At 43.6% G+C, this 57,941-nt stretch overlaps 4 protein-coding genes and 1 non-coding gene across 5 annotated transcripts; 3 read left to right on the top strand and 2 right to left on the bottom strand.

Annotated features, from left to right (window-relative positions):
• Positions 1-11,645: 11,645 nt before the first annotated feature.
• On the bottom strand, positions 11,646-15,015 carry LOC135553975 (uncharacterized). The gene is made up of 2 exons (XM_064985954.1): positions 14,875-15,015; positions 11,646-12,420 (listed from the first exon to the last, which is right to left on the bottom strand). The coding sequence occupies exons 1-2, from the start codon at positions 14,886-14,888 to the stop codon at positions 12,042-12,044; spliced, it is 393 nt and encodes a 130-aa protein (XP_064842026.1). The 5' UTR covers positions 14,889-15,015; the 3' UTR covers positions 11,646-12,041.
• A 2,193-nt stretch (positions 15,016-17,208) lies between these two features.
• On the top strand, positions 17,209-26,423 carry LOC135558686 (aspartate aminotransferase, mitochondrial-like). The gene is made up of 10 exons (XM_064992720.1): positions 17,209-17,363; positions 20,023-20,179; positions 23,961-24,089; positions 24,187-24,246; positions 24,464-24,625; positions 24,812-24,916; positions 25,130-25,280; positions 25,369-25,534; positions 25,704-25,854; positions 26,013-26,423. The coding sequence occupies exons 1-10, from the start codon at positions 17,281-17,283 to the stop codon at positions 26,133-26,135; spliced, it is 1,287 nt and encodes a 428-aa protein (XP_064848792.1). The 5' UTR covers positions 17,209-17,280; the 3' UTR covers positions 26,136-26,423.
• A 3,241-nt stretch (positions 26,424-29,664) lies between these two features.
• On the top strand, positions 29,665-39,129 carry LOC135558680 (sodium-coupled neutral amino acid transporter 7-like). The gene is made up of 12 exons (XM_064992707.1): positions 29,665-29,753; positions 32,900-33,396; positions 33,527-33,580; positions 33,680-33,824; positions 34,832-34,976; positions 35,101-35,199; positions 36,903-36,960; positions 37,091-37,205; positions 37,334-37,481; positions 37,567-37,766; positions 37,852-37,903; positions 37,979-39,129. The coding sequence occupies exons 2-12, from the start codon at positions 33,142-33,144 to the stop codon at positions 38,094-38,096; spliced, it is 1,389 nt and encodes a 462-aa protein (XP_064848779.1). The 5' UTR covers positions 29,665-29,753; positions 32,900-33,141; the 3' UTR covers positions 38,097-39,129.
• Positions 39,130-41,102: 1,973 nt separating this feature from the next.
• LOC135558672 (lysosomal protective protein-like) lies at positions 41,103-45,781 on the bottom strand. Its single transcript, XM_064992694.1, has 11 exons — positions 45,481-45,781; positions 44,695-44,806; positions 44,422-44,559; positions 44,046-44,204; positions 43,769-43,860; positions 43,520-43,604; positions 43,228-43,377; positions 42,910-43,064; positions 42,193-42,355; positions 42,011-42,100; positions 41,103-41,869 (listed from the first exon to the last, which is right to left on the bottom strand). Exons 1-11 carry the CDS (start codon positions 45,654-45,656, stop codon positions 41,786-41,788), a joined length of 1,404 nt encoding a protein of 467 aa, XP_064848766.1. The 5' UTR covers positions 45,657-45,781; the 3' UTR covers positions 41,103-41,785.
• A 1,481-nt stretch (positions 45,782-47,262) lies between these two features.
• LOC135506525 (small nucleolar RNA SNORA76) lies at positions 47,263-47,385 on the top strand. Its single transcript, XR_010450533.1, has one exon. It is a non-coding gene; the product is annotated as a small nucleolar RNA SNORA76 (small nucleolar RNA).
• Positions 47,386-57,941: the final 10,556 nt, after the last annotated feature.

Raw genomic sequence — 57,941 nt, 5'->3', positions numbered from 1 at the left:
CAGATGTTGGGAGCAGGCGCGTTATCTCCCTGAGCACTCCACTCTCGCTGTTCTAATCTCCAGTTGAAAGCCAGCTTGATGAAGGGAGCCTGCACACTCCATTTTTCATAGATGAGAACTTTCAGGGGTACTTATCTTTCTCTATGGCACACTACGAACACTGAGTGGGTCAAGGCTGGAGGAGATGAGTGACCGAGGGGAGGGGTATGAGTGGAGTTAAACAGACATTCTCCAACACCTGCTAGTAGACTAGTCCTACCATAACAGCCTAACAAACCTTTGAGATCACAAAGGAATTGAAACTCTCAATAAGTTTGTTTACTTACTGTGTCACTACAAGAAAAACTCCTGATATTGTTTTGCCTTAGCAGCTCCATCTGAGCCTTTGAGCCTCACTACTTACATGCACATCCCGAATTTGCAGACAGAGGAATTTAGGGCACTCCAGTTGGTGGACACCTTTCCCTGTGTAATATACAGTATATACATGGGAATGTCCAGAGTCCTGACAGAGAATGACAAATATGCACCAGGCTTGTTTTTGGTCTTTAATTATTTAAAAGAACAACACCACACAACACAGTAATCATTACGTTGTTGCACATTTTTTTTAAATATATATTTTTGTGAGAACCTTCAGTTTCTTGGGTAATACATCTAATTTTATGTACAAGCTTTTGGAGCTGTCCATATTTTTCACTGTATGGAGTGGTCTGGACACCCCTGGTTTAGTACCAAATGGAACAGTCTGACTTCTATCAATTAATCATCCGCACTTTAATCTTTAATTAAACTCGCATTAGTTTTCTTAAAGCACAAAAAAACACCAAACCTCGCACTTACACACGTACACACACACACTATTTCTCCTGACAACAGTACAGGAGAAATAGAGTCTGCTCTGTATCCCTCCCCCACATTGGTTCCTCGCTCAGAAAGAAAAAGGGAAGAGAGGGAAGCGAGAGATGGGGGAAAGACAAGCTGCTAAGATTGGGGTCCATATTTAGCTATTCTCCCCTGAGTAGAATTGCTATTGCTTCAAACAAAAGGGACAGGTGCGCACGCACGCACGCACGCAGGCACGCACACACACACACACACACACACACACACACACACACACACACACACACACACACACACACACACACACACACACACACACACACACACACACACACACACACACACACACACACACACACACAGTCACACAGACACACAGACACACGAGAGGTGCATGTAGCTAGAAACAGTATTAGGCACAAACAAACAGATGTTAATAACAGAAAATGTCAGATGCTCCTCTGTCTCAAACACACCAAAACAGCTTCAGCTGAGTCAGAGGATGAGGCAAGGTTGCAGTCTCGTAGCACAAACACATTTAAAAGAGTTATCGGCGCACCAAGTAGAAAAGTTGGGTCTTTTTAGAAATGAGTTTGGGCTTATAAAGTCTGCTGTCTTTTTGGTCCAGTACAGATACAGACACAGCCACGCACGCACGCACAAGCACACACACACACACACACACACACACACACACACACACACACACACACACACACACACACACACACACACACACACACACACACACACACACACACACACACACACACACACACACACACACACACACACACACACACACACACACACACACACACACACACACACCACTAAGTGTTGTTGGACAGCTCTGCCGTGGCTGGATAAGGCAAACAGTTGTAAAGCTTTTCAGGAATTTTGGACATGGCCGGAGCAGAGAGGGGAACAGATGCTGTCAAATCCCTGATGGGTTTTGGAACACAGGCCTCTCCTGCTCAGCACAGTCCCAATGTGCCACTAATCCCTGATTTCTGAAATGGTGGCAAAAGAAAAAACACGCGTTGGATTTTCCCTCCATTGTTTCTGTCTCTAATCCATTTATTCAGCAGAGAAATTAATCTCCATTTCTGAAAATGAGTTAGACGAAGAGAGTCAAAGATACTAACACGCACACACACACACACACACACACACACACACACACACACACACACACACACACACACACACACACACACACATGGATGCATGATTTTTCACAGCTGTCAGTACCCGTAGTAGTAGTATGTTGTCTTCTTTTGTTGCTTTGCTTATCTATTTTTCTTTGGAGTCGTAAATACTTGTCATTGGCTGTGCTTCCTCTGTGAAAATACATGTATGTGTTTAAATACCCCACTAGCAAGGATACACTGACAGAAACACACCCATAAAAATGTATATACTGTAGCCACAGTCTCTCAATCAACTCTTTTTGTCACACACAGGATTTCCTGCAAAAGAGTGTCCGACTCTCCCTGGCCCACTTCTGTGTTTGTGTGCTTACAAATGGCTGTCCAATTACAATACCACAACTTCTTATTTCCGCGGTAACGTATTTCCACAGCAACGCATTACAGTGTAATTAAACTGGCCTGAATCTCTCCATGAGAAACACTGCACCTCTGGGTGTGGAGGAACAATGGGGAACTATTTGTCTGTGTGTGGGTATGTATGTGTGTGTCGGATGGGGGCAAAACATGATCTTTTATCGTTCCCTATAATTACCTTTCCCCTTTTTGACAGCTGCATTCCCTGCAAGCAATTGGCTTTGCACACGTACACACACAAATACTCACATACACACACACGTACACACGTACACACGTACACACGTACACACGTACACACACACACACACACACACACACACACACACACACACACACACACACACACACACACACACACACACACACACACACACACACACACACACACACACACACACACACACACACACACACACACACACTGTGGGTTTTATGAAAGCCTGTCTGACATGGTGCTCAAGGAAACTCCTAATCGGGGGAGGCTTTCAAATGTCATTCAGCATTACAGTCAGTAACACTGCTCTCTCATCATTTTCTCCTGCTTCTATCCCCTCTCTCTGTCTCTGTCACTCCTCTTCCATCTCTTCATTTATTGTTTCCTCCTCTCTTCCTCTCATTTCCTCCTTCTCTTTCTCTGTCACTCTGTACCTCCTTCTTCAATTATTCTTCCTTCTCTCTCTCTCCATCCTGTCCTGTCATCAGCTTCTCCCCTGATGAACTGCTACAGCAGACCTCCATTCCTGTAACTACTGTGTTTTTCATCCCAGAGCAAATACACGCAGCCACAACATATTTCTAAGCAGTGGTGTGAAGTACAAATACTTTAAAGTACTCCTTAAGTCGTTTTTTGGGGGTATCTGTACTTTACTTCACTATTTATATGTTTGACTACTTTTACTTTTACTTCTCTACATTCCTAAAGGAAATAATTTACTTTTTACTCAATACATTTTTCCTGTCACCCAAAAGTACTCTTTACATTTCAAATGCTTAGCAGGACTGGAAAATGGTCCAATTCCCACACTTATCAAAAGAACATCCCTGGTCATTCCTACTGCCTCTGATCTGGTCGGACTCACAAAGCACACATGCTTAGTTTGTAAATGATGCTGTGTTGGCGCATGCCCCTGGCTATCCGTAAATTTAAAAAACACAAGACAATGGTGCCGTCTGGTTTGCTTAATATAAGGAATTTGAAATGATTTATACTTTTACTTTTGATACTTAAGTATATTGTCAACCAAATACTTTTAGACTTTTACTCAAGTAGATTTTTACTGGGTGACTTTAACTTTTACTTGAGTCATTTTCTATTAAGGTATCTTTCCATTTACTCAAGTATGACAATTGGGTACTTTTCCACCACTGCTTCTAAGTCTTGGATGTTACATGCATAAAAACAATATGCAAAATGTTGCTTAAATCAAATCAAATAGTATTGGTTGTGTAAACATATTTAGCAGATGTTATTGGGGGTGTAGCGAAATGCTTATGTTCCTAGCTCCAACAGCACAGTAATATCTAACAATACAAAACAATACACGCAAATCAAAACATTTTAAATGAATTAGAACGAGACAGAATATAAATATGTGTATGATGGTGTGTATACAGTATACAGTTGAAGTCGGAAGTTTACATGCACTTTGGTTGGAGTCATCAAAACTCGTTTTTAACCACTCCACAAGTCATTTTTCCAACAATAGTTTACAGACTATTGGTGGCTGACTAAATACTTTTTTGCCCCACTGTATGTAATGTCAATAGGACAGTACAATGTGCATAAATATTAATCATGCACGTACACATGACCACATGCATGTACACACATACACACACACACACACCCACAAGCACACACAGACACAGACACACACTATATTAGTGTGCCAGTGGAAGCTGTTGTCATATGCCAGAAGAAGGATGTTTCATGGACTTCTATGTTCTGTCTGTGGAGGTTCCTCAGCTGGTCGTTGGGGAATAGGATGAAAGTAGAATCAGAACATGCAGAAAAGAAATGCAGAAACTGTCCGTGTGTAGTGTGGTGTTTAATTTCTTTACTATCAAATGAGGAGAGACAAACTTATCACACAAGTCAGAGTTATACTTAAACTAAATCTTTAATAGTGAGAGCTTTGCAATAGCGATGGCTGGTCGACGAATCACCGTCTCTGATGATTTGTTGAAAGAGGCGAGACAAAAGTACAAAGGTCTTTTATAGCCAAGATCCACCCCCTAGTCGACATAACAAACCACAGATGTTTTGAACGGGTCACAAGGTGAGACTTCTAAATGAGAAAGGAGTATCCCGTAGCCAGATAGCATTCGCTATAAACCATCGTTCAGTTTGGTCCCTAAGACGAGGTTCCAATCTCGTTCCTGGTCCTTCATTGCACAAAAACACCAACTCATCCAATGGCATAAATCAATTATCAACTCCAGATACTCCCATCTCAAGTAAAACCCTTTCTTGACCCCACTCCTGGACAAGCTCACTGAGGGGAGTGAGCCTCTAGGTCATACACTATCCCAGGTTAAGTGCAACATCAGAGATGACATACACACACATCCCCCAACGTCAAAGGAGGAAGTGACTGGCGCACAGACATTGTGGAGACAAGTAATTGGTTCCCCATGAATCATGCCATCCCTTCACATGGTTTAAGAATAAGTAGACACATTCACATATGAAGACAATGTTCCCTCCTGTCCTCTTCCCTTTCTGATATTCTGCATAGCACCAGGGACATGTGAAAGACAAGCCTGACCTCTCCCTTCTCTGGGCCCCAGGTGACCGAGCCCCAGCTAAGGGAAGAAGTGCAACTGCCAACACCAGAGTCCAAAGGGATACATTCTAATAACAAGTACAGTATATCACATAAGCATATTATGCAGATAAGACATCTTAATTATCTATGTTACACAACTAATTCTGATTCTTCCACCACAGTACACAGAGACTTACAGAAGACACACTGAGTAAATAGGCTACAGTCTATCTACTAATATAGCAATGACATCTTAAATACCTCTATGGACCGGAAAGGAAATCACACTACAAACTATCACCCACAGGCACTTAAGGAAATCATGAATGTCATGGATATATTGGAATTAGTGGATATATGGAGACTTAAATACCCTGACCTAGTAAAATATACATGGCGGAGGCTTAATCAAGCGAGTCGTCTTGACTCCTTTCTTATACCATTCTCTCTGACACCAAAAGTTTAAAAAGTGTTGACAGGGGACATAATGTGGTCGGATCATCACATAATTGGCATATATATATATATTACTCTTACAGAATTTCCATGTGGGCGAGGATATTGGAAATTTAATCAAAGCCTACTAGATGATAAATTGTTTAGAACTAGGACAGAAGAATTTATAACTGACTTTTTCAGACATAACATAGGTACAGCAGATCCCCTTACTGTATGGGACACTTTTAAATGTGCCTTTAGAGGCAGTGCAATTCAGTACTCATCTATAAAACAAAAGCAATTTAGATCAAAAGAGTCCATATTAACAAAGGAAATTGAAGGACTAACAGTACAGTTAGATAGCAAAAAAACGGTACTATAAAGGCACAGAATAAGTTAGAGGAAAAACAAAAAGAAATGGAGGAACTTATTCAAGAAAGATCCAGTGTAATATATTATAATAATAAAGCGAACTGGATGGAATATGGGGAAAAATGCACCAAATTATTTTTTAATCTTCAATATAGAAATGCTACCAATTTTTTTTTATTAAAACTTGTTACAAATGATGGAGTCACGCATGATTCACTAAATGATATATTGAAAGAGGAAGTAAAGTACTTTAAGAATATGTTTTTATTCCAGGCTCCTCCATCTCCACTAACTGAAACTCATTGTATGGATTTTTTCCTAATAATAATGTAAAATGAATATCTGTACAGAAAGACTCATGTGAAGACCAAATTACTGAGGAGGAACTGCTTGAGGCAATTGGGGCCTTTAAGGATGGGAAAACTCCAGGGCTGGATGGCATACCAGTGGAAGTATACCAAACTCCAGGGCTGGATGGCAAACCAGTGGAAGTATACCAAACTCCAGGCCTGGATGGCAAACCAGTGGAAGTATACCAAACTCCAGGCCTGGATGGCAAACCAGTGGAAGTATACCAAACTCCAGGGCTGGATGGCATACCAGTGGAAGTATACCAAACTCCAGGCCTGGATGGCAAACCAGTGGAAGTATACCAAACTCCAGGCCTGGATGGCAAACCAGTGGAAGTATACCAAACTCCAGGGCTGGATGGCATACCAGTGGAAGTATACAAAACATTTTTTGGTATACTCAAAGGACCATTATTGGCTTGTTTTAACCACTCCTATATAAATGGTAGATTATCAGACACGCAACAAGAAGGTCTGATATCATTATTACTGAAACAGGACCCAAGTGGTATATATAAAGATCCAGTCCATTAAATAAATTGGAGACCTCTTACACTTCAGTGTTGTGATGCAAAAATCCTAGCAAAATGCTTGGCACATAGAATTTAAAAAGTATTGTCAGATATTATTCATCCTAATCAGACAGGTTTTTTACATGGACGATACATTGGAGATAATATAAGACAAGTACTGGAAACAATAGAACACTATGAAATATCAGAGACACCAGGCCTGGTTTTCATAGCTGATTTTGAAAAGGCTTTTGATAAAGTATGATTGGAGTTTATATATAAATGCCTAGAACATTTCAATTTTGGGGAATCTCTTATAAAATGGGTTAAGAAATGTTTAAAAAAGGTATAATTTTAGTGAATGATATCATAAATAGGACAGGTTGAGTTATGTCACACAGCTAACACAGACATACGGAAATGTCTGCTCTACCCAAAATTACAACCAATTAATTGCAGCATTACCACAAAAATGGAAGAGGCAAGTAGAAGGGCAAAATAGTAAGGAACTTGTATGTCGGCCCTGTATTTTTTTAACCTTTATTTAACTAGGCAAGTCAGTTAAGAACAAATTCTTATTTTCAATGATGGCCTAGGAACAGTGGGTTTAATTGCCTGTTCAGGGGCAGAACGACAGATTTGTACCTTCTCAGTTCGGGGATTTGAACTTGCAACCTTTCAGTTACTAGTCCAAAGCTCTAACCAATAGCCTACCCTGCCACCCTATAAATGGTTAAAGAAAAGTGTGATAAATAAAAACATAGACCAATTTCATTAAAGGACCAAAAAACTGACAGCTGTGCCATATAAATTGCAAAATAGTTGGGAAGAGATTTTCGATGTACCCATTCCATGGCACATGGTTTATGAATTGATACGGAAAACAGCGCCGGATTCAAAACGTCAAATTTTTCAATTTAAATTACTATACAAAATTCTTGCAACTAATAGAATGTTATATACTGTATATGGGGGATACATTCTTCCCAGCTCTGCAGATTCTGCTGTGAGGAGGCAGAGTCATTGGGTCATGTATTTTGGTATTGTCCATATGTAGCTCGTTTTTGGTCACAGGTCCAGGAATGGCTGAAGAATTGCAACATTTGCCTAGAACTAACACTACAGATAGCAATACTGATTTGAAAAGCCATAGTCAATCAATCAATAATATAATTATTATTTGAGCAAAAATGTTTATTTTTAATTTACAATCTGTAGAAGCTATGAGAATAGGAAGGTTCAATTATTTTGTGAAGCATCACAGCACTGTTGAAAAATATATGGCAAATAGAAATCTGAAATGGATGAGGTTGAGAGACAGATGGGAGGGGTTGAATGGAGCTGAAGGGTGGGACTAATAACAAGATAAACAATGTAAAGCATACGGGATCTGTAAAATGTATATAGGTTCGGAACGTTTGTGAAATAGCATAGTTACAAATAGAAATCAAACTGGATGGAGGAAGAAATAGAGGAAGGACTAAGAACAAACAAGAGAGAAATAAATTGAAGGTAAAAGCAAAAGTGTTTATTAGTTTAGTCCAATTGGGGGATCGGCAGTAGGGTTTGTGGGAAATAATAATAAAGGTATATTCTTTAAAAAAAGTATGTATGTCTATATAGGTATGTGTATGTATACGTATATGTGTATATGTATGCATGCGTGTATGGATATATATATATATTTACCAAAAAAATATGAGGGATTGGAAATTATGCAGACAATTACATTGGAAGCAACATTCTTTCCTCAATATTAAGCTGATCCACCCCTAAAAAATGTAAATATATATATATATATATATATATATATATATATAGCAATGATATGAATGACATTTATGTCGGACTGTGAATGGATCAGAGGTTACTCCTTGTGAAGCCTGCTCCAGTTAGGCCTACTCTCTTTCAGGAATTGATACAGAACCATTCTCTCAGCAACCTACAAAACAACACAACAACAAGATCCCATTGCTGCTACTTTAGGGCAAAGAAGCAACTGGGACTAAGCAAATAATTCAATGGAGGAATATCCATCTACTCCCTTTACAGTTTACAAGCACGGAAGAGGAAAGAGGAATAGAGACTATTTGGAGAGAGCTTGCCTCTGCCACAGGCTGGAAGCCGTCACACCCTGATCTGTTTTACCTGTCCTTGTGATTGTCTCCACCCCCTCCAGGTGTCGCTTATTATCCCCGGTGTATATATCCCTGTGTTTGCTGTCTCTCTGTGCCAGTTCGTCTTGTTTGCCAAGTCAACCAGCGGTTTTCCTTGCCCCTATTTTTTCCCCAGTCTCTTTTGGTTCTAGTCCTCCTGGTTTCGACACTTGCCTGTCTTGACTCCGAACCTGCCTGCCTGACCACTCTGCCGGTTCTGTCTTCAAGCCTGCCTATCCCCTTGTACTGTTTGGACTCGGATCTGGTTACTGAACCCCTGACTGACCTGACATCGAGACTGCCCTGCCCTGAATTTGGGTCTCGCCTTGTGTCCTCATAGGAAGCCAAAGCTAATAGACCATAACAAATGCATGTACTTTTTACCTGGAATTTTGTCAAAGATGCAAAAAAGTTACTTGAAGTTAGAGGTTTAGCCAATATGTTTAGTCTACTCTAACCAAAGAGAATATACATTTGAAAACTCTCAATGTAGTTTAGTGTTCTCTCTCTCACTAAAGAGTAAGTGCTTCTCAAGATAGCAAATGCACAGATCAAATACAATTCATGAAAGGCAGTACTACGGAGTTCCTTTGGATATCGCTACCCCATTGAGGTTGAAAATGTAAAATGGTATGGGTAAGTGTAGGTGTTAAGGTTAGGGTTTAGGGTAGGGATGTCCCAAGGATGCACAGACGAGCAACTGTTTATCACTTGTAGGACAATTACTGCACACACTCAACGCAGGAGGTCTCATTCAACATGAACACTTTCCCATGGTAGTGAATACCTGTAGGCCTCCACTGCAGCCTGAAATCAACGGGATCCGGAAATGATTCATGTGATTAAGGTGGATTTAGTCTCTTTTAAAACAATGGTGATAAATGACACTTCTCAATTTGAAAATAGGTCAAGAAAGATCTGCATGATTGTTTCTGCAGCTGAACGATATCTGGGATGGAAAGATTTCACATCTGAAGAGCGATATGGAGTATGCCTACTGTCTGGAGCGGTGCCAGCCTCTCAGGCCCCAGAGCCTGTAAATGACTGAAGGTGTGGGAACATTTCTGTTGATAATTATATTGTTTGCAGTTTTTGTAGATTCATGTTATTTTTTGCCTTCACGTAATGGGAATACTTTTCTTTTGTGAATTCTTCTTCGGTGAGGTTTAACGGTGGTTGGCATCCAATATGTTCCATTACTGCCCCAAACTGAACTACAATATACAGTGCCTTGCGAAAGTATTCGGCCCCCTTGAACTTTGCGTCCTTTTGCCACATTTCAGGCTTCAAACATAAGGATATAAACTGTATTTTTTGTGAAGAATCAACAACAAGTGGGACACAATCATGAAGTGGAACAACATTTATTGGATATTTCAAACTTTTTTAACAAATCAAAAACTGAAAAATTGGGCGTGCAAAATTATTCAGCCCCTTTACTTTCAGTGCAGCAAACTCTCTCCAGAAGTTCAGTGAGGATCTCTGAATGATCCAATGTTGACCTAAATGACTAATGATGATAAATACAATCCACCTGTGTGTAATCAAGTCTCCGTATAAATGCACCTGCACTGTGATAGTCTCAGAGGTCCGTTAAAATCGCAGAGAGCATCATGAAGAACAAGGAACACACCAGGCAGGTCCGAGATACTGTTGTGAAGAAGTTTAAAGCCGGATTTGGATACAAAAAGATTTCCCAAGCTTTAAACATCCCAAGGAGCACTGTGCAAGCGCTAATATTGAAATGGAAGGAGTATCAGACCACTGCAAATCTACCAAGACCTGGCCGTCCCTCTAAACTTTCAGCTCATACAAGGAGAAGACTGATCAGAGATGTAGCCAAGAGGCCCATGATCACTCTGGATGAACTGCAGAGATCTACAGCTGAGGTGGGAGACTCTGTCCATAGGACAACAATCAGTCGTATATTGCACAAATCTGGCCTTTATGGAAGAGTGGCAAGAAGAAAGCCATTTCTTAGAGATATCCATAAAAAGTGTCGTTTAAAGTTTGCCACAAGCCACCTGGGAGACACACCAAACATGTGGAAGAAGGTGCTCTGGTCAGATGAAACCAAAATTGAACTTTTGGCAACAATGCAAAACGTTATGTTTGGCGTAAAAGCAACACAGCTCATCACCCTGAACACACTATCTCCACTGTCAAACATGGTGGTGGCAGCATCATGGTTTGGGCCTGCTTTTCTTCAGCAGGGACAGGGAAGATGGTTAAAATTGATGGGAAGATGGATGGAGCCAAATACAGGACCATTCTGGAAGAAAACCTGATGGAGTCTGCAAAAGACCTGAGACTGGGACGGAGATTTGTCTTCCAACAAGACAATGATCCAAAACATAAAGCAAAATCTACAATGGAATGGTTAAAAAATAAACATATCCAGGTGTTAGAATGGCCAAGTCAAAGTCCAGACCTGAATCCAATCGAGAATCTGTGGAAAGAACTGAAAACTGCTGTTCACAAATGCTCTCCATCCAACCTCACTGAGCTCGAGCTGTTTTGCAAGGAGGAATGGGAAAAAATTTCAGTCTCTCGATGTGCAAAACTGATAGAGACATACCCCAAGCAACTTACAGCTGTAATCGCAGCAAAAGGTGGCGCTACAAAGTATTAACTTAAGGGGGCTGAATAATTTTGCACGCCCAATTTTTCAGTTTTTGATTTGTTAAAAAAGTTTGAAATATCCAATAAATGTCGTTCCACTTCATGATTGTGTCCCACTTTTTGTTGATACTTCACAAAAAAATACAGTTTTATATCTTTATGTTTGAAGCCTGAAATGTGGCAAAAGGTCGCAAAGTTCAAGGGGGCCGAATACTTTCGTAAGGCACTGTATATACATTACACTTTGTGATACAAAGTGGGAATGGGGAAGCGGGAGAAAAATCTAATATGCGTATATTGTAATTATCCTACCAACTAACCCTATACCCATTAGAACCCATCACTGTAACGCTCGTCATTGGAAGGAGTAGACCAAGGTGCAGTGAGATAGGCGTACATCTTTCTTTTATTGATGACACCGAAAAGAAACTGGACTGGGAACCCCCGCTGGAGGCTCCGGACTGGGAACCGTCGCTGGAGGCTCCGGACCTTGGATCATCTCTAGAGGCTCTGGGCCATGGATCATCACTAGAGGCTCCGGGCTACGGATCATCACTGGAGGCTTCGAGCCATGGATCATCACTGGAGGCCCTGGGTCATGGACGACCACTGGAGGCTCCGGGCTACGGATCATCACTGGAGGTTTCGGGCCATAGATCATCACTGGAGGCTTCGGGCCATGGATCATCACTGGAGGCTTCGGGCCATGGACCCTCGCTGGAGGCTCCGGGCCATGGATCATCACTGGAGGCTTCGTGCGTGGAGCTGGCACAGGACCTACCAGGCTGGAGAGACACACTGGAGGCCGTGAGCATGGAGCATGGAAAAATCTAAATATGCATATATTTTAATTATCCTACCAACTAACCCTTTACCCAATTAAAACCCATCAAATACAAAATGAAACGCACAGTTCTGTAAGGCTGTAAAACAACAGTACAAATACAAGATCCCACAAACTAAGGTGGAAAAAAGGCTGCCTAAGTATGATCCCCAGTCAGAGACAACGATAGACAGCTGACTGGGAACCATACCCGGCCAACAAAGAAATAGAAAACCTAGATTGCCCACCTTAGTCACACCCTGACCTAACCAAATAGAGAATAAAAAAGGCTCTTTAAGGTCAGGGCGTGACAATAACCTTATTCCACTACTTTAACCCTCTCTGATCCTATCCCAGGCCAACGGCCTGAGAGGACGGGATACTACCACCCAACACATGATGTAACTCTTCTGAAGTGAAATCTCATACCCCCAAGTACTTCTCTGCAGCTGCCACCACAACATCTATTTTCTGTGATTTACATTCCATTTCTGCAGTACAGTTGATGACATTGCTCTGAACGCTAAGAAGCCAACCTTACTGAAGCATATACAGCGCATTCGGAAAGTATTCAGACCCCTTCCCTTTTTCCACATTTTGTTACGTTACAGCCTTATTCTAAAATTGATTAAATATGTTTTTTCCTCATCAATCTACACACAATGACAATTGAAAACAGGTTTTTAGAAATGTTTTCAAATGTATTACAAATAAAAAACAGAAAAACCTTATTTACATAAGTATTCCGACCCTTTGCCATGAGACATGAAATTAAGTTCAAGTGCATCCTTTTTCCATTGATCATCCTTGAGATGGTTCTACAACTTGATTGGAGTCCACCTGTAGTAAATTCAATTGATTGGACATGATTTGGAAAGGCTTCCACCTATCGAAAAAGGTTCCACAGTTCACAGAGCAAAAACCAAGCCATGAGGTTGAAGGAATTGTCCGTAGAGCTCAGAGACAGGACTGTGTTGAGGCACAGATCTGGGGAAGGGTACCAAAAAATGTCTGCAGCATTGAAGGTCCCCAAGAACACAATGTCCTCCATCATTCTTAAATGGAAGAAGTTTGGAACCACCAAGACTCTTCCGCCCAGCCCAACTGAGCAATAGGGGTAGAAGTGCCTTGGTCAGAGAGTTGACCAAGAACTCGATGGTCAGAGCCAGAGCTCCAGAGTTCCTCTGTGAAGATGGGAGAACCTTACAGAAGGACAACCATCTCTGCAGCACTCCACCAATTAGGCCTTTATGGTAGAGTGGCCAGATGGAAGCCACTCCTCAGTAAAAGACACATGACTCCCTGCTTAGAGTTTGCCAAAAGGCACCTAAAGGACTCTCAGACCATGATAAACAAGATTCTCTGGTCTGATGAAACCAAGATGGAACTCTTTGGCCTGAATGTCAAGTGTCACGTCTGGAGGAAACCTGGCACCATCCATACAGTGAAGCATGGTGGTGGCAGCATCATGCTGTGGGATGTTTTACAGTGGCAGGGACTGAGAGACTAGTTAGGATAAAGGGAAAGATTAACGAAGCAAAGTACAGAGAGATCCTTGATGAAAACCTACTCTAGAGCGCTCAGGACCTCAGACTGGGGCTAAGGTTCACCTTCCAACATGACAACGACCCTAAGCACACAGCCAAGACAACGCTGGAATTGCTTCGGGACAAGTCTCTGAATGTCCTTGAGTGGCCCAGCCAATGCCCGGACTTGAACCCGATCGAACATCTCTGGAGAGACCTGAATATAGCTGTGCAGCAACGCTCCCCATCCAACCTGACAGAGCTTGAGAGGATCTGCATAGAAGAATGGGGGAACATTTCAACGTGACAAAATATGGAAAAAGTAACGTGACAAAATGTGGAAAAAGCAACGTGACAAAATGTGGAAAAAGTCAACAGGTCTGAATACTTTCCAAAGGCACTGTGTCGCTCATTGGTCTATTCCTCTGTGCTGTCACAGATCTACAATTCACAGGAATCCTCTCAGAATCCCTCAGTCTTGACCCATTGTCCTCTACTTTCTTCACTGCCTCATCAGTGAGGCTACTGCCTCAGCACCTTCTGCACTACTCTGACTCAAGTCACCTCAACCTGCCACTCTCGAACCGGACACTTCTGATCCCTAGCAACATGTACACCCCTACAGTTGACCTACACAACTTTATCCACTGAAACTACACAATCCTCTTTTCCATGCCCCCCTGCACACTTCTCACATCTCACATCTCACATCTTGGACTCTCCCTTCACTCTCCCTCTTCCTTGGACTCTCCCTTCACCATAAACGGTGCTCCTGAAACAGAGCAGTGGTTTCTGCACAAACGCTCTAACAGGATAACTGATATAGCCTGACCTTTTTGCATAAACAACTCAAAAGGTTGACAGTGACTCCTCTATTTCACCACGCTTACCACCGGGTCTGCATCGCACCAACGGCGGGTGTCACAAACACCAGGAATCTTCAACTTCAATTGCTCCACCTCCACACTTAACGCTACCCCAGAAATCACTCCTTTCAATGATGCCCAGTTCCTAAGAGCAAAGCAAAAACCGTATATTTACCCAAGTTGCCTGGCACGGAGCCCTTGTTCCCTCTGATGAAACATAAACAAACATTAAAAGTCAACTTTGGGTTACCTTCACCAGCTCAACAGCACCCACCAACTTTTTCACCCAACCTGAAACCACCCATAGATCAGCCAAAAGGCCTGGTTCCGCCCTCTTCAAAAATATCACTCCCACTGGACAAAACTTATCTTTATCATAACCATGTCCATTAATGTAGGCTCCGAGCCTCTCAGAAGACCTTCTACTCCTACCATTTCACCTCCAGAGCTCGAAGTGGCATCCGGCTCACTCTGTTTGAATTTGGCACCAATCTTCATCGACATACCCTCTCCCTTGTTATTCCTAGCTTCAACAGATTCAAGCCCATCTTCTGCGCCACCCTCTTGTGTTTTCAACCTCCTCTCTCTTTACCTCCAATCCTCCTCCCTTGATCAATTACCTGACTCCTTCTGAAAATATAAAACTTTTTCAAGCCATAGTCTCTTTTTAGCCTCCTCGAGAGTCATGCTAAGCCATGTACTCCCTCCACTTCAAACACACTACTCTTCTACAGTGGCGATTGAATTTATTCACCCCCGTCCATTTGGTGGCGGCATACAACTCTGATTGTATGAAGATTGTGACAGCCGGTTAAATGGCGTCACTTGACAAGGCAATAACAATATGTATGTCAGGAGAAGTGCAGTATTATCATAAGGAGCGTTATACCTGGAATACGGAGGAGGAATGGAGGGGAAAAAAGAGCCAGAGGAGGTCTAAGAGAGAGGGAGGAAGAGGGTGAGCTTGAGTCAGTAAAAAATGGAGGAAAAAAGGGAGATGGTTTGTTAAAGAAGAATGGTAGAAAGTGTAAGCAGAGTGAGTTGAAGACAGGAGGAGAAATGGAAGTGAATGAGGGTGAAGTATCGGAGGTGGTAGGTGTGGTGAAGTTCTCTGAGCCCGAGGCTTGCACCGATGGTCAGGATAAAGGTGAGTCTGTGACAATAGGAGTGAAGTTTTTGGAAAAAGTGGACCCTTGCCTTTTGGCTGATCCATTTGATGTTTCAGGGTAGGTGAAAACAGAGTTGGGTGCTGTGGAATTGGTGAGGGTAACCAGATGTGGTCTTCTGCTTGCCAAAGGGAGCAGGTGCTCCGTGTTAAACGAATGGGAGCAAGAGATGTGAATTGTTTTGCTCTCAAGAAAAGGGCGCCATTGAAAGTAGTGATTTCTGGGGTAGCAGTAAATGTGAAAGCTGACCAACTGAAGGGGAAGATTCCCGGTGTATGTGATGCTCGTTGTTTGGTGTGTCGCAGACAGTGTGGCGTGAGTGAGTCATTGTCTGTACTTTTGAGTTTTGATGTTGAGTCTTTGCCCGACAAGTGATGTTAGGATATATGAGTTATCCTGTACTAGCTTTTGTGCCGACTACATTACGTTGTTACAGGTGTCAAGCTCATGGGCATGTGGCAGCAGTGTGTAGGAGGGAGGTTCCTAGGTGTGAGAATTGTGCAGAAGGGCATGAGACAAAGGAATGTACTCCCATAGCATAGCATTTGGGGAAAGTAGTGGTATGTGTCAATTGCAGGGGTGCCCATGGGGCTGGGGATCAGAATTGTCCAATGGGAGAGAGGCAGGTTGAGATTTCCAGGGTTAGAGTAGTGCAGATGTTGTCATATGCTGAGGCAGTGTAGAAAGTAGAGGAAGAGGGGGGGGGGGTCCTGAGAGGAGTGGTTTGAGTAGTAGATGTGTACCAGTACAGAAGGATAAAATAACAAGTGATATATGTTTCAGTAAGATTAGATTTTTGCCCTATATAGTAATGGTTATCCACTGTACTGCAGGGATAGAACGTAATTTGCACAAAATAGAGATTGTGTTAGCAGCTGTAGAGAGGTATTTGGGTGTGCGAGTTATGACATCAGAAGAATTACATGGTGTGTTAAGTGGTGGCGTCCCATCCTATCAGGCTGTTGGCCTGAAGTCGCACTAAATATATTTAAATAGTGGACTATGGTATTTATTAATATTTTTTGTGAGTGCAGTGTTAGATGGTAAGGTATTTGTTGAATAATTTTGAATATACTGTATATATATATATATATAGATTTGAAGGATAAAGGAGTTATACTCCAGTCTAGTAGGTGGCGGTAATGCAACATTTATCAGACGCCAACCGCAGTTAAACCTCATCGAAGAAGAAAGAAGCTTCTGTGCCTGTTATCTCTCCGATTCATATGCTCACTCTTTGCTTTTTCTGCGCCTCGATTCAACCATGTCTCTGTTGAAGTCTGGCAAGGTGATCTCCAGTATTGGGACTTTCTCCCCGTCCCTGGGAGTTTTGTCTACACGAAACAGGTAATACATGCAATATCTGCACTGTTATGTCTGACACGTAGCTACTTTGGTAGTTTGCCATTGAATGAATAGCTAGCAGCACTTAGTTAGCTAGCTTGCCGCAATGACTCAAGTGGCCTAACTTCAAGTTTACTGAATGGGGTCCGAAGCGGTCATGCACTTACGTCTCTCACCGTAGTTTAGCTATCTACCTAATATTTAAATTACATTTGCTAACTGACTGAAACTCGCATTCATCCATCCGCCGCCTGTCGTCACTGAAATTTCCCGTTCATATCTTTGGGATTAGTCAAGTCGTACTTTGTAGACTTCAAGGCTCAACCAATTCACTGACAGTCGAACTTCGCAAGGTTACTTTCCAACTATGGATACTGATAGTGTTATTTGGTGGCTCTGTAAAAATGTAATTCAGATTTCAGTGGCAGACAATCTGTATGTTGTCAACATATCATAGTGATCCTTCAGTATTTCCCGTGAAAGGAAAATTATATATATTTTTTTATATATATGTTAGGGTCGAAGTGGCATTTAGCCTTTGAGATTCGACATTTTCTCGGTTTGATCTCCCTCGCATACCGTAACTCCCTAATTCTAGGGTGATCATTGGTTATCGTGTGCAGGCCCCTGGTCGTTGATTGGCCACGGGATGTCCCGGTTTCTACTGAGATGTGACGACAGTAACCGGTGTCCTTTCTCTTTCCTTTTGGAGGGCAAACTCTGTTTCTCACTTATAAGATACCGCTTCACATATCTGGAAAACAGGCTGTGTTCGAAAAGCATCACCAAATGCACTCTGCATCACTGTCGGGTTTTGTTAGAAGACCGTGCGCAGAATTACATTATTCTCATTCAAAAATTATTTCGTTCTGTATTCAAGTGCATTTTAGTCCATTAGCAGGCTAAATTCAAGTCTGTGACTCAACATTGGATGGCCCCTCATTGGTGCTGTCATCGTGGCATAAATAGGACAGTCACTGTACTCCCTGGCCTATTAAGCGTTTACCAAGCATATTTATGTTTGCACGACATCTCACAAGTTAAAATGTACAAAGGTTCTGTGTGTATGTAGTTCACACATACTGCTGATAATAGTATCACTATGCACCAGTGGGTAGGCTGATAATATACCCAGGTTTTTCTCACTCTGATAACAGTTTTGTCAGAATCTGACAACAAGTATTGATATTTGTTATCAGTTTTACTGACTGAGGAACTGATTTTAATGTGCAGTCCCAATGTTTCTGACCAGCTGAGTGTTACATTTTAGTCACCTGAAATCTTTTTGATTTTGGACAATGGGCGTTCTATAAGGATGTTCTATAATGCTATGTAAACAGGCTCTATGACAGGTGACTGTTCAGTGTGTTCCCTAAAACTCGATGTGGGTGTCATGTCATCATTCTTGTCTATATTCTCATGTTGCGGTCTTTGCTTTGCTGCCCTTTGCGAAGCATTCGGCTCTAAGTATTGCTGTGATTTCCAGGGTGTTTGAACACAACCGTTGAACCTGAATCTCAGTGAGCTGCAGAGTATCACTGCTCACGTCATAGTGCTCACCACTACATTGACATATCAAAACATACTACTGTACCAGTACGCACTGGTGAGTAGCATCAGACAGAACACGGTTTTCGAGAGTTCATTATTACAGAAGGCTCCAATAGAAATGTAGGCTGTCTAAAACACGTGATTCTCTGTTGGGAGTCTTGCTGTGAACTTACATTTTTTCCATGCAATGTTCTAAATGGATCTCTAGTTCAGCCCCACAGGCCTATAGCCTCCAGTACAGCAGTGAGAGGAATGTGTAAGATTAGAGGCCCTACTTGCCCCTCTTTCAGAGGTCATGTGGATGAGGTCAGGGGCAAGGTCATGTGGAAGCAGTGTGTGCGCGTGTGTGTAATTCTATTAGTTCCTGAACTGGGCCCCTGCTAATTTTCTGTTCTTTCCTCTTCATAAGACACATTCCATACAAGGGGAGATAATTGTTTCGTGTGTGAGAGCATATGTTTGCAGTGCCTGAGCTTCGTGTGTGGCTGTGTAAAGTATTGGATGGATAATCAGCTTGGTGGGGTCAGTGTGAAAGGAAGACCAGGCTGTAATGACCGGATCCAAAGATATGATGAATGAATGTGTTCTGAATTTCAAAGAACCAATCGTTGCCTTTGTTTCAACCACCCTCCCCCTGCCCTTTAGAGCTGTCATTCTGGTAGTGTAGTGGCGATGGAGAGAGATGTTCATGTATTTAGTGCAGTACATCTCCTCCCTTTTATTGACTCCCCCTAATGCCATCCAACCCGGGCCCTTCACCTCGACAGACTTCAGCTGTGTGTGTGTGTGTGTGTGTGTGTGTGTGTTGTGCAGGGACTGGGAAAGGCATTCAGGCATTCACCAGGTCATAGTCCAGAGTGTTGGTCTACTGTGGGTGGTCGGTGCTACTCTCCTCTGGTTGGGTGAGAGCAACCGTTTCTTGAGCAGAGTATAGAACTGTTTACCGTTGTTTTAGTCTTTTATTTTCAGTCCAGTTTCTTGGAGAAATATAAGCCTACACTGAGTGATTAGAAAAATAAACCTTTCCACTATGAAACAAATAAGAACACAAGTCTGCAAAATGATAAATTAAGCTGCTTCTGTTTGTTTCTCCCCCTCCCATCTGTTGCAGTTCATGGTGGGGTGGAGTGCAGATGGGCCCCCCTGACCCTATCCTGGGGGTGTCGGAGGCCTTCAAGAGGGACACCAGCCCGAAGAAGATGAACCTGGGGGTGGGGGCCTACAGGGACGACCACGGCAAACCCTTTGTGCTCGATTGTGTCCGCAAGGTAGGAATACCATGACAACCAGTGTAACTACCCAGGCTTTCACACACACACAGGGACAAGATAACTATCCCCAGTATCACCCAGCCATTCATATTGAGGCTCACTCCTCAGAGGAAAGGTGAGTAGCTACGCCGGCTCTTATTGTTTTGTAATCCCGGGCTCAGCATTGGGGAAAGGCTAATCCAGTCACACGGCTACTAGCCCTTTTATGTAAGAACCGGATCAGTTAACAAACACGTAGAAGCATGAAGAAGGTGGTTTCATGTTTTTGAGCTGATTCTCACTATACAAGCTTTTGTGGAGTTGCAGACCTGTGTGTTTCTGATGGGTGCATTTCTGCTAGAGGTCGACAGATTATGATTTTTCAACGCCGAAACCGATTATTGGAGGACCAAAAAAAGCAGATTCCAATTAATCGGACAATTTAAAAAAATATATATATTTTTTTATGTATGTATGTATGTATATTTTTTAAATTATAAAAAATGTATTTGTAATAATGACAATTACAACAATACTGAATTAACACTTTTATTTAATATAATACATCAATAAAATCAATTTAGCCTCAAATAAATAATGAAACCTGTTCAATTTGGTTTAAATAATGCAAAAACAAAGTGTTGGAGAAGAAAGTAAAAGTGCAATATGTGCCATGTAAGAAAGCTAATGTTTAAGTTCCTTGCTCAGAACATGAGAACATATGAAAGCTGGTGGGTCCTTTTAACATGAGTGTTCAATATTTCCAGGTAAGAATTTTTAGGTTGTAGTTATTATAGGATTATTTCTCTCTATACCATTTGTATTTCACATACCTTTGACTATTGGATGTTCTTATAGGCACTTTAGTATTGCCAGTGTAACAGTATAGCTTCCGTCCCTCTCCTCGCCCCTACCTGGGCTCGAACCAGGAACACAACGACAACAGCCACCCTCAAAGCAGCGTTACCCATCGCTCCACAGAAGTCACGGCCCTTGCAGATCAAGGGGAACAACTACTCCAAGTCTCAGAGCGAGTAACGTCACCGATTGAAGCGCTATTAGCACGCACCCCGCTAACTAGCTAGCCATTTCACATCAGTTACACCAGCCTAATCTCGGGAGTTGACAGGCTTGAAGTCATAAACAGCTCAATGCTTGAAGCATTGCGAAGAGCTGCTGGCAAAACGCACGAAAGTGCTGTTTGAATGAATGCTTACGAGTCTGCTGCTGCCTACCACCGCTCAGTCAGACTGCTCTATCAAATATCAAATCATAGACTTAATTATAACATAATAACACACAGAAATGCAAGCCTTTGTTCATTAATATGGTCGAATCCGGAAACTGTAATTTCGAAAACAAAACGTTTATTCTTTCAGTGAAATGCGGAACCGTTCGGTATTTTATCGAATGGGTGGCATCCATAAGTCTAAATATTCCTGTTACATTGTACAACCTTCAATGTTATGTCATAGTTACGTAAAATTCTGGCAAATTATTTCGCAACGAGCCATGTGGCCCAAACTGCTGCATATACCCTGACTCTGTTGCAAGAGAAGTGACACAATTTCCCTTGTTAAAAGAAATTCATGTTAGCAGGCAATATTTACTAAATATGCAGGTTTAAAAATATATACTTGTGTATTGATTTTAAGAAAGGCATTGATGTTTATGGTTAGGTACACGTTGTAGCAATGACAGTCCTTTTTTGCGAATGCGCACCACATCGATTATATTGTTGATGATTAGCTACCGGAGAGAGAGACCAAATCAAGACGCTGGACAGAGTGGAATCAAGTATAGCAAAAAGGCAGTTTATTATGTAAAAGATATCTTGTCCTCTAATTAAGCGTGCACGGACCTAGTCATATGGCTCAGAAGGAGGCAGCTGACAAGGATTCCTAAACAGAGTGTGCAACAGATTTTGTACATAGAAAGACGTAGGTTGATTCTTGTAGTTCTGTCTTCTGACTGGTTGGTGAAGGTTGGAGGCGGGTCCTGACCGAGCCTGTGCAGGAGCCTTATTGGTGCCCCGTGAAGTCGTCCCATCCTGGCTCCTGCCCAGTAGAAAGGGGAGTGGAGTGTGTGTGTGTTTATGCAAGAAGATGTTTGTGTGTCCCGTTAATGCTAGGTGTGTGTGTTCGTGCGATGGAATGTCCGTGTGTGTCCCGGAGTCGTGAGATAAGGGAGCAAATGGGGTTGTGAAACAACAGAGAGCTGAGGGGGGTAGTTTATTGCTGGGTATGTGTGTCAGGGGACAGGGAGACCGGAGATTAGAGGGGTCTTGAAACAACAGAGAGCTGAGGGGGGTAGTTTATTGCTGGGTGTGTGTGTGTCAGGGGACAGGGAGACCGGAGATCAGAGGGGTCTTGAAACAACAGAGCTGAGACAACAGAGCTGAGGGGGTAGTTTATTGCTGGGTATGTGTCCTGGTTCCTGTTTTAGCAGGAGTACAAGAAATGACTTGAGTCAGGCATATCAGCTTAGTGCTGTATAATATATGAGCCATGTGTATGAATATTTATATAACAATATGCAACGCAGGACACGCTAGATAAACTAGTAATATCATCAACCATGTGTAGTTAAGTGGTGATTTATGATTGTTTTTTATAAGATAAGTTTAATGCTATCTAGCGACTTACCTTGGCTTCTTACTGCATTCGCTTAACAGGCAGGCTCCTCATGGAGTGCAATGTAAGGCAGGTGGTTAGAGTGTTGGACTAGTTGACTGTAAGGTTGCAAGATTGAATCCCCGAGCTGACAAGGTAAAAATCTGTCGTTCTGCCCCTGAACAAGGCAGTTAACCCAACGTTCCTAGGCCGTCATTGAAAATAAGAATGTGTTTTTTTTATTTTTTTATATATTTTATTTTTGCATTTTCCAATTAAGAACATTCAAAACAAAAGTGAAAAGATATTAGACAACGATAGGACAAAGTGACAGTAACAGACGAACGTAACAAAAATAAATTATAATTATATAAACAAACATACAATAATAAAAAATATTAAAAAAGTAACAAAATAACGAGACAATGGATCACCTGCCGTAGGCAACATATTATACTTTACATGTGAAACATTATGTGAGGATTATATATAGATTCAATCAATGAGATGTGGGGGTAGATTCTCCATATAGTCAAAAGGTTACCAAATTCTGTAAAATGTCTAACTTATTCCTCAAGCAGTAAGTGATTTTCTCCAGAGGGATACAACTATTAACTTCCGAAAGCCACATTGCAACTGGCAGGGAGGAATCCAATTTCCATTTCAAGGCAATACATTTCTTGGCAATCGCTAGAAGAATGTGTTCTTAACCGACTTGCCTACTTAAATAAAGGTGGAGAAAAAAAAAAGTCCAAATCGGTGTCCAAAAATAACGATTTCCGATGGTTATGAAAACTTGAAATCGTCCCTAATTAATCGGCCATTCCGATTAATCGGTCGACCTCTAATTTCTGCACGATCATCCTGAGCTTAACTCGTATAATGTATACCCATATTGAACCTCTATTACTGTGTGGATGTGTGTTTGCATACTTTTTGTATGTAAGTTTGAGGTGCAGGCTCCAGCAGACCCATGTGTTAGACATCAACAGTATTTCTGCATAGTCGTTCTGAGCTCAGCTCATACAGCCCTGCTTAACCCCAGCTGTGTGTGTTACGCTATTAGCTCTGATTTGGCAGGGCTTTGGATCAGTCATGAAGTGGATGCTGAGAAAATCATCATTAAAAACCTTTCTACTTCCCCTCACACTCACTATTTCTCTACCATCATCCCCGACCCTCTCCAGGCAGAGGCTCTGATTTCTTCCAAGCAGTTGGATAAGGAGTATCTGGCCATCGGTGGCCTGGGGGACTTCACCAAGTCCTGTGCTCTGCTAGCCCTGGGGGCTGACAGTGAGGTCCTCAAGAGTGGCAGGGTGAGTGGATGTGTGGGTGGTAGCTTGGAAGCACATTTACTGTCGGTGTGTTCAGTGAACGATAGAAATGCTATTAACATCTCTCTCCTCTCTTCAGAACATCACTGTCCAGACCATCTCAGGAACCGGCTCACTGTGCATCGGAGCCAACTTCCTGGTAAAGACCCACCTCTTTTAGCAGCTAAACAGGAAGAGAATGAATGCACCTACACTGCCACGGTTGCATTTGGGCCCTTAGCCCCCTAGAACAGTGCACCAGCCTATACATGCCTGAAACAGATGATTGTGTTCTATAAAACAATAATTTCTTCATACCGGTAGTACTGCGGAGTGTGTATGGTGTCAGTCAGTTAATTAATTATATTTTTCTCTAGTCTCGTTTCCACAGTGCGTCCCGTGACGTGTACCTGCCCAAGCCCTCCTGGGGGAACCACACACCCATCTTCAGAGATGCTGGCATGCAGCTGAAAGCCTACCGCTACTACGACCCCTCCACCTGCGGCTTCGACTTCAACGGGGCGCTCGACGACATCTCTGTGAGAGAGGGATGGGAAAGGGGGGGGAGGTTGTATGATTCCACACTGACATGGAGGATCATTACCATGTCTTGTGATCTGTTTTTATATTGTTATGTTGACTTTATAAGGTTAAGGTGTGGGGGTCTGTTTCTGTCATGACTCTGATTTGAATGTTAGTGTAACACTATTTTCCCTCTGATACAGAAAATGCCAGAGAAGAGTGTGATCATGCTGCATGCCTGTGCCCATAACCCCACCGGTGTGGACCCCAAGCCTGAGCAGTGGAAAGAGATCGCTGACCTGGTGAAGGTGAGTGTGCTTAACATAGATATGAAATACCTCAATGGTGATTTCTCTGTAAAGGCCCTAACTGGCTAAAGTCTCTGTCACTATTGGGACTCTACTGCTGAAGAGCTTTACTGCCCAGTGCCTACAGGTGTTTTGTGTGAAGACTGACATCTTTACTGTGCCAGACAACTATTTACACACACGGTACTAATAATAATTCCTCTGTTCCTTCAGAAAAGGGACCTCTTGGTGTTCTTTGACATGGCCTACCAGGGCTTTGCCAGTGGAGATATTGATCGTGATGCCTGGGCTGTTCGTCACTTTATTGAGCAGGGCCACAACATTGTCCTGTCGCAGTCGTTCGCGAAGAACATGGGCCTCTACGGTCGGTCTCATTTTATTTATTTATATATATAAACAAACAAACAAACAAACTCCCACCGGTATGGTATCTTACCCATGTGTTTTGACAGGTGAGCGAGTGGGAGGGTTCACTGTGGTGTGTAACGATGCAGAGGAAGTTAAGAGGGTGGAGTCTCAGCTGAAGATTCTGATCCGGCCAATCTACTCCAACCCTCCAATGAATGGAGCCAGAATTGCTTCCACTATTCTCAACACACCAGACCTTTATAAAATATGGTAAGTGTATACACACACACACATGTTGTTTGCCCATTTCACTGATGCTGTGATTTTATAATCTAGTTGACTGCCTAGGAAGGTATCGGAGTGGTCTCCTGTCTCTACACACAACTTCCATTCTGTTTCCTCATCAACCCCCCCCCCCAATTAACCTCTCTCTACACAGGTTGGGGGAGGTCCACGGCATGGCCAACCGCATCATCAAGATGAGGGAGCAGCTGGCGGCCAACCTGAAGAGTGAGGGCTCCACTCACAACTGGCAGCATGTCATCGACCAAATCGGCATGTTCTGCTTCACAGGCCTCAAGCCTGAACAGGTACAGATAAACGACCACACCCACTTTTTATATCCACACCTGACCTGTACCTTATGACATTTATTATATTCATGTTGGTCATATTCATCAGTTGGAATTAAGTTCTAGTATAATGATAAATTGCGTTGACTCCAGGTGTTTGTGTGTGTTTTCCCCAGGTTGAGCGTCTGACTAAGGAGTTTTCAGTATACATGACCAAAGATGGTAGAATCTCCATGGCAGGTGTCACTTCTGGTAACGTGGGATACCTAGCACATGGAATCCACGCTGTCACTAAGTAAAAAGGGGAATGCTGGGAGAAACAGTGGGGCACGGTGGCGCTGGACACAATCCTTAACAAAATAATAATGCCCACTCCACCCACCCCTTACAGAGGAACTGGACATTCTTTAAGACTGTAAATTGCTCAACTTTGACCTCAACAACGAGGCCACCATGTCAAAGGTTGTTTAGTGATGGTCCAATGATCTGCCCTACATTTGACAAATGGTCTGATGTCTGTCTTCTACGCTTATTTTTTGTATGTCAAAGTTTAACATTAATTAACTTAATAAATGGCTTAATAATGACAGGTTAATATTCTCTTTTAAACCTGCTCTGCCTGCTGTCGTCCAAATTGCTGTCAGGCTACAGATGAGTTTACCAACACTTAGGTTCTGTTGTGTGTATGAACTGTGAACTCTTGTCTGTCATTGCATATTTTATGTAGGATGTGAAAGTTCAACTTTTCCTCAACACCAGTATTGTAGCAGAAAATTCAGCATTTCCAGATAACAATTAGTTATAAGATTATCTGGCACTACTTTTAGATGAGATACGGTAATTGATGTTTTAATATGCTCTAGAAATGGACATTCTGTCCTTTCACTCAGCCTCTCTCTTGCATTATCTTCTCTTCCATATTCAATATAAATATACTGCTGTACAGGTTTTGTGCTTATTGCACGAAGAGCAGGGACTATTGCGTTTTTGCTAAGTGTTGATGAGTGAGCAGTCAGCCAGCCAGTCTTAAATGCCCACTGAATGTCCCTCTAAACCCCCCCCCCCCCCACAGTTTTAAAGGTGCATTATACAGAAATCGCTCTGCCATTTCCTGGGTGCTAAAATTCTAATAGTTAACCTAATTTAAGTTTGACAAAACAATTAATGTGTAGAGAATCATTGTACCATCTAAACCGCTGTGAAATATATCTTAAATAACCAAAAGTGTTGTATTTTCAGCTGGTGTACCAAACAAAGTAAGATGCAAAAATGAAACTTTGGTAAGCAGAACACAGAACAGATCTACTGTTTCTTAGACTTGTTTTCAATGACTGCTCTATAACTAAACATTTATGTGAATTTGGTCCAAAAAGTTACAAATTGCAGGTTTGAAAGGATAGACTGTCCTATGATGGTGCTCTTGTATTTCCACAAGAAAAGGCATTTCACAAGTGTCATTTGGATCCCTGGGCGACTCCTATCCCCTCCGTTTCAGAACCAAGAGGTTATAGAACTTCTATTTATATGTATGTATAGATAGACCAGTGTTTTTGCTCTAATGATCAGCCTTCAAACATTTTCTCTGTGTGTCTTTCTGATTGTAACGGCAGATTGTGCAGGTAAAATCACCTTTCTGCTATCTGCTCTGTCACCATGTTTGGGTTAGAGCAAAATAATAAAACAATATGGAGCATAGGTTATGTCTCTCTGAACAATTAATAAATATCTATAATTGAAATAACTGGGCTTATTTTGTAGTTCTTTCTAAAAAAAAAAAAAAGAATATAGTCAAACTAAATGTAAGAAACTGAACTGATACCGTTGGAATCAGTGATTCCCAACCTTAAGTTACTGTATCACCAACGAAATTTTGCTCTGGCCGGAGTACCCCTGAAGTACCCCTGGTTGGGAACCACTGGACTAGTGTTGGACATGATTTTACTATGTAAATCATTGGTTTTATTAGACACAATAAATCAAATCAAATTTTATTTGTCACATACACATGGTTAGTAGATGTTAATGCGAGTGTAGCGAAATGCTTGTGCTTCTAGTTCTGACAATGCAGTAATAACAAACGAGTAATCTAACCTAACAATTCCACAACTACTAATTTATACACACAAGTGTAAAGGGATAAAGAATATGTACATAAAGTTATATGAATGAGTGACTGTACAGAACGGCATAGGCAAGATGCAGTAGCTTTGATGCACCTGTACTGTCCTCGCCTTCTGGATGATAGCGGGGTGAACAGGCAGTGGCTCGGGTGGTTGTTGTCCTTGATGATCTTCATGGCCTTCCTGTGACATTGGGTGGTGTAAGTGTCCTGGAGGGCAGGTAGTTTGCCCCCAGTGATGCGTTGTGCAGACCTCACTTCCCCCTGGAGAGCCTTACGGTTGTGTGTGGAGCAGTTGACGTACCAGGCGGTGATACAGCCCGATGCTCTCGATTGTGCATCTGTAGAAGTTTGTGAGTGCTTTTGGTGACAAGCCGAATTTCTTCAGCCTCCTGAGGCGCTACTGCGCCTTCTTCACAATGCTGCCTGTGTGGTTGGACCAATTCAGTTTGTCCATGATGTGTACGCCGAGGAACTTAACTTACTACCCTCTCCACTACTGTCCCGTCGATGTGGATAGGGGGGTGTTTCCTTTGCTGTTTCCTGAAGTCCACAATCATCTCCTTTTGTTTTGTTGATTGTGAGGTTATTTTCCTGACACCACACTCCGAGGGCCCTCACCTCCTCCCTGTAGGCCGTCTCGTCATTGTTGGTAATCAAGCCTACCATTGTAGTGTCGTCCGCAAACTTGATGATTGAGTTGGAGGCTTGCATGGCCACGCAGTCGTGGCTGAACAGGGAGTACAGGAGAGGGCTCAGAACGCACCCTTGTGGGGCCCCAGTGTTGAGGCTCAGCCGGGGAGGAGATGTTACCTACCCTCACCACCTGGGGGTGGCCCGTCAGGAAGTCCAGTACCCAGTTGCACAGGGTGGGGTCGAGACCCAGGGTCTGGAGCTTGATGACGAGTTTGGAGGGTACTATGGTGTTAAATGCTGAGCTGTAGTCGACGAACAGCATTCTCACAGGTATTCCTCTTGTCCAGATGGGTTAGGGCAGTGTGCAGTGTGGTTTCGATTGTGTTGTCTGTGGACCTATTGGGGCGGTAAGCAAATTGGAGTGGGTCTAGGGTGTCAGGTAGGGTGGAGGTGATATGGTCCTTGACTAGTCTCTCAAAGCACTTCATGATGACGGAAGTGAGTGCACGGGGCGGTAGTCATTTAGCTCAGTTACCTTAGCTTTGGGAACAGGAACAATGGTGGCCCTCTTGAAGCATGTGGGAACAGCAGACTGGGATAAGGATTGATTGAATATGTCCGTAAACACACCAGCCAGCTGGTCTGTGCATGCTCTGAGGACGTGGCTGGGGATGCCGTCTGGTCCTGCAGCCTTGCGAGGGTTAACACGTTTAAATGTTTTACTCACGTCGGCTCCGATATACTCTCTTTTATAAAGATGTATCTGCAGTACACAGGAGGTTGGTGGCAAATTAATTGGGGAGGATGGGCTCGTGATAATGGCTGGAAAGGAATAGGTGGAATGGTATCAAAAACATGGTTTCCTTATGTTTGTTGCCATTCTATTCGCTCTGTTCCGGACATTATTATGAGCCGTTCTCCCCTTAGCAGCCTCCTCTGCTGCAGTATCTACTCTGCTTAAAATCCTCTCTGGAATGATTTGTGTTGTTCTCGTGGCAGTAAACTACAATTCCCACCACGCACTTCGTTTTAAAGACGTAATTTTACATCGTCACATGATCACATCCCAATCAAGTCACATGCCATCGTTGCTTGTTCAGCAGGAATTTCACAGCGCTTGCGGTTGTTGGAGAAAAACAAGCATCGGCGATGTAATGGAGAGGTATTTATCGAATATTTGAGTATATTATATGCAATTTCAACTGAATAGGTTAAAGAATATGAAGATGGGGAGGTCGGTAGCAGCTTTCGGAAACTATCAGCCAGCTAGCAACAACTGACGATGATGCGGTGTCCAGTTTGCTGTAATAACATCACCAATCAGGTTCATTGTTGTGATTTGGGATTTTCTAGGCCTGTTGCTCGATCTGAATCTAAGATTCAGCTGATTTTATATGCAAAGTTGACTATTAGTAAAGCTACCAAATTTCTGTATTTTATTAATGTTTCTAGTCATTGTTATTGTTTAGGTAGCTCCAGTGGCGTTTCTATGATTTGATTACATTGGGGGTTTAGCCCAAATCCAGAAGGGGAACACTAGTAGGGGGGTCCGTGGGCATCCTCTCTGGAAGAAAACATTTTCGTTTCAATAGCTAAATGCATCAATCTGGTTAATTTTGAGATTAACATTGAGAGATTATAATTATTAAAGCTGCAACATGTAACTTTTTGGGTGGCTGACCAAATTCACATAGAAATGTGAATCATCGATCGGTCATTCTCATTGAAAGGAAGTCTAAGAAGCGGCATATGTTCTATGTGCGCTATTTCTATGCTTAAGTTTCGTTTTTTTAAATTTAGCTTTCAGTTTTGTACAGAAGCTTCCAAGAACTTAAATATATACCCCACCGGTCAAAAGTTTTAGAAGACCTACTCATTCAGAGGGTTTTTACATTATTATTATTATTATTTTAAACTATTTTCTACATAGCAGAGTAATACTGAAGACATCAACACTATGAAATAATACATAGAATCATTTAGTAACAAAAAAGTGTTAAACAAATCAAAATATATTTATATACGGAAAATTTAAATAACTTTGAACATTTCTTCAAGTGCAGTCGCAAAAACCATCAAGCTCTATGATGAAACTGGCTCTCATGAGGACCACCACAGGAATGTGGAAGTTAGGAAGACCTAGAGTTACCTCTGCTGCAGAGGATAAGTTCATTACAGTTACCAGCCTTAGAAATTGCAGCCCAAATAAATGCTTCACAGAGTTCAAGTAACAGACACATCTCAACATCAACCTTTCAGAGAAGACTGTGTGAATCAGGCCTTCATGATCGAATTGCTGCAAAGAAACCACTACTAAAGGACACCAATACAAAGAAGATGCATGTTTGGGCCAAGAAACATGAGCAATGGACATTAGATCGGTGGAAATTTGTCCTTTGGTCAGGAGACCAAATTGGAGACGTTTGGTTCCAACCGCTGTTTCTTTATGAGACACAGTATGGGTGAACGGATGATCTCCGCATGTGTATTTCAACAGGACAAAGACCCCAACACACCTCCAGGCTGTGTAAGGGCTATTTTACCAAGAAGGAGAGTGATGGAGTGCTGCATCAGATGACATGGCCTCCATAATCCCCCGGCCTCAACCCAATTGAGATGGTTTTGGATGAGTTGGACTGCAGAGTGAAGGAAGAGCAGCCAGCAAGTGCTCAGCATATGAGGGAACTCCTTCAAGACTGTTAGAAAAGCATTCTAGGTGAAGCTGCTTTTAAGAATGCCAAGAGTGTGCAAAGCTGTCAAGGCAAAGGTTGGCTATTTGAAGAATCTCAAATATAAAATATATTTCGATTTTTTTTTTTTCCTACATGATTCCATGTGTGTTATTTAATAGTTTTTACATCTTCAGTATTATTCTACAATGTAGAAAATAGTAAAATAAAGAAAATCCTTGAATGAGAAGGTGTTCTAAAACTTTTGACCAGTAGTATGTTTAGATGGTAGTGATTCTCTACACTGAGGGTTTGTTTTGTCACATAAACTGAAGTTAGGCAAACTATTTAGAATTTTTGCAACCAGGAAATGGTGGAGCGATTTCTGCATATTGCACCTTTTTTAAGAATTTGGTAAAAAAATTATAATAAATGTAGGTAAACTATCCCCTTTTAAAATAGGTCTTGAAGAAAGTCCTGCAGGGGATATATTTCCCCTTCAGAGGGTTTGAAAATGTTCATTATAATTAATTACTCCAAGTCACATCAACTTCAAGAACAACCTACAGGTGGTTGAGGATGACTAGTTGCAGACACTTGTCATCTTTTAGTATGTAGACAAGATATTTTGTGAACACAAACAAAATTACAAAATAATTGAGGTAAGATATGTAGTCTATTTCCCTTTGACTAAATGAAGTGAGATGAAGTTGTTATCCACCTTTGTATTTCAATATAATTTATTCTTATTTATGATTTACAGTCAACATGTCCATGACATAGCTTACTTACATGAATGCCTACAAAATGCATAGCCTCTGACAAGCACTAATAATTAGCCTTTTTAGTGTGCAGGTCACACGCCTGACAGAGTGAGGTTTACAACAGTTATCTACTGTGACACACTGTGTCATCATGAGAACAGTGACCCTGATCACGTAAGTCCACTTTACTGTGATCCTTCTCAGGGATATGAAGTGAAAATCTCTTGGGATCAGACCTATCTGAAACGAATGACTACATGTCTCTTTAGAATGTGTTTCTGAGGGATGCTGTAAAGTAGGGTAGGCAACTAGATTCAGCCGAGGGGCTTTTTTTGTTTTTGTCCGAGCGATTGGTCGGGAGGCCGGAACATAATTTTGAACACTGCAAGTTGACCACAACTAGGCCCAAAAAGAGACTGTATTTGAAAATAACAATTTCATACCTTGATTACATTGAGACACAATCATGTCTCTTTTTTTATTTTTATTCGTGGGAATATTTGGGAACAGATTTATTCAATTAAACTCATTTTTAGACAAATTCCTGGTGATTAGTCATTTTTTGACCAGTCTTTTTATTTGTTATTTTTGGTCACATTCTGGTGTTGGTGCGTAAAGCAAGGTCAGCCGACAGCACAAGGCAGGGGACCGTGGGGAGAACACACTGACAATAACGTGTAGGCTACTGGGAAAGCAGGTTGTAGTAAGCACTTACATTTACATTACATTTAAGTCATTTAGCAGACGCTCTTATCCAGAGCGACTTACAAATTGGTGAATTCACCTTCTGACATCCAGTGGAACAGCCACTTTACAATAGTGCATAGAGAGAGCTGAGAAGGCCAAAGCTGTAATGTGTGTTTGTCTTGTTGCAGATTGAACTAAGGTTTCACTGCCGGGTGACAATACATCCACTTTGAGGATAAACTGACAAGCCGTCATCTGTGTCCTGAATGTCACAAGAGCCACAACAAACTTTCAGACTGACTCCTCAACCCAAACTCTGAATACCCTCAACTCAGCTCTTTAGTGTTGAAGTCTGTGTTGAACAGAGTAGAGTGAATTTGGGGGTGTTTTAGGTAGTGTTTTTGGGGCTGTGCCAGCCGGGTGGTGTCCCATGGCGATTAACAGTGAGGCGAGGGACTGGGCCGAGGCTGGGAGTGAAGATGCTGGTGAGAGGGCGTGGTTACTGCAGAGCCCCAGTGTGGAGTCCGTTCGCCCCCCTTTGTCAGACAGGGAGAGGAGTGGAGGGGTGTCTGCCACAGCCGCTGTCTTCATTGTGGTGAACGCTGCGCTGGGTGCAGGACTACTCAACTTCCCTGCCGCCTTCAACATGGCCGGAGGCGTGATTGCAGGGGTGGTGCTACAGATGGTGAGCGCTACATACACACTTTTGAGACCGAAGCCTGCACACTCTGGCACTCCAGGAGCAGAAGTGAGAAATACTGCATATATATACAGGGATGTATTCGGGTAACGCTTCCTGTTTTTGCGTGTTGTAGTCCATGCTGAGTTTCATCATCAGTGGTCTGGTGATCCTGGCATACTGCTCCCAGGTTAGTAAGTTAATACCCTCCTTATGAACACACAATCTACAATTTAAGACAGTCTTTTCCAGCAGTACTCATCCTAGTGACCCTGTGCTGTTTGTCTAGGTCAGTAATGAGAGCACCTACCAGGAGGTGGTGCGGGCCTCGTGTGGGAAGGTCACTGGGGTAATCTGTGAGGTGGCCATCGCCGTCTACACCTTTGGCACCTGCATCGCCTTCTTTATCGTCATTGGAGACCAGCTGGACCGCTGTGAGTGCTTCTCACACATAGATAATGAACATGTGTACACACACATTTTTAAATACTTTATTTGAATCCACAAATCACATTACAGTCGAAGAATTCAAAAGGACATGGATATCTGGACACTTACGGTTGCATTTACTTGAAAAGCAGTGCAGATGCAAAGTTTGGTAACAGAATGACGGCACGCGGGTTACTAAACTTTGCATCTGCACAGTTCTTCAGATAAATGTGTTTTTTGAAATTGTTAAAAGTAGGCCTTGTGCATAGAGTTTTCTGGGTTGTATAACTTTGCAATCATTGTTTTTTGTTTGACATTTTAAAGTGAAGACTTCGATTTTTCACATCACTCTGTTACCGTAGAATTGTCCACCAACTTCTCCAAACCGCTAAGCTGCCTATGACAGCTGACACACAAGGGGCTGATATTTCAGCAACTTGTCAGCAAAGGTCTGCTCTATGTAGGAGTCAAAAGAGTAACCCACTTCCAGAATGAGCTCCTTCCCCACAACAACAATATCTGGCATATTCCGTATACAAGAAAACACATCAACATCAAACCAGCCTCCTCTGATGGGAATCTTTGTGAATAAGCACTGATGGTGGTACTGTCTGTCTCACCTCACTAGCTAGCAGGTTAATGAGGCAGTCATGTATAAGTTCTTGAATGAACGGCAACCATTAACAACATGCTACAGACTCCATTACGTTTGACTTGTGTAAAATACAATACAGATCACGGTTTGCAGGGTACCGGAGTTTCACTCAAAGTTGCAGATTGTAGCATTGGCTAGCCTTTTTCACCAGGTTTCCGTTTCCTTTATATCTTCAAAAAAAGGTTGGAAAGCCACCTTAGGTTAGTCTCAGATGGACGATGACCCTGCTATCAGATAGCCAGCACTAAAACAATTCCACTGTAAATAAGACGGTAGTCAATGGAATGTTTTGTTTGCTCTGCTGCCTTTCCTCTATTTCTCTCACTTCCTCTACTCACTATCTTTGTCTTTCTGTAGTGATAGCTGCAATAGCTCATTTGCCAGACGGTGTGGTCGGTGGTCACTGGTACATTGACCGTAAGTTCACCATTTGTGTGACTGCTGTCCTGGTCATTCTGCCTCTTTCCATCCCCAAAGAGATTGGCTTCCAGAAATACGCCAGGTATGCCTTCCCACACCACCCTTTAGTCTACAACTGATGATTGAATTAGATTTTGAAGCCTGCTTTGTATCAGTAGTCTACATGAACACAGGTCAGTCTGATAGTGCTGTTCTCCTGTTTGTAGTGCGCTGAGTGTTGTTGGCACCTGGTATGTCACCATTGTGGTTATACTGAAATACATCTGGCCTGATAAAGAGATGACCCCCGGCTACATTGCAACCAGGTACGCTAACTGAACTACAGTACCAGTCAAAAGTTTGGACACCTACTCATTCCAGGGTTTTTCTTTATTTGAACTATTTTCTACATTGTAGAATAATAGTGAAGACATCAAAACTATGAAATAACACACATGGAATCATATAGTAACAAAAAAAAGTGTTACTAATCAAAATATGTTTCTTCTTCAAAGTAGCCCTTTGCCTTGATGACAGCTTTGTACACTCTTGGCATTCTCTCAACCAGCTTAATGAGGTAGTCACCTGGAATGCATTTCAATTAACAGGTGTGCCTTCTTAAAAGTTAATTTGTGGAATTTATTTCCTTCTTAATGCGTTTGAGCCAATCAGTTGTGATGTGACAAGGTAGGGTTGGTATACAGAAGATATCCCTATTTGGTAAAAGACCAAGTCCATATTATGGCAAGAACAGATCAAATAAGCAAAGAGAGACGACGGTCCATCATTACTTTAAGCATGAAGGTCAGTCAAACTGGAAGATTTCAATAACTTTTTTCAAGAAGTGCAGTCGCAAAAACCATCAAGCGCTATGATGAAACGGAGTCTTATGAGGACCGCCACAGGAAAGGAAGACCCAAGGTTAACTCTGCTGCAGAGGATAAGTTCATTAGAGTTAACTGCACCTCATATTGCAGCCCAAATAAATGCTTCACAGAATTCAAGTAACCGACACATCTCAACATCAACTGTTTGGAGGAGACTGCGTGAATCGGGCCTTCATGATCAAATTGCTGCCAAGAAACCACTACTAAAGGACATCAATAAGAAGAGCCTTGCTTGGGCCAAGAAACATGAACAATGGACATTAGACATCTGACATCCGCCGTGTCTTTGTGAGACGCAGAGTAGGTGAGCAGATGATATCCACATGTGTGGTTCCCGAAGTGTGGAGGAGGTGTGGGGGTGCCTTTCTGCTGACACTGTCTGTGATTTATTTACAATTCAAGGCACACTTAACCAGCATGGCTACCACAGTATTCTGCAGCGATACACCATCCCATCTGCTTTGCGCTTAGTGGGACTATCATTTGTATTTCAACAGGACAGTGATCCAAAATATACCTCCAGGCCGTGTAATTGTTATTTGACCAATTAGTGATGGAGTGCTTGCATCAGATGCCCTGGCCTCCACAATCACCCGACCTCAACCCAATTGAGATGGTTTTGGATGAGTTGAACCGCAGAGTAAAGGAAAAGCAGCCAACAAGTGCTCAGCATATGTGGGAACTCCTTCAAGACTGTTGGAAAACAATCCCTCATTAAGCTGTTTGAGAGAATGCCAAGAGTGTGCAAAGCTGTCATCAAGGCAAAGGGTCGCTACATTGAAGAATCTCAAATATAAAATATATTTAGATTTGTTTAACAATTTTTGGGTTACTACATGATTCCATGTGTGTTATTTCATGGTGTTGATGTCTTCACTATTATTCTACAATGTAGAAAATTGTAAAAAAAAAAAAAAAAAAGAATAACCCTTTAATGAGTAGGTGTCCAAACTTTTGACTGGTACTGTACATATACAATTCCCACTCATTCAGACTCGTTTCCTACACCCATGGTGCCAGACAGGACATAGAGTCCAGAAATGGCATTTTAGCCCACTGACTTTCATTAAAGCTCAGTCTACATCAAACTACTGTTTCCATCATGCTTTGTTTGTGTTAATCTGCCAGTGTGTCTGTTACAGCCCGTCCTCCTGGAGTGCAGTATTGAACGCCATGCCCACCATATGCTTTGGCTTCCAGGTATCTGTTTGTGAGTGTGTGTATGAATGTGTAGGCGTGTGCATATGGTTATTTCTATTACTGGATTGAAAATGCTTGAAGTTACTTACATCCGCTCACAAACTCTCTCTCTTTCTCACTTTCTCGAAAGTGTCATGTGAGCAGTGTGCCAGTGTTTAACAGCATGAGAAGGAGTGAACTCAAGCCCTGGGGAGGTGTGGTCACCGTTGGCATGATCATCTGCCTCTTTGTCTACACTGGCACAGGTGTGTGTTTGTTTGTACATTGTGTGGCTCTATAGTCAGTTTTGAAGCATCAGGGTTTTTTTTGAATGACATTGGCCATTTCTTGTGTGATTTGTTGATGTGTTAATAGTGCATACTCCCTGTGTCAGGTGTCTGTGGCTTTCTGTCGTTTGGGTCTAACGTCAGTCAGGATGTGCTGATGTCATATCCTCCTAATGACATCGCCGTGGCGATCGCAAGGGCCTTCATCGTCATCTGTGTTATCACCTCCTATCCCATTTTACACTTCTGTGGCCGGTGAGACACTAACCTTACACTACAAAGCACTGTGTGCCACCCATGCCATTTCAGTACTACATTGTTGTGTAACTTGTTTCTTCAGGGCGGTGCTGGAGGGGCTATGGCTCCGTTTCCGTGGCGAGCAGGTGGAATTGTGTGTGAGGCGTGAGCGGAGACGCAGGGTGTTGCAGACGCTTGTGTGGTTCACAATCACACTCGTCCTCGCACTCTTCATCCCCGACATTGGCAGAGTCATCTCCCTCATTGGAGGCCTGGCAGCCTGCTTCATCTTTGTCTTCCCAGGTATGACCAGTTTGTCCTGATTCTGTGTGTGTTTAGAACAGCAATAAGCATAATGGCTGTATATAATGTCTGCTCTTCCCTGCAGGTCTGTGTCTGATTCAGGCAAAGCTCTCAGAAACAGAGGTCCGATCTGCTAGGTAAGACTAGCCTCACTACCTGTACATAATCTCCTCTTGCAACTGTTACTAAACACTGATCTTCTCTCTCCATAGCTGGCATGGGATGGTGGTCTATGGTGTCATCATGGTAACCATCGGCACTTTCGTCTTTGGCCAGACCACCGTCAATGCAATCTATCAAGACTTCATCCACTATCCGGACAGCCAATAGAATTCTGACCAGGAAGACTCTTTGTTGGAGGAGGAGGATGCAGGTCTATGCTGCTATTCTGAACTTTATTGACTTATATCAGGATGTGGAGGATCCAACACACACATGCAAACACACTCCCTCCTGTGACATCTCCTGCATGCCGCACGTCTCGTTGTCTCCCTGACGATGAAACCGCTCCATAGCAAGCACTCGTGTCACACATGGAGCGATGCTCTAGGATTGGACGAGAGTCCCGAGCGCAACCACTGACAATGACCTAACTTTTTTTTTTAAAGATTATGCAAATGTTTTGTTTTTATTACATTTTATTGTGGGAACAGTCCTCTGTGTTTTCGCCCCGTTGTGGGCTGCAGTACTAAATCCAGCATACACCAACCACTGCACTACAGGTGGCATCCCATCCCTCAAGAAACTGGGCAGTGAGAGAGGGTACCTGACTCTGATGGGTGTTGTTACTGATGAGTAATGAACATACTGTTTTAAGAATGTGGCCAAACATTTCCATCCATTTTTATAGTAATTTTACAATTCCAATGTTTAAGTGGTTTAAAGACGTATCCTTCAACTGTAGTTCTGAAACCTGTGTAATGTGGCAAGTGTATTATAATTTAAATCGATTTTGAATGCCTTTGAGATTTCAGAAGTCTGGGGTCTCAGGCTGATTCCTGTGGTTAAAAGATTGTATTGGGCCTAGCTTTAAACAGACAGATATTTTAAATGTGCTTTACCGACAGAGAGAGATTAGCTCGAGGCTACAGAAAGAGGTAAGGAACAAAAATCTATCATGTTCAAAGGGATTGTTCCTCAGGGCAGCAATTACTGTTTTACAATGACTTGAGTGAGATTGGAAATGCTTGAAATTCAATTACTTTTTGTTTTATTTGTATTCCATAATTGGAGCCAAGGGAAATAGTTTTTTTTGAACTGAACCAATTTAGTAATCTGGTTGAACAATAAGCCGTCTTATAGTATCATGAATTCTCCTGTTATCAATCTACATTTTAATAAACATGATGGTTTTGTCATTGAATTCAGATTGTCATAGTTTTGTCCTAAACCCTCATGTTAGTAAAAACATCTTGTCTTATCAGGTGAATAGCTACAGTATACATATCTCCCTGGCATATTACATCATTTATGCTGCAGCATACAATACATGGACTCAACTTGTGCTGTGCTCACTTGAAGAGGAAGGTGGCGTGGCGGTCCTTCGTGGGCAAATTTTGTCATCCAAGTCTGCCATTTTCTGAATTTATGGTTCTTTCAGAACAATTGGGAACTCTGGGGAAAAAAACAATGTCAAATCATAATGACATCATTGATCTTCAGGTTGTATCTCTAGAAAGAGGATGGATTTACAATTCCGAGTTGGATGACCATTCAAAACATACTTTCCCAGTTGGAGCTAATTTATTCCGGACTTCCCAGTTGTCTTGAACTCATGGAAGTCAAGTTTTCGTTGTTCCGAGTTGTTTTGAGCGTGGAATAAATCATGCGTCATTGACAGCATTGCCAATGTTGAATGTTTATAATTTTAAACTTGGAAAAGAGCCCCTTAATCCCAGAAGTGGAACCACACAGCCACTGTCACTGATTCCATACCAACACACATTGTTGAATATGCGATTTACAACTTGTGTAATGTTTATGTCCAGTGGCCGATGAGCACCGATACGTTTTATCTATTTCTCTTCATATGACAAGGATTAGCCAGTAGATTGTCGACTTGATTCATGACTGAGATTTACTGTAAACGTGATTTGACTTCATTTTATCTGTGACCAATGACCTTGAGCCTTCTTGGATGGGCACTTATGTAATTATGGCAGCGCCCAAGGGGCCAGAATTTGAGGTCTACCCTTAGACTTGGCGGTGATGTAGTGTCCCCATGAATGATAGAACAGGGCCAATCACAGCGCAAAGCTCCATGTTTTCTGCTGGCTTACCCCACCACCACAGAAAGCACTGAGCTAGGCTGAAACACCTGCATTTTGGTGCTGCCTTCCTCAAGAAAACAAAGAGACCATGTTTGTATGTGGCTTTATTAACTATATATTTTTTTGCAAAATGTGGGGCTTAAATGACAGGTCACCACTGGTGGTGTAGAGAAAATGTAAAAGAATTCTGCAATTCTACACATTTTTCCATTGAGCTGGAAGAAAATGTAGCAGTTTTGAAGCTAATTTCCAGCAATTCTACAGTGAGACAATTTTGCCATGACTGATACTTTGCACCTCTGCTCAAAAAAAAAGAAAAAAAAAAGAGTATGTTCCAAATACCTTTTTTTATTTTGTCTGGCTTTTGTTAGTTCTCAAACATGACATTGTGTTTAAAATACCAATATTTTTCCTCCAAACAATTGCAGACCACTGCAGTAAGTACCACATTTGGAGAACACATGGACTAGTCAACTGTATTTATAGAAATTTATATTAGCAGTTGTCAAAGTGCTATACAGAAACCCAGCTTAAAACACCAAACAAGCAATGCAGATGTAGGAAGCACTAGAGACATTGATGTATCCTGACTTCTGCAAGACGGCCTACCTGTAAGTCTTGAAGCAACTAAAAATATATATATAGCTTAATTTCAGTTAACACAGGAATCATTAGTCATTTCCAGTTAATCTTTGCCACACCGATTGGCCTGTTGTGTACTGAATCATTAGTTGGGGTTGCAGGGTAGCCTAGTGGTTAGAGCGTTGGACTAGTAACCGGAAGGTTGCGAGTTCAAACCCCCGAGCTGACAAGGTACAAATCTGTCGTTCTGCCCCTGAACAGGCAGTTAACCCACTGTTCCTAGGCCGTCATTGACAATAAGAATTTGTTCTTAACTGACTTGCCTGGTTAAATAAAGGTAAAATAAAAAATGGCTGAGGAGATTTGTTGCTCAATCACCATCCCTGGAATTCAAGTGTCTATGGAAGTCACTTAAGATTACGTGGATTACATTCTGTAATCATGTTCAGTAAAAAGGCTCATAAAATTATAAATTAATAAGATAAATGGTTTCATAAAAAGCATTTATTAGAAAGACAAAGAATGTTGGATTCTTTAAAAGTGCTGATTAGCCTTTTGGCTATTTGAGTTCCATGGCATTTCAGCTCCCCCAAGTGGTGACAATTGAAAACCCAGATACAGAAACTCAAAAGACAAATGATAGCTCTGATGTGATTAATAAGCTGCTAATCAGTTAGAAAGCCAACCAGTGATTGCACAGCATCACCAAAGGAATATTTGACATGTGATGCACCTAAACATTTCTGTAAAGCTATTAATATGCAGTTTGCGTCAAGTAAAATTATACATTTACTGAAATTAAGAAATGGCTTAGTCCGATTACACTCCTGTCACCCCAACTCCAGAGTTGCGCTTTGATCTAATGAACTTACTTAGAGTGCAACAGAAACATTTAATTTGATCACAAAAACAAAACATGTGTTTCCCCATTTACATTTAAGTCATTTAGCAGACGCTCTTATCCAGAGCGACTTACAAATTGGTGAATTCACCTTCTGACATCCAGTGGAACAGCCACTTTACAATAGTGCATCTAAATCATTTAAGGGGGGGGGTGAGAAGGATTACTCCCCCTTTCCACCCAACACACCCTGAGAAAAATGGGCCATCATCCTGACCCACTAACAAGTTCCATTACAGACACTGGAAGCAGCCCCAGGAGCATGCTCAGTAGGGTTTGTTTGTCAGGAAGGACTGGAACATGTCTAAGGCGGGGCCTGGAGCCCACTGCGGCACCATGTGACCAGCGCCCTGAAACAGAAGATGGGATTAGAACGCAGCAGCCTCACCCCTGTTGCATTCACTAATCTTTATGAACATGTCTGTGGTGTGTTAATGAGTCTGAAGACAGTGAATCAATGCTAATGTGCTAACTAAGTAAGTAGTGCTTACCTTCACAGTCAGGAGGGTGAGGTTTCCATACTGCTCGTAGAAGCCAGCAATCTGGTCATCAGATATCCAGCTCTGGTACTTGGTGGTTGTCTGGAAATTAAAGAAAACAGTGAGTTACAAACATGCCAAATACCCAGCATCCAAATCTCTATGCCACAAATAGCAGTCTTGAAGAGCTTTACCTTCTGGTTGAGCTGCTCCACAAACCACTTGTCTCCCAGGAAGTTGCAGGCCATGTCAGTGTCTCCGTTATAGACCAGCGCCCGGACACCCAGAGACAGCAGCTTCAGATACACATCCTTCACTGTCGGGTAGATGTTGGTGTACTGTCCTCCCACCACGTCACTACAGAGTTATGGTAAAGATGTCTTTTTTTTTTAATTTTACCCCCTTTTCTCACCAATTTTGTGGTATCCAATTGTTAGTTACTATCTTGTCTCATCGCTACAACTCCCGTACGGGCTCGGGAGAGACGAAGGTCGAAAGCCATGCGACCTCCGAAACACAACACTGCACTGCTTCTTAACACAGCGCACATCCAACCCGGAAGTGTCGGAGGAAACACCGGGCACCTGGTGACCTTGGCATGCACTGCGCCCGGCCCGCCACAGGAATCGCTAGTGCGTGATGAGACAAGGATATCCCTACCGGCCAAACCCTCCCTAACCCGGACGACGCTAGGCCAATTGTGCATCGCCCCATTGACCTCCCGGTCGCGGCGGGCTGTGACAGAGCCTGGGCACGAACCCAGAGTCTCTGGTGGCACAGCGCGCACTGCGATGCAGTGCCCTAGACCACTGCGCCACCCGGGAGGCCCTGTAAAGATGTCCTTTAGGTAGTTTACTGTTGTCAAGTTTTAGATGTCCTGTCGCTGCATTTAGACTTCACGAGTGTAATACCTGCAGATGTCCCAGGGTGGAAGTGTATCAGGGATGTGTAGGGCTTTCCTCACATCACCCCGGTTGAGCCAGTTCATCTGTGCTGTGCTGTTAATGCAGGGAGGGACCTCACCCACAAGAGGAGTTTGGCCAGTGACGGACGGCACCTTCAGCAGCTACAGCGAGACACATTACTTACATATCACACCAATATCTTCCATCATACCCACCTTCAAACAATTTGAGAATAACCAGAACCCCCCTTCTGAACAAAAGACTAACAAAATCTAATGCCAGAATACAGTGTTCAAGTCCATTCTTCCATAGGGGGGCACTTACTTGGAAGGTGTCCCAGTGTTTCCTGTAGTTCCTGAAAAGGTGGCTCATGCTCCTCTCATAGGCTCTGGCCCCGACTCCACCCTCACAGTCCATGTAAAGTGCATACTCATTCAGCCCAGAATCATACACAATACTAAAGGCCTGGCTCAACTGAGAGGGCAAGAATGAATGAGAGGGAGAAACAAAGGTACAAGCATGCATTTCTATGTTAAACCTGTGCATGTAATAGCACAATTTTTGTATTTGATATAAAATACTTCTTATCAGATTGTAAAAGTGCTTCCATGTGTACCAGTGTCTTGCAGGCGTCCTTGCTGTTGTTGAAGAAGTTACATGTTCCCTTATCACAGCAGTTTGTGTTCAGATCTGTCCACAGCCTTCAAGAGGATAGTTTACTTAAACACAATGCAATGTCTTGTAACAGAAGCATCAGCCAAGCTTGGATTCATATTGTGGGTTTTTCAAAAGGAACTATCCCTAGTCATGTAAACATAACTAAACAGTCAGAGCCCACATGAGTGAATGTGTTGTGAGTTCTTACTGTTCTCCAAAGAGGCCGTGGTAGTAACCAAAGTAGATCAGAGACTGGTCATTCAGGGCATAGCTACTGAGGCCATTACCCACTGCAAAGCCCTGAAAAACACATTAAAGGAGTTACTTTATAACTGTCATACATATTTGAGTCATACCATCCTCTCCTACATAATCGATTGAATTCCATTGCATTGTTTTTAACTTATGCTCAGTCTTTAGATTTTCAGAGAGCGTAAGAGAATAATCCACTCAAAACAATTAAGTCGGTGTGAGAATCAACTCACCTTGAAGTTAATCTTTGCGGTCCCTGTGGCCACACGCTGGCTGAGTGTCGGGGCATATATCCCACCATAACTCTCACCGATGATGAAGAACTCATTCTGTGTGAAGTTTGGAAACTTGGCAAAGAAACTCTGCAGAGCTAGGTAGTTGTCGTCAGCCACCTAATAGTAAGGGAGATAAATGAGTTACTATTACTTTAGTATTCAGTAAGGAAGAGTGAACTGCATGATTTCTGAGCCACTGTCAGTGGAGCACAACACTGGCACGTTCAAATAGAAATACAGTGTGTATAAAAGACATGCCTATGACAAAGAGGTAAATAATGGTGTCTGATTTATTAAATGCATTCCACTCTCCCGAATGAGACCCTGATCTCACCTGGTCGTCGTCAGTTTTGTACTTCTGGTCATCAGAGTAGGAGTATCCCACACCTGCAGGGGACTCTAGGTACAGAACGTTGGCGATCCTGTTCCAGCTGAAATTATTCTCATACAGAGTGGCCCCATCATCATTCACCTGAGGGGGACAAAATGATGTTATTCTGTGGGACTCAGAATCACTGCATACAATAAGGTTACACTGGGACACACAAACTGAAATCACAGGTCCTGCTAAGCTCATGCTGAAAAGGTAACGTGTGGGAGAACTAACATGGAAGGGGCCGTTCTCTGACAGAAAGCCATCCAGCGAGCTGCAGCCTGGCCCTCCATTCAGCCACAGCACAACAGGGTCCTTCAGTGGGTCCCTCTGTGAGGTCACAAACCTGGGGAAGCAGGGAGGTAGAGGGCCAGGTTAACAGGAGATAGAGAGTATCCAAAGACACACTTGGTGCACTCCGCACTTAGTTCTAGACCCCAGGTACAACAGTGTCTGCGAATTATGTTTATGTCTGTGTATGTGGACCTGTGTGTGTGTGTGGTCTATAGAACACTAGAATAAAAGTGTCATGTGTTATTGTCAATCATTAACTTCTCATAGCATATGGCAAAGGATGTTCTAGCTCTTAAACGTCTCAATAAAAAGGTACAAGCTACAACACAATGCATGACCAATGCTGGAGGAAGTAGCAAAAGAGGAAGTATAAATCATTATCTAGTCCTGCTTCAGAAGCGTTCTCTTCTGCCTTTGTGACATTCTATTTGAAGGGTTGTTAAACAAGTTTCAGTTGTCTCTGTACTAACTTCTGTATTAATTTACTACTGAGCAATAGTCAATCTTGTACGTTTATTTGATGACTTAAAAAGATGAAAGGTTATTTATGCCATGAGTTGATTAATGTATTATTTGACCCATTTGGAATAAACCGATATATAGATATTGTACATTGGTAAACTAATGTTGTGCACGAGCTGGAGTTTCTGAAAGCATCCCCAACCAAAACAAACACTAAGTTGTTAGTTAGTCAAGGTAGCGACGTATGGCATTACTGATACTCACCAGTAATGGAGAAACTTTCCAGGGCTGGCTTTCAAATAGCCCGACCACTGCCGGTAGTTTGGTTTAAACGACATTCCCGGTAGTTCGGTTACCTCGTCAGGGGCGTAGTTAGCCCATGTAAGACACGAACCAGTAAGAAAACACACCACCAAACTAACAAAAGACATACTGGTCATGTCGAGGACGAAACTAGCCTAATGCGCCAACAATGTTGACCTCAAATGCTAAACTCGAAGTCCTGTGTGCGGAGCAATTGCCGTGTCTATGCCCTGTATATAGAAGAACTACAGGTCATATGACTACTAACTGAGCTCTCTAGTCACGTGGTTGATCTTTTGTTTTGACGTTCATCACCGGATTGCGTTTCATTTGATAGGCTACATTTTTTTTGCGTTAATAATTACTGCCTGCGCCTCGGTTTTATCAAGGACGGGCAATTCGACGTATTAGTTACGTAATATGTTAATCAGTCGAAATGCCAGCAGGTAGCAAAACAACTATGGCGAGCTCTGAATCATCGAGAAAAGTATAAAGTTGAAAATATGACAACTAGGCCTACCAAGAATTGGCTACAATTGCCAACATTGTTCCATCATGGCGTAACATTTAACATATCAACGTTTGATATAACATGACAGTGAAGAATGTGAGGGTGGTATACTTAGGTGACAATGTGTATTAGTTGGGTGAGTGTCAGAGAAAATGGTAGCTTATTAGTCGACCTGAGTTTTCAAAAGGCCAGTAAAAAAGGCAAGTGAGTATCAGTCATGCGTTTTTATAAGGGTCTCTGGCAAAAGATCCCTGAAAATGCATGTTTAAGGTGACGCTATGCATGTACATTATGCATATGTATGCATGTTAGGCAATCAAGAGTTAGATAATTGCCTGGGCCCAAGGCCTACATTTAAGTTGAAATATGATCCATTGACTATTGCATGTTATACATTGACTATTATACATCTTTCATCAACTGTTAGACAATACATAGTTGTCTATGCATAGTCACTTTAATAACTCTACCTACATGTACACATTACCTCAATTACCTCGACACCTGTGCCCTCACACATTGACTCTGTATCAGTACTCCCTGTATATAGCCATGCTATTGTTATTTACTGCTGTTCTTTAATCATTTGTTATTCTTATCTCTTACATTTTTGGGGGGTATTCTCTTAAAACTACATTGTTGGTTAAGGGCTTGTAAGTAAACATTTCACCTGTTGTATTCTGTGCATGTGACACATAAAATGTGATTTGATTTGAAAACACAGTGCTTGACTTGGGCAGGAGCTCACTGGAGCTGAGTACTTGCACCTCAATGTTGCTACTGCTTGAGCTCCTGCACCTCTTATTCTATTTAACCTAGTCAGTTAAGAACAAATTCTGATTTACAATGAAGGCTTACCGGGGAACAATGGGTTAACTGACTTGTTCAGGGGCAGAATTACAGATTTTTACCTTGTCAGCTCAGAGATTCAATCCAGCAACCTTTCGGTTACTGGCCCAATGCTCTAACCACTTGGCTACCAGCCGCCCCAAAATAGAATATTTTCGAATATCTTATAGAATATTTCCTCAAAAGTATTGTGGAGCTCTTGCACCTAAATATAAAAGTACTGGCACCCAAAGTGATTACCAGCACCTATTTCAGGCCAAGTCAAGCACTAACAATACATAGCCTAAGCCCTAGCCTAAATGGGAAAAGTTTCAATATGGTCCATTGACAATTGAATGTTATACCTCAGTGTGTGTTTAATGGTCTTATTAAAGTGGGCGTGTGCACTATTATTAAGCCCCTGGGTCTGTGTGTGACCTCTGGGGTTACGCTGTAGTGCTACAGAATTTCTCTCTCTCTCCTTGGCTGTGCTTGTTCTGTAGCCTGCGGAGAACTGAGACACAGTGAACTTTACTAACCCCCATCCCACTATCTTCCCTCTGTGTGTTACTGTGTCCATGTTTGAGTATGTGTGTATGTATCAGTATCTGACAGAATAGTAACACAGATAATGTACTTATATGTGATTGAATAGTGCCCTGCATCTCTCTCTTTTCCCTCAGGTGACTCCGATCAGTGTCTCATTGATGCAAATGTGTAAAGGGGTGTGTCTTTGCCACTAGGATTTCACAGTCCTTATCTACACACCCTTCAATAATAGTACAATCATCACAGTCAGAAGAGGACAAGCCATCTGAGGCCTCCTAGCCAGCTGCTTAGATAGGGCATCCTCCAGCTTTCATTACCCCATGTGCTTAGCCTTTCTTGCTGGATGGGACTGAAATCCAGAAAAGATCCAGACATGATTACTGCTGCTTATGTCAGAGGACAAGTCACTCTTCTCTGATAAGGACACATATAACGTTTTATGAGTGGAGATGTTTATCAGTTTCTTGTTAAATTGTCTTTCAACCCATTCTCTTAAATGTTTAAATTCCACCTGTGTCTGCATCTAATGTTTCTCTACTTGTTAAACAGAGGCCAGAAATATATTGAATGCAATAAATGTATATACTAAGTAAGAACAAACTTGGATTTTTTGCGTGTGCAGCCTATCTCTACGCTGAATGTCAGTCTGCAAGACTTTTGAGTAAGCTCATATTGAGCTTTATATATATGTTTTGTTGGGTGTGGGGACTCCTCTCCTCAAGCAAGAGTTATAGATGCAAAGGGATCTGAGGAAATAAAATCAACTGTCACATTTAAAAAAAATCTAAGTCAAGTTTTTAACCATTGTTATTTTCTTTACAAACGCTTTGAAATAATATAGTATGATTTATCTGTGATGGAAACACCAATCGAAGGATTTTAAAAATTGAATTACTAAGCATCAACAATAGATCCGACCTGCGACAAATTCTTCACCTGGAAGGCCCAAGACTGTCCCCTGAAATCAATGTTGGAGATCATTCTAAGACATCACATTGAAGGACATAAAGACATAAAACATGGTAAAGCATACTGAATCATCTACTTCTTGAATGATCATTCCCTTATCCGATCTTTACAGAACCTAACACAGATGATAAGGAATTAAATTGTGGGTAAAGCATTGTTAAACTACTGCTGTAGTTTTATTTTTCATGACCTAGTAACTGCTGAAGGTGAATGAATTACAGAATAAGGTCTCCCTAGCTCTGGCAGAACTAGTGCGCCCTTGTGGAGACTCTGGGACAACTCCATCCTCATGCCAGCCTTTTTACATCAACAGTTGTCACAAACGTCTTTACAGAAATCCAGCCTAAAAACCCCACAGAGCAAGCAATCCAGGTGCAGAAAAACAGTGGCTTGGAAAGGCCAAATCAAATCAAAGTTTATAGGTCATGTACATATATTTGCAGATGTTATAGCAGGTGCAGTGAAATACTTATGTTTCTAGCTCCAACAGTGCAGTAACATCTATAAACAATACAGTAACCCCAAAAAGTAGAATGCTTGTTTTGGAACATTTGTATTCTTTAATTTATGTTAGTATTGTGGAGTAACTACAATGTTGTTGATCCATCAACAGTTTTCTCCTATCAGAGCCATTAAACTCTGTAACTGTTTTAAAATCCCCATTGGCCTCTTGGTGAAATCCCTGAGCAGTTTCCTTCCTCTCCAGCAACTGAGTTAGGAACATTTGTAGTGACTGGGTCTATTGTTACACCATCCAAAGTGTCATTAATAACTACACCATGCTCAAAGGGATATTCAATGTTTGCTGTATTTGTTACTCATCTACCAACACTTCATTGACCCCCTCCAGTTTGCATACTGGTCGGAGAGAGGAAAAGAGGGACATGCATTTGAAGGGCAGCAAAAATGTGTATATAATTTTTGAAGATTTCTCCTTTGCATTTAACACAATCAATACTTTCATCCTCAAGGACAGACAAATAGGAGACTTCGGACTTGATTCTATGCTTATCAAATGGATCATCAACTTCACCACTGATAGGTCTCAGCAGGTATGAGTTGGCAACACACTCTCTGAGATGTGCACTTCTTCAGTTGGAACCCCACAGGCCAGCATTCTTTCACCAGTTACATACATATTGTATACAGACAGCTGCTGGAGCCAGTTTCCAGGGGCCACCTGATCAAATATGCTGATGACACTGCTTTGGTCAGTCTCCTCGAAGGGGATGAGACCGAACACGGACCGTGAAAAACCTATACAGCCTGTCTTTTTTAAATATTTTTTTTTAATAAAAAATTATTTATTATCTTCAATACCATTCATTCTTTACAACTCATAATTTACATACATACTCAAATAATGGTATTTTTAATTAAACTAATTAAACTAAACATAAACCCCAAACAAAACCTCAGGGGAGCATCTTCCCTCCCCGTCACCCTACAAAATACCTTTCCCTATCTCCCCGTCCCTAATCTATCCTCTTACAAATCTAAATGACACCCAGCCCTAAACCCCCCTTCCACCTCTCCCGAGCAGCATGCTGCCCCCACTTCCTCTCCTCCCTCTTCATCCTCCCCCTCAAATCTCCTTCCACTCTCCTCACTATCCCTTCCACCCCCCAATCTCTCCCTGTCTTCACCATGTTCTGCCTTGCTTCCCACAGCCCCCGTTTAAAGAGACTCATGAGAAGCCAGAGCAGAAACCTGTCCCTATCCGTCCCTCTCGCTCTCCCTACACCCCTCTCTAACCTGGCCCACGTCAATACAAAATCCCCCTTTACCAAACCTAACAACACCCGTGCCCTAGCCCATACTACTCCGGCAAAGGCACAGTCCCAAAAGACATGGCGCACAGTCTCCTCCCTGCCACAAGAGGATCTTGGACAGGTGGGGGATTGCACCAAACTATACCGGTACAAGATGGAACGTACCGGCAAACACTTATGAAGGCTCAACCAATTCAGGTCCTTGAGCCTGTTGTCCAGACCCCGCGCCTGCACTCCCTCCCAGACCACTTCCGAGATGCCCACTACAGGCGCCGGACTCCCTGCCTTTCTGACCTCCTCGTACAGGTGCCTATGATCTAAACCTACTCGGGCAACTTCAACCTCAGGGTGCGCACGCAGCCACTTGGCCGCATGACCAAAGTGCCACGGCAGCTGTTCCGCCCGAGGACCCATGTTAGACCACACCATTATGCTTCTCGCCTGATACGAGAAAAATACCCGCAGGAGGTAACCGGACGGTACCCCCCTACCTCCCTCCCCGATGGGACAGATCATGCGTGCCCTGGCGACCCACTCGCACCTGCCACTCCACATAAACTGAAACACAAGCCTCACTAGAGGCCTCCTCAGACAAGTCGGCAATGGGTAGATGTATGCCAAATACAAAAGAGACGGCAACACATCCACCTTTAGGACCAGGACTTTGCCCATAAAAAGACAAATACCTAGCTTTCCACATTGCTAGCTTCCTCTGTACCACTGCGATACGCATGTTCCAGTTTAGCGTCGCTGAGCCTGAGGTTTCAAAATGGACCCCGAGAATCCTCAGGGCCCCCTCACAGAGAGATAACCCCCAAGCGCACATCCGTTCTACCGCACCATCTTCCGAAAAACTTGACGGAAGACTTTGCATGGTTCAGAACTGCTCCCGACGCTCAGGTGAAATCCGCAAAGATGGCAAGGGACCTTGTCAGGCACGAGTCCTTGCACAACAGCAAGGAAGTGTCGTCGGCGTACTGCGTTATCTTAACACGCAGCCCACCACTTCCAGGGATCAGCAAACCTTCCACCCCTGTGTCTGCCCTAATGGCAGCCCCCAGAGGCTCCATGTACAGAACGAAGAGGAGAGCCGAGAGTGGGCACCCCTGCCTGACCCCAGACGAGAGGTCAAAAACGTCACCCAAGTGACTATTTACACTAACTCGGCACCCCGCTCCGACATATAATGTACGAATCCATCCTATAAACTTCTCCCCAAATCCTAATCGACCTAACACTGAATAAAAAGGATCTATTCACGCAATCGAAGGCTTTCGCCTGATCTAGCGCTGCTACCATAAAAGGCAGTCCTCTATCTTCAACCCAAGCGATGGAGTCCCTGATTAACTGTAGGTTCCATCTAATAGAGTGGCCCTCTACCCCGCACGTCTGATCCTCATGAACGACGTAGGGAAGGGCTGTGCGCAACCGGTCTGCTAAAACCTTTGCAAGTAGCTTGTAATCTACACACAGCATGGTCAACGGCCGCCAGTTGCCAAGGTCTGTTACTTCCCCCTTCTTATATAAAAGTGACAGCACACCAACAGCCATTGATACCCCCGGGACCCCCGTCTCAAGGATGGCCTTCAAGACTTCGAGGACCACTGGTCCAAGTATACCCCAAAACTTGAGATAAAACTCAGCCGGCAGCCCATCCATCCCAGGCACCTTCCCTTTTCCCATCCTCCTAAGAGCGCTCTCAACCTCTTCTAGTGAGATCTGGGCCTCCATCACTTCTCTAATGTCCTCCGGCAATCGCCTGGACAAGTGTTCTAAAAACACATTTCCCTGCTCTACATCTATTTCCCTTTCCTTAAATAAACCTTGGAAATGATCAGTTGTCACCCTGACCATATCCTCTGGTTCTCTAACTATACTACCATTTTCTTCCCTAACACCATGCATTACCTTCCTACTCTGTCTTGCCCTAACCAACTTAAAGAACATAGCAGAACAAGTCTCATTATGTTCTAGAAAGCCACTATGCGCACGCTCCAGGAAAGCTCGAGCCTTCCGCTCCTGCAACTCCCTGAGCTGCGCCTTTAGGGTTGCGGATCTCTCCCAGTCAAACGACCCTCCGAGGTTGCCTGCCTCGTATTCGAGTTCAATTAACCTTTGGATACGATCCACCTCCCTCCTCTCCTCCCTTTTTTTCCTCTTGCAATACCCTATTATAAAAGCCCTAATCCTCACCTTAACTAATTCTCACCACTCTAACACCCCCTCGCACATGGACCGGAGGCCCTCAAGCCCCCTAAAGAAACCATAAAACCCGTCAACAAAAGCCTGCTCCTCCAGCACATCCCGATCTAGCTTCCAGTACCCCCTACCAAAGAGGCAGACTGGCGACCCCACCTGCAGGAGCACCCCGTCATGATCCGAGAAGAAAACAGGCAACAGCCGCCCAGACAACTTACCCAAAGACCTGGGTACAAAAATATAGTCGAGCCTCCGCTCAACCCCCCTGGAGTTACGCCATGTAGGACCGTCCATTTTCGGAGTAGTGTGCAGACCACCATCTACCAGACCATGGCAAGCCATTAGCCTGGCAATGGCGCCTGCTCTGCTATCCCCCCTCTTCCTAAATCTGTATTAAAATCCCCCCTATCACTAATTTCCTATTTGTGACACACAGGGGCATCAGACAGTCCACCATCTCCCTCCTGTCTGCCACCACCCGTGGCCCATACACCACCACTAATCTAAATTTACAATCCCTTATCGTGACATCCACTCCTATAACCCTCCCCTGCATTACCACAAAAGAATCCTCCACTTTTACCTCCCTGTGCCCACACAAAATCCCTACCCCCGATGAGTGCACCCCCCCGACTCCCCCTTGTCCCACTCCCTCTTAAACCTACTAACATCCCCTCCATCCCTCAGGTGAACCTCCTGTAAAAAACAAAAATCAAACCCCACACCCTCCAAATAACTAAAAACCGCCCTCCTCTTAACAATATCCCTTAAACCCCTTACATTTAAACTAACAAAAGTAAAATTAGACTCCATGAAAAATTAAAACATGTAATAGACTCAAATTCCAAACCCAGACAGAAAAAAAAACAACAGGAGACTCACCCGGTGCTCCCCTGCTCCATATCTACCGGTGAGAACACCATCCGTAATCCCGACATCCCCCCCTCTTCCTCCATCACACCATCCCAGGATGCAGGAATAGTGTTTGGCTCCGGGGTGCCCTGCACCCTGGGTCTACCCCCACAATCCTCCCCCTCCCCAGTGTTGCAGCTGGTTTTGAAAAAATTTGGGGAGGCTGAGTCCCCAAACAAAAAACTCCCCACCTCCTCCTGTACCCAGTCCTGAGTCTTGTTAGGTGTGTCCCCACCCAAACGAAGTTGAGGGCCTGGGGAAACCAGCAGCAACCCAGAGGTTTCTCCCACCCCCATCACTCTCTTGGCCATCCCCTCCCCCTCACTGTCGGCGAATCGCACCCTCCTCTTCATTCTCTTCTTTGGTGATGGCGGCAGTGGAGAGATACCACCCTCCCCCCCGCCAGCTCCTCCACCATACCCCTCATCTCTTCCACCAGGGCACTTTCCCCCCATTCCACTTGCTCTTCTTCCGCCTCTTTTCCTGGTTCTCCTACTCCCGTGCCTTCCGTTTCCTTCTCTCTTCCATCTGCCTCTTCTTGCTCCTCTTCCTTCCTTGTGGCCTTCCCCTCTGGACTTGTACTCTTGTCATGAGGCGTGCTTCCTTCCCCTCCTCTTCTTCCCCCACCCCCCGCTCCTGTTCCCCCCCCAGCCGCAGACGCATATGACCTCTGACGGGCCGGGCACCCCGCCACAGGTGTGCTGATGAGTCACACCCATGGCATGTCTTAGGCTTGTCACAATCCCTCGCCTCGTGATCCTCAGATCCACAAAATCTGCATTTTCTCATGCTGCACGAGGCGAAAATGTGTCCGTAGGCCATACAGCGCCTGCAAAATGGGGGATGATGTGCATAAAACAACGTCCCCCTGTCAGCCCCAAGGGAGAACATAGCAGGAGGATGGAGGTAGCCACCATGTCCCTTTGGGTCCTCCCTGAGGAGGGCCTGGAAGCCTCTCCTCCCATTCCAAAACCCAAGGGAGTCTTTGAGGTGCCTAGCTGAGGAGACGTTATCCATGTATCTCCCCAGAAAAGCTCTCACCTCTTCGTCCTTAACGTAAGGGTTGTAAATGTTGACAGTTACAACCCTAAAGTTATTCTTCGCCAGGCTTGTTATTTCGTAGTGGCACATCGGCCTCTCACCTCCCACTGCTCTTGCCCTTCTCAGGATATCATCGTGTTTTTCTTCTGTATATAGCGCCACGTCATATGCTCCCTCCAACGAGTTGCCTTGGAAACAAAACACGTCCTTCACCGTCAGCTTTAGAATCCCCCCCATCCCCATTTCCTTCCAAGCAAAATGAATCGTGTTGGCCAGCCCAATCCCAGGGACCGACCGTGTTGATGTATTTAGCACCATCTCCGCAAGGAGAATGGCGCTCGTTCTCTTCTCTTCCAAAACAAGAAAAAAAGAAAATCCAAAGTGACCGAGCCTATCTGGTGAAACTACACAGAGACAGGAACAATCACCCAAGAAATACAAAGTGAAACCCTGGCTACCTAAATACGGTTCCCAATCAGAGACAACGAGAATCACCTGACTCTGATTGAGAACCGCCTCAGGCAGCCAAGCCTATACAACACCCCTACTCAGCCGCAATCCCAAATACTACAAAACCCCACTATGAAATACAACAACATAAACCCATGTCACACCCTGGCCTGACCAACTAATTAACGAAAACACAAAATACTAAGACCAAGGCGTGACAGAACCCCCCCCTAAGGTGCGGACTCCCGGACGCACCTCAAAACCATAGGGAGGGTCCGGGTGGGCGTCTGTCCATGGTGGCGGTTCCGGCTCGGGACGTGGACCCCACTCCATAAATGTCATAGTTCCTCCCCTTTGCGTCCTGGGATGATCCACCCTCGCCGCCGACCATGGCCGAATAGTCCTCACCCAGAACCCCACTGAACTGAGGAGCAGCTCGTGACTGAGGGGCAGCTCGGGACTGAGGCAGCTCGGGACTGAGGGGAAGCTCGGGACTGAGGGGCAGCTCAAGACTGAGGGGCAGCTCGGGACTGAGGGGCAGCTCAGGACTGAGGGGCAGCTCGGGATTGAGGGGCAGCTCGGGACTGAGGGGCAGTCCGGGACTGAGGGGCAGTCCGGGACTGAGGGGCAGCCCAGTACTGAGAGGAAGCCCAGTACTGAGAGGAAGCCCAGTACTGAGAGGAAGCCCAGCCAGGCAGTTGAATCCAGCAGATCCTGGCTGACTGGCGGATCTGGAAGAGTCTGGTTGACTAGCAGATCTGGAAGAGTCTGGTTGACTGGCAGATCTGGAAGAGTCTGGCTGACTGGCAGATCTGGAAGAGTCTGGCTGACTGGCAGATCTGGAAGAGTCTGGCTGACTGGCAGATCTGGAAGAGTCTGGCTGACTAGCAGATCTGGAAGAGTCTGGCTGTCTGGCAGATCTGGAAGAGTCTGGCTGACTGGCAGATCTGGACAGACTGGTGGCGCTGGGCAGATTGGCGACGCTGGGCAGACTGGCGACGCTGGGCAGACTGGCGACGCTGGGCAGACTGGCGGCGCTGGGCAGACTGGCGGCGCTGGGCAGACTGGCGGCTCCTTGCAGACTGGCAGCTCCTTGCAGACTGGCAGCTCTGGCTGCTCCATGCAGACTGGCAGCTCCATGCAGACTGGCAGCTCCTTGCAGACTGGCAGCTCCATGCAGACTGGCAGCTCTAGCTGCTCCATGCAGACTGGCAGCTCTAGCTGCTCCATGCAGACTGGCAGCTCTAGCTGCTCCATGCAGACTGGCAGCTCTGGCTGCTCCAAACAGGCAGGAGGCTCCGGCAGCGCTGGAGAGGAGAAAGGCTCCTACAGGGCAGGAGAGGCGAGGCGCACTGTAGGCCTGATGCGTGGTGCTGGCACTGGTGGTATTGGGCCGAGGACACGCACAGGAAGCCTGGTGCGGGGAGCTGCTACCGGAGGGCTGGGGTGTGGAGGTGGTACTGGATAGACCGGACCGTGCAGGCGCACTGGAGCTCTTGAGGTCCGAGCCTGCCCAACCTTACCTGGTTGAATTCTCTCGGTTGCCCTGCCAGTGCTGCGAGGTGAAATAGCCCGCACTGGGCTATGTAGGCGAACCGGAGACACCGAGCGCAAGGCTGGTGCCATGTAAGCCGGCCCAAGGAGACGCACTGGGGACCAGATGCTTCATGGCATTTGGCTCAACGCTCAATCTAGCCCGGCCCCGGCCGATATGCGGAGCTGAAATATACCGCACCGGGCTATGCACCCGCACTGGGGACACCGTGCGCACCACTGCATAACACGGTGCCTGCCCAGTCTCTCTAGCCCCCCGGTAAGCACAGGGAGTCTGCGCAGGTCTCCTACCTGGCGTAGCCATACTCCCTGATAGCCCCCCCCCAATACATTTTTGGGGCTGATTCCCGGGCTTCCATCCACGTCGCCTTGCTGCCTCCTCATACCAGCGCCTCTCCGCTTTAGCCGCTTCTAGTTCCTCCTTGGGGCGGCGATATTCACCAGGCTGAGCCCAGGGTCCTTTTCCGTCCAGTTCTTCCTCCCATGTCCAATTCTCCAAGTGGTGTAGCCTCTCCCACTGAAGCTGCTTCTGTTGCCTCTCGTGTGGCTCCTGCCTGTTAACACGCTGCTCGGTCCGTGTGTGGTGGGTGATTCTGTAACGGCGTTCTTCGTTTGTCGCAAGAAAGTCGGACCGAAATGCAGCGTGTTGGTTACTCATGTCTTTAATGAAACAAATGACGATACATGAAATAACTTATAAATACAAAAACAACAAACGGAACATGAAAAACCTATACAGCCTGTCTGGTGAACACTAACACAGAGACAGGAATAATCACCCACGAAATACAAAGTGAAACCCTGGCTACCTAAATACGGTTCCCAATCGGAGACAACGAGAATCACCTGACTCTGATTGAGACCGCCTCAGGCAGCCAAGCCTATACAACACCCTTACTCAGCCGCAATCCCAAATACTACAAAACCCCACTATGAAATACAACAACATAAACCCATGTCACACCCTGGCCTGACCAACTAATTAACGAAAACACAAAATACTAAAACCAAGGCGTGACACCTTCCCTCTGGCCGCAAGTACAGACTACCTAAGGTATATAAAAATAGACAGGGCCAAGTACTCTTTTATTCCGAATGCAATTCTGTAATTTAACAAAATGTTGAACTAATTGCACTTTAGCACTTGCACTTTAACATGTAGCCCATTTTTACATTTTATTATGAAAATCCACTTACCCAGCCTAGTTGCTTGTAAACATCCTTTGCTATTTTTTTATATTAGTTTTGTTATGTGATATGTTTTATGACTGCTGCAAAATGAATTGCCTCTCTGAACCTGAATAGTAATAACACTTCTTTGCAAATAATTGGAAAACCTCCCTGGTCTTTGTGGTTAAATCAGTAACACTTAATTTCACAGGGTCCTTATTACAGTGTAATTACACGTGTAATTACACTGTAAAAACCAATAGTGTAATAACAACATGTAACTGGTAGTAATTGCAGTCTGTAATTACCAAGGTGTAACAATGAATGCTTGTTACCATGCTTGTTACAAATGGACAGGTTTCAACTAAATTGACAAACTTAATGTTTAGATTCTTCTCAGCTTCATCTGCTTCAGCAACAACTGTCACAAAGGTTGTGACCCCTTGGGGATGAGCTGTGTGTCTGAG

Source organism: Oncorhynchus masou, chromosome 2 (genome assembly GCF_036934945.1).
Source record: "Oncorhynchus masou masou isolate Uvic2021 chromosome 2, UVic_Omas_1.1, whole genome shotgun sequence".
Lineage (NCBI taxonomy): Eukaryota > Metazoa > Chordata > Actinopteri > Salmoniformes > Salmonidae > Oncorhynchus > Oncorhynchus masou.
The sequence above is the reverse complement of the archived record's forward strand: the minus strand, read 5'-3'. Positions and strand labels throughout refer to the sequence as shown.

Coding starts and splice junctions, on each gene's coding strand:
- LOC135558686 (XM_064992720.1), top strand. CDS start 17,281: ATGTCTCTGTTGAAGTCTGGCAAGGTGATCTCCAGTATTGGGACTTTC. Junction 24,247..24,463: donor GCATCGGAGCCAACTTCCTG/GTAAAGACCCAC, acceptor ATTTTTCTCTAG/TCTCGTTTCCACAGTGCGTC. Junction 25,535..25,703: donor CCAGACCTTTATAAAATATG/GTAAGTGTATAC, acceptor CTCTCTACACAG/GTTGGGGGAGGTCCACGGCA.
- LOC135558680 (XM_064992707.1), top strand. CDS start 33,142: ATGGCGATTAACAGTGAGGCGAGGGACTGGGCCGAGGCTGGGAGTGAA. Junction 36,961..37,090: donor CCATATGCTTTGGCTTCCAG/GTATCTGTTTGT, acceptor CTTTCTCGAAAG/TGTCATGTGAGCAGTGTGCC. Junction 37,482..37,566: donor ATTTTACACTTCTGTGGCCG/GTGAGACACTAA, acceptor TTGTTTCTTCAG/GGCGGTGCTGGAGGGGCTAT.
- LOC135558672 (XM_064992694.1), bottom strand. CDS start 45,656: ATGACCAGTATGTCTTTTGTTAGTTTGGTGGTGTGTTTTCTTACTGGT. Junction 44,807..45,480: donor GGAAAGTTTCTCCATTACTG/GTGAGTATCAGT, acceptor CTGCTTCCCCAG/GTTTGTGACCTCACAGAGGG. Junction 42,356..42,909: donor CCACCCTGGGACATCTGCAG/GTATTACACTCG, acceptor ATAACTCTGTAG/TGACGTGGTGGGAGGACAGT.